The following is a 72,089-nucleotide window of genomic DNA, read 5'->3' as shown; positions in this document are numbered from 1 at the left end:
CCTTTTTCTATAACAATGTAAATTGAAATTAATACACTGTCCCTCAATTTCATTAATTCTACACAAATTCATAACCTGACATTTCCAAGCAATAAACCACCCTCTAAAAACTGATAAAATTTGGCAATACAAAGAGCCTATTCATCTACCTACATCAATTTGAAAAAAATGAATTACACTAAATCATACACTATTGCATATCTCTATATAAACAACTCAAACACACTCAAATCATGCATACCTTAGACTCCAACATCCTACAAGAAAAGAATGACAACTGTCAATATTGAATGAATAAATACATAGATGAATATATATATATATATATAATCAACAGGGTGGGCTGAGGCGTTGAGAAGCTTCAAATTGGGATAGATCACTCCTGCGATGGATTCTATCGGGTGTAATTGCCTTACATGTGAACTACATTTGGTTATAACAGGGTGTCTTGGTGACTTTGCTTCTTGGTGCTCCCTATCTTCTACTGCATAGTTAGCTTGGGAGATTAAGATGGATCTGGCTTTACCATGTGGCTTTTGCAGTTTCGTTTGCTTTTTTTTCCACCCATGTTTGGTTCCTTATGTTTTTCTTATGTTTCTTATTTTCTGTTTCTGTTTGATTATGTTGTTGCTAAACTTCTAGCTTACTTGGGAGAGCTTTGTTCTCAAGGCCTACGTTTATTTATCGAATAATGTTATGTACACACCTCTTTAAGAGGTGGAAAGAGGTGGAAGGAAGAGAGAGATAGGAAGAAATGAAAAAGTAAGAGAGAGAAAATATGAGATGTGATAGATGATAAGAAGAGAGAGATAGATGATAAGAAGAGAGAGATAGAAATAAAAAGATGTGAAAATAGAATGTTTAAAAAATGAGGTGTGTATATATCATTACTGTTATTTATCTACTTATCTTTTGTTTTTTTTTTTAAATATATAATAACACACAATGACCATCAACACAAATATTTATCTTTTAACGGAAAGCCAATTAAATGAACTCATAGAAAACTTAAAATTTTCTTTTAGTTTATTTTTTCTTCGTTTTCTGCTTGAACAATGTGTTTGTTGTTTTTCTTTTAATGGAAGGTCAATGAAATGAACTCCCAAAAAATTCTACTACATGCATATCCATGAAGATGTAATGGACTAAAAAAAAACTAAGTACCAGTTATTAGAAAATAGTGAGAATATAATCTGAAATTGTTTGGCATACCACAACTCTAAAAACTTAATAAAATTATAATGTTTAAAGGTCATTAAATACCTAATTAGAAAATAAAATTATAAATTAAGAATATACATTCCAAAAGAGTAAAAGTGATGTCCTTCACTACCCAACTCCCTCTTAAATGATCCGTTTTTTCCCCTGCAATCCACATTGAATAATTTAATGAAAATGTGCGTAAACATAATAGCTCAAACTGAAATCATGAGATAATAATATGAAAAGTTGTGGAACAATATAAAAAAACTGGATAAAATTGCAATGTTTATAGCTAGCCCTTTAAATACCTATATTTGACAATTAAATTATAAAAAGAGTACATGAACTTTGGTCTAAACGGCCACTTCTTTTTTTCTTTCAATTTCTTAAGCCCATAACCTTTTACTATTTCAACAAGTAAGTCATTTTTTATTATTTCAAAACCATTTCTATATTTTTTTTTATAAGCCAAGAAATATATTGAAGAGAAGTACAAAAAATACTTCAATCCAATACAAAGAGAAAGAAGAAAAATTACAACATTTCAACCTTTTTTTATATTACTCATTTCTTTTTCCTTGGTTTCCCGGGAAAGATGGTCATCAACAACAATAACAAAGAACACACATTCCTTAGTAATCTATCTTTCACGGTAGATAATTAGAAAATAAAGTGTGAGTTTCACATATAGGAGACACTCTCAATATATATAAAAAAGGAATTAATTTGGACTGATATGGTTGTAATTAACATGAAGGTTTCTATTTTTTTTTGTTTTATATTTTTTAAACTTCTCTTGATTTCTAATTCTTGCTCTTGATTTCTTATGGTTTCAACACTTGCAGAATAACTACATACATGCTTCTATTGGGAGAAATGTTGCAGATAAATTTAAAAATATTTTGAAAGAAGTAAAATATACACAATCACCAATTGTATAGTCTCAAAGAATAAAAAAAATTATTATAGTTAGAAAAATACTACAACCACAGTGAAGGAAATGACTTTCTTCACATTATAAAAATAATATTTTATAAAAAATCTCCATTTAAAAACAAACGGGTTTAATTTCTAGTGAAATCTACTACTTCTTATTTGTAAGTTTCAATTTCACTATTCCTTCAAAACCTCCAATCGTTGCTCGCCACGTGTCTGTTGCTTTAACCAATTTTTTATTTTTTTTGTGAGCTGAACCAAACGCCGTCGTTTTCATTTTTCCCTGTTCTACCCCAACCATGACGAACCCTAGATTGTTTTCGCGTGTTCTCTCCCTCTTTCTACCAACCCTAAAGTACAACTGACAGTCTTCTGATTTGTTCATCTCTTTTCATCTCTATTTTCAAGCTTTCTTTTTCTTCACTTTAATCTTGGCTGTGATGTCGTGTTCAGAGAAACCCTACCCTAACCTGTTTTTCTCTCATCGCACACGTGAGGTTGCAGTGCCGCCTCCCCTCATCTTCGGATTCCATGGGGAAGTACGACCTCCACTTCTCTTCCACATCCCTTCCTCTTCAAATTTCGTCCTTTTTTCCCGATTTTTCTCTTCTGCAGCGTCACTTATTCCCCCGTTCCAGCTGTGAACGACGTCACTCCGGCGCTGGCTATCACGTCGCCCGTCAACCATTACATCGGTAAGCTTCGTACCAGTTCTTCATTCATCTCAAACCCACTGTTGCTTAGCACATTTCATACGTTTCTTCCTAATTTCGTCCTTTATTTGAGTTTTCTATTGATTAAATGTGCTTTTGGTACTTGCTTTGCAATCATTCCCCATTTTTAGGTTGGGTTCATCAGTTTTTTATGCACCTGTCATTTCCCATTCTGATTTGAAGTTGGGATTAGGTTTTTAGATCTAGGGTTATAGGTGGATTGCTTTACACAACCTCTTCTCCTTCAAATTTTTCCTCATATCCATTTGCCTATAAATGCTCACACAACCCTCACTCCAGCACCATTCACATAACCCTTGCTGCAGAAATTGCATTAACTATGGGTGAATCTGATTATTTGGTTGGTCAGTGTACTGACGTTCATTTAAAATATGTTTAATTTGATTTTTATACACTTTATATCTATATATAAAGATGTTTATTAGTCCATTTGATCATTCAATTTTATTTTTTGCATGAAGATGTGATTGGCTTGGTAACTGGTGTTTCTGAGGAGAAGCAGTATTTGAAGTGTTCCAAAGTTACCAGGGCTATACAAATTGAACTAACAGATGGCAGGTATTCATGGTCCACCTTCACCCATGTTTAAATAATGTTGTTAGACCCATATTTGAAGCTTTGCCTAATCTGGAACTTTACGTTTTTTGTAATCTTCAATATACTATCCCATTCTACTAAAAAATGAGTACTTTCATTGATCTATTCATTAATGAGTTATTTAGTTGATTATATTTAAGAACGAATTTGAGTTATGTAGAGTAGGGTGTTTTTGCTAATTCATGTCTGTGTATTCAGTTATGATTCTTTCATATTATATTCATACCAATTCAACTTTGTTCTTTACATGCTTCTCCCAAAAAAATTAAGTATTTTCTTTTTGAGCAAACTCTGCAGAACACAAAAAGTGAAGGCAAACAAGGGAAGTACGTGTAAGCAGAAATAGCACCACTCACCAAAAATGGTAGTTGATTTAACTGGTAGGTGATTCTACTTTTCTAAAATCTGTATGAGTTGATGTGAAGTATGCTTTTGAATTTAAAATTAATAATTCTTCAGCACATAGAGCCACTAGAGTGATTTGAATTTTGAAGTGCTCTATAAATAATGTTAAAATGCTCTGTGTTTGTTCGTTGCCAACTGTCACTTTCCTTCAATTTTCTGGTTGCAATTGTTATGAACAAAATGGTTTATTCATTCCCTTTATTTCTATCTGGCTCTGTTTTGCGTCAAAATTTCAAAGTACATGGGTTTTTATGCAGATTTATTTGGCTTTATATTTTTATGACTTATTTCAGGTGTTTCAAATTGTCAAATTCCAATTTCTTATACTTCTCTCACTAAATCACTATGTTGTAAGCTGGTTCTTATTAGCTCTACTAAGTACATTTTCTTTCCTCCCTACATTTTCTACCTCAAAATCAACTCTGCTATCTGCTTTAATTACTTTTGGATTTGTTATGTTTCTATTTAATATTCCTGCTAATGTCAACTTGAAGCTATTTGTTATGTTTCTATTTAATATCTTCATTTGCAGCATTGGTTTCTATTATATGGCAAAGATCGCAGTAACACCTTCTATAGTTATGCACTTATGCAGAATTTGTTCTGCACAGGAAGAAAGTTTCTTGGCCCAATGTAAGTGCATTCACTTTGACTGTGTCCCAAACCTAGAGAAGATAATTGAAGAATTGATTGGAATAATTAAATAAATGAAGAAAATAATTTTATTGAATTGAGGAGAAACAAAGCAGTCTCCCCTCTAAGAATTTCCTGTTCAACAAAGAATTTACCTGATTAAGTCTCCGCTAATTAACTACCTTAACTATTTTAACCTCTCTATTTTATTCTTATATCCTATAGGACTTTGCTTGCGTATCATTATAACCATATATTCATAGTAGCAAATAGGAATGTAATGGTCTGGTAAAATTAAGGGGCTTTATATTTAACTGATTTGGAATATGTGAACATTTTGTTCTATGAACTCTTTGTCAGCAAGCATCCATTGTTGTGACCTAAAATAAATGCTTGGAATAGTTAATCCCATCATTTCATTATGAGGTGAAGTGTATGACTTAAGTATGTCTCTTAAACAGCCTCAGCCCTCTCCACTTAAGCATGAAATGGTTACTGCTTCATTTTTGTGAAAAGTAACTTAGTGCCTGAGTAAATTTAGAGTGAACTGACCTATGATTGCAGCTCAAACTCAATATAATCAAAAGGGTTTAGTCACCTTAGTTCCTAAGATGTATATATGTTGATGATGACGCAGGAAAAATTGAAACAACTTGAAACAATAGGAGAATCATCCACTGTTTGCAAAGAGTAAACAAAGCAAAATAATATCAATTGCATTCCCCCTTTTCAATGGTTTGGAATATCACAAACAAACAACAATTTTTATTTTAGTTACTTTTCATCAAAAAGTTGATGGTTCATCCATTATGCCATTTGCAGTGTCATTTCAAGCATTGAATCCATTCCAGTACCTCTCCTTCCATTGTAAGAGATCATCTTCATGTTCATGACAAAACTTTTCGGGATCCAATGTTCTGTGAATTTTCATATAATATATTATTTTCCAAAAAGACGATATGAATTGATGACATGTGAAGTGTTTGGTTTGCAGTGATCTAGCTTGACTTGCAAAATCTTATCAAAATGTCTACCTATATGATTTTTGTCTGTTATTTCTTTTTCCACTTTTAACTATTTCTGTTCTAAAACATTTTTTTACTTTGATGCTCTATAGGAGTAACGTACATATTATTCTCATTTGAAGGTGTCTATGTCTATAAGGAAGTGTGCACCATGTGCTTGGTTGTAGTAGCGACCTTTTGGCTTGATGAGGTAAAGGACCTCAGTAAATAGGAGTGATGTTCCTTCCATCAACAGCCTCATCTTATCAGATCTTTCCCATCTCTTTTCTGTATGTCTCTGAGTTTGTATCTAAGTGTTCCACTCCCCTTTTGAGTTTGTACTTTGTTGGATGAATATTTTCATATCGTGGTTGAGTACTTATCATCTAATGGTAAGTAGTTTGTAGTTATGATACCGTTTGCAAAGGTGAAAGCTTTTAGTGAATACCATGCGTGTTTCTTTTTGAAGTTTTGTTTGTTTTGATCTTAAATTTGTTGAAACCCATCTTTCTTATTTTAGTTCATTTTGTTTCAATAAACAATACTTATTGAGTTTGTAAAACAAATTTATTTAATGGTAATTTAGTTAACTTCTATCATAGGAGGATGGCTGATCCCATGTGTATATATCTTTTTCTAGGAGAAAAGGAAAAACTAATGTTAGTTGTGATTATTGATGTAGGTATTCAATTAGTCTTGGAGTTACTATACTGACTTTGATCACTTCCCCTTGAATTGCTTTGCTATTGAGTACAATCTGATTGTTTGCAATTTAATGTAGTGTAATTTAAAAAAAAATTTGGTGTAATTTAATATTACATGACATGATCAAAATGCAAAACATTCAATTTACACCATTTTTTCTTGGTTCCATTTGCATAACTGTTTTCATCTCCATTTTATGAATGATTTATTCAATGATATAGAACAGGATGGAAAACATTTTTGGGAGTTTGACAATGTTTGACCGTTTGATTTTGATTCTTTGAAATATGGTCAAGTTTGATATTAATAAGTAATTGTTTTATTCTCAAATATATGAAGCTAAAAAAAATACATCAACAACATAGGGACACTCATTTATTTTTTCTTTCTTTTTGTCCAACATTAATTTTGCCTATGATATCTCCTTTCATTTTGAATTTTTTATTTCAAACAATCATTTTTGGAAAGTTGGAAGCCACAAATGGTTTACTACTTCACCTGTTTGTTGAATCAAACTCCTTATCTTCACAAATTGGGCTTTGTCAAGAATTATATTGTAAGGCCCAAGTTTTAACGCTTTGGATAAGTGAATAAAATAAAAGAGTTTATTTGATTAAGATAAATTTGTGAAGGAAAAAGGTTCAGGAAAAGTCCAAGAATTTATCGAAAAACCGATAAGAGTTATAGCACGACTAACATACGCTTAATCCTAGGTCAAAGGTATTAGTGAATAGTTAATTTACGCTTTAGGACACGATGGAAACTAATTTCCAAAAATCCTCAGAGAAATGTTAGAACTTCTCTTTTCCGTCCTTAAACAATTATTTCGATGCGAAATCCTGGAAAGTACGAACGTCAAATTCCAATTCTCGGAAGTTTGCCGAAACGGAATCCCTGATAGTTCGAGAAACCTAAGATCGACAGACGATGAAGACTTTTTCTATTCGGAGCTGCAAATGAAGATTCCACCCTCGCTATCCTATTTCTCTCGTCATTCCTAATCTTTCTTCAGAAGGAAGTTTTCTCATCCGACGATCACTGCAAAAAGTAGTTTTTCGGGATAAACCGACTTGAACCGACTCACACCGATTTGGTATCATTTGGTTTAATTCCAAGAATCCTGTTTTGAGTTCTGGAATTCTGTCGCCAGAACCTATCTTAGAATGCGCAGAGGAACGCGCAGGAAAAATCGGAATCGCAAAAAAATCATTTTTCCGCATTTTCCAAAACCTATAAATAGCTCAAAAATTAGATTTTTTGCCAAAAACTACCCATTTCCCTCCCCAAACCCGCGAGCATCAAGAGAGAGAGAGAGAGATCCGGATCTTCGTCGTTTCTTGCCCGTTTGCTTCACCGATCGTCGCTAATCGAAGACCTCGAGGTAGGTAAACTATACTCTCCTTCGAATCGTCGTTTCTGTCCACTTCTTCTACGTCTTTCTGAGTTCAAAATTTTGAGGTTTTTGAAAAACTGTTCAAATACGCTGATTTCAGTGTCTAAACTTCTTCCCTGCATGCTCCTGAGCGTGTTCTGCGGATTAGATTTTGTCAAATGTCGACGAAATGCCGCCGGGATCAATTTCTACCTTAAATACCCATTTTTCGGCAAAGTCGCAACCTTTGGGCTGAAATCTATCGACCTGGCTTAGTGCTAGTAGGATTTGTCGTCATGAACGTCGTTGTGGACGTCCTCATCCAATTTGTTTTTCAAAAATCCAATTTTGAAATTTTGAGCTAAAAATAATGACCAAACTACCCCTATATCAGTTTTCGATCCGAAAATTTTTCCGAGCTTAGAACCGTCTTAGTTACGGCTTATGTTAACCTAGGAACCAATTTTGATCGAAGAAAAATCGACCCTCCCAATTAAAGGAAGTGGCCGAGAGCTATATCAAGGGGGGGAGAATCCGATTTTTCGAAAACTTGTCTTAACGCGTTAGATTGTCGTACCACGGAGGTTGTAGTGTACCGTGTGACCCTAGGACTCTTTGATTGCTGAGTTTCTGACTCTTGGTGTTGATTTCTGTGATTTTTGCTTAAGGTTCTTTTGAGGAGATTCCTGGAGAACAAGGAGAAGAGCGTGAAGGACACTTGGAGGAGGAAGCTGGAAGACCCACCGGTGAGGGCTACTCTCTGAATTACTAGATAATGCTTTAGGGGTCGACAAATTCGACTTGATTTATGTGTTATGCACTAAATTGCTAAATGTCTGAATTGTTCTCTGAGGCTTCGGCCGACCTTGCTGAGTATTTGATGCCATGATATTGTGTGCTAAATGATTCACATGCTACGTGCTACATGGTTAACTTAGGATGTGTTGGAATATGCTGTTTATGCTTTTGACTGAGCTGTTTTATTTATGCTATTCCACTTGTACCTGAGATTCTGAGGAGTGAGGATTACGGGCAGGTCATGCCAAATTTTTATGAGATTTTGAGAGAGTTTTAAAGGACGAACGGAGTTCGGACCTTGTTATGTTTTAATGGATCAAGACCTTCTCAGGGAATTATTTGAGATTATGGGATCTCTGAAAACTCTTAGGAAGTATTATAAGATTAAAATGAAAACTATTTTATCACGGAAAACTCATAAGACATTAATCAATTTCTAAATCCTTTGAACAATAATAATACCCTTAGATAAGAGCTTAGAGCCTGAATATTAGTTTGGGAAATATGAGAAGTGTCGTCGAGTCCACGTTTTGAGGAAATATACAAGTCTTCGAGTATGTTGAAACTCTTTTGCTCGATGAGCAGGTTATTATTTGGCTATCTAAAGTTTAGCCCAAGTACAAATCGTACTCTTTCGCTCGATGAGCAGTTTAATGTTTGGCTATCTAAAGTTTAGCCGGAGACTATAAGTTTCCAAGTACTTCGGTACCTTTTCGCTCGATGAGCAGTTTATTGATTGGCTATCTAAAGTTTAGCCGGGAACCATGAGTTCCAAAGTATCTTCTTCTTCTTTTGATTAATTCATTTTGTCGCAGAATCGACATTTGCCTTAGGGTATTTTTTTTAGAGACTTTAAGTTATTTAGAACACGTGGCGACGTGTCGGGTGAGGTCGGAGACGTTGTTTGGCTAATCACTTGCATTCATGCACTCATTTTGAGGTTAATACACGGCGTGATACTGGACCTCGGTGGATTCCAAAATGGTCATAAGACCCGGATTTCCATATTTAGGACACTACGGTGGTCCTCAGTAGCAGACGGAATGGCAGACCTACGGGTTCACTGCTGATCTGACTACTTTTGTGTGGTGTAAGAGACACGCGAGCAGGAAGGTACCCACCGTGGCTGGTGTTAGGGCCGCCTCGTTGATGTCCATCCTTCTTCCGGAATGCATTTTGTTACCCAGCATTGCATTTCATGCAACATACATGCTGACTTAGTTGCTGAGTGTGATTGGTACCTGTTTATCATATTTGAGGCATGCTATTTGTTATTATGATTTCTTATATTCATTATGATACTTGCAACCCTAGGAAGTCATCCCTAAAATTATAAGCCTGAGAGGCAAATATTTGTTATCCTATATTATATCTGGTTTTATTATTTATATAATTCTTTGGAGTTGACCCTCGCGTCTGCTGTGTGTGTTTGGGCGGACTACGCCATTTGTCAGATGAGTATGACGGATTGGTTTACGATGGTCAGCCCCTCGGGGGGGACCAGGTACGAGATGCTTGATCAGGACGACCCAGGTGCATGGGTGGTCGACCCCATAGGCCACCGTGCGACCTACACCGGTCGGATCATGGAGGACCGTGTTGACCGATTCGGACGCTTGACGGAGGGGGTGATGAGGAGACACATAGTGAGCTTCAACCTGCCGCCTGGTGTGCATTGTGGACCCAGCCTGGGAGGACCACCACCACCATCATCTTCGGATGATGAAGACCCCTCTGAGGAGGTGCCAGTGGGTGGGTTCTCGACGGAGTCTAGTCCGTCTGTAGCTGCTGTCATCGAGGATCTTGTTCCGGGCCCCGAGCCCAATAGGCCAGTGCAGGAGCGCATCAGGGTGGACAGAGAGGGTAGTGTTGTGTATGTCGACCTAGTCGTCCTGGATGCAGATTCGGACGACGACCGCGCTAGCATGTAGGATCGAGTGTTAGTGTGGCCTCCTCGAGTGGGGATTAGTGTAGGAGTAGTGTCGATGCTCTGACCGTCATGCTTTCAGTTTTGGGACAGGGTAGTTTTCCTGCCGGTAGCTTTTTGTGTGGTTTTCTTATGAAGATCACAGAGAGCTGGTTGGACTTAGGGGTCTTTTCTCAGGCCACTGGGCCAATTCGTTCTCAGTTTTGAGGTTTAGTGTTGCGGACACAGGTTACCTTGGTTTGTACATATTGCCTTCGGGCGTTACTTTCTTCCGTCACCCGTCGCTTGAGGTTACTCGCGATGTGGCTGGTACTAGTGTGGGCATGTATATATTTATGTAGATGTATATTAGTTTTCTTTTACCTTTTGTCGAGAAGTTTATTTTCTTTCAGTCTTTCATTTTATTATTAAAAAAAAAATAATTCACGTTTTTCCGCTTAAGTTATTTCTTTGGTTACTAAAGTGACGCCACCGAAATCGGGGTGTTACATTGTGGTATCAGAGCTTAGTCGAGTCTTTGGGAGTCTTTGGGGAATAGATCTTCTGTGCTAGGTTGTGTGACTCTGCAAAGAGTAAAAATTGATTGTCTGCCAAGCAATTTTTCGCTTAGAATTGCTTGAAGTTATTGCTTAATCATATTGTATAGTTATATTAGATGCTATCTTATGATGAGCACTAACTGTTTGTTAATTTAGCAGAACATGGTGAACGCTAACCAACTAGCTGAGATGATGGCCACTATGGCCCAAGCTGTGACTGCACAGGCAAACGATAATGCTATGAGGTGTGCTGCTGAGGAGGCACGTGATCAGCACCAACGCCAGAGGGAAGTGACAATGGACCAGAACAGAGGCCTGAATGATTTCAGGAGACAGGATCCACCTAAGTTCTCGGGGGGTACTGACCCGGACAAAGCGGATCTCTGGATCCAGGAGATTGAAAAGATCTTCGGTGTATTACAGACTGCTGAGGGGAATGGCAACCTTTCTACTGTTGGGTGATGCTGAGTACTGGTGGAGAGGCGCCAGAGGAATGATGGAAGCAAACAACTTGGAAGTGAATTGGGTTTCGTTTCGTGCTGCTTTTCTGGAGAAGTATTTTCCAGATAGTGCTCGGGACGAGCGTGAGTCGCAATTCCTGACACTTCGTCAGGGTAGCATGTCCATCCCGGAATATGCTGCCAAGCTGGAATCGTTGGCCAAGCACTTTCGATTCTTCCGCAATGGGGTCGATGAACCCTACATGTGCAAGCGCTTTGTGAATGGGCTGAGGCCCGATATTGAAGACTCGGTGAAACCATTGGGAATCACTCGCTTCCAGACCTTGGTTGAAAAAGCCACGGAAGTGGAGATAATGAAGAATAAGATACTGAACCGTGTTGGAACAGGAGGGCCGATGAGGTCGGGCTCTCAAAATATTCAAAGCAGAGGGAGATTTCAGAGCAGGAGGCCGTATCAACGACCAGCTGGTAGAGGGATTGCTTCAGGATCTTATAGGCCCATGGTGGGTACCGCTGGAGGTTCTAGAGGTCAGACTGTGAACAGGGAGATGACCTGTTACAGATGTGGGCAGCCTGGGCACTATGCCAATGCTTGTACTGACATGAGGCCCAAATGCTTTAACTGTAACAAGTTGGGGCATACTGCTGGTCAATGCAGAGCACCCAAGACAGAACCAGCTGTCAACACTGCTCGTGGGAAGCGTCCTGCTGCTAAGGCAAGAGTCTACACCATGGATGGTGAAGAAGCTGAAGGAGTTGATGGTCTGATCAGGGGAGACTGCGAGATTGACGATAATCTCCTAACTGTACTTTTTGATTCCGGAGCAACGCACTCTTTTATCTCTAGGGAATGTGCTACTAGATTAAAACTTCCCGTTACTGCTTTGAGTTTCGATCTTATAGTTACCACACCTGCCAAAACTCTGCTTGCCAATATTGCATGCATGTATTGCCCAATAACCTATAGAGATCGAGTTTACCATGCTAACCTAGTGTGCCTAACTCTCAAGAACCTAGATGTTATCCTAGGGATGGACTGGTTGTCCCACTACCATTGTCTTCTGGACTGCAGCCGAAAGAGAGTGGTATTTCCTGACTCGGATCTTTCCGAGTATCTATCCGCCAATCATATTAGCGTCTCTCTGAATGAAGGATCTCAAGAGTATTCAGTTTTGTTAAGCTTCGAGAGTAAAGGGAATTCGGAAGTGAGTAATATTCCAGTTGTGAGGGACTTCGCGGATGTTTTTCCTGGCGATGTACCTGGTTTGCCGCCTGTACGCGACATTGAGTTTGCTATTGACATCGTACCGGGAACAGGACCGATTTTGATTGCACCATATCGGATGGCACCTGCGGAATTGGTGGAGTTGAAGTCTCAACTTGAGGATCTTCTGTCGAAGGGATTTATCCGACCAAGTGTTTCACCTTGGGGAGCACCCGTCTTATTGGTGAAGAAGAAGGACGGGAAATCTAGACTTTGTGTCGACTATCGACAACTGAACAAAGTGACCGTCAAGAATAGGTATCCGTTACCTAGAATTGACGATTTGATGGATCAACTACGAGGAGCTGCGATATTCTCAAAGATAGACCTGAAGTCGGGTTACCATCAGATCAGAGTAAAGACTGAGGATATCCAAAAGACGGCATTCAGAACTCGTTATGGACATTATGAGTATCTAGTGATGCCATTTGGGGTGACAAACGCACCTGCCATTTTCATGGATTACATGAACAGGACTTTCCATCCATTCTTAGATCGATTTGTCGTGGTGTTTATCGACGACATTCTGATCTACTCAAAGAATGCTGAAGATCATGAAGGGCACTTGCGTCAGGTTTTACAAGTGTTGAGAGAGACAAAGCTGTACGCCAACCCTTCTAAGTGTGAATTTTGGCTCGAAGAGGTAAAATTCTTAGGTCATGTGATCTCTAAAGAAGGCATAGCTGTGGATCCAGCAAAGGTAGAGACTGTGTTGTCATGGGAACGGCCAAAGACCGTGACGGAGATCAGGAGTTTTGTCGGTTTGGCGGGATATTATCGTCGCTTCATTGAGAATTTCGCCAAGATCGTTGGACCCTTGACCCAACTTACGAGAAAGGATCAACCTTTTGCATGGACCGAAGCGTGCGAAACTAGCTTTCAGACAATGAAGGAACGTTTGACGACGTCACCTGTACTCGTCTTACCGCAACCAGAGGAACCGTATGAAGTGTACTGTGATGCTTCGCATCAAGGTTTGGGATGTGTGATGATGCAACATCGGAAGGTGGTGGCTTATGCTTCACGACAACTGAAGACTCATGAGAAGAACTATCCGACTCATGACTTAGAACTTGCTGCCATCGTGTTTTCGTTGAAGATCTGGAGACATCACTTATATGGATGCAATTTCACCATATTCAGTGATCACAAGAGCTTGAAGTACTTGTTCGACCAGAAGGAGTTGAACATGAGACAACGACGTTGGATGGAATTTCTCAAGGATTACGATTTTACCTTACAATACCATCCTGGAAAGGCTAATGTTGTTGCTGATGCATTGAGCAGGAAGATGCATATCTCGTCAATGATGGTTAGGGAGCTGCAACTGCTGGAACAATTTCGGGATTTGAGTTTAGATGTGGGAGTATCCGAGGGAGAACTGAAGTTTGGAATGGTCAGGATTACCAATGGATTGATGGAGGAAATCCGAGACCAACAGTTACAAGATGAATTTTTACTCGGAAAAAGGAATTTGGTAATTCAGGGTAAGGACCCGGAATTCAAGGTAGGAAGTGACAATATCCTGCGGTGTAAGGGTAGAGTTTGCGTACCTAACAACCCTGACTTAAGGAGGTTGATTATGGACGAAGGTCACAAAAGCAAGTTGAGCATTCACCCTGGAATGAAAAAGATGCATCAGGACTTGAAGGTGAATTTTTGGTGGCCAGGAATGAAAAGACAAGTGGCAGAATATGTAGCTGCATGTTTAACCTGTCAAAAGGCGAAGGTGGAACATCAGAAAATCTTCGGGTATGCTACAAAGTTTGGATGTACCTCAATGGAAATGGGATAGCATATCGATGGATTTTGTCGTGGCATTGCCAAGGACTCAAAAAGGATATGATTCGATTTGGGTAATCGTGGATCGACTGACTAAGTCGGCTCATTTCGTACCTGTGAGGACCACGTACAACGTGGAGAAGCTATCAGAGATATATATAGCTGAGATTGTGCGACTTCATGGAGTGCCAACAAGTATCGTTTCCGACAGAGACCCGAAGTTTACTTCACATTTGTGGGGAGCTCTTCATAATGCTTTGGGAACGAGGCTGAGAATAAGTTCTGCTTATCATCCACAGACTGATGGGCAAACTGAGAGAACTATCCAATCATTGGAGGATTTGCTACGAGCTAGCGTGTTAGACAACAAGGGCAGTTGGGATACCCTATTGTCACTGATTGAGTTCACATACAACAACAGTTTTCATACGACCATAGGCATGGCACCGTATGAGGCTTTGTATGGCCGCAAGTGTAGAACACCTTTATGTTGGTATCAAGATGGAGAGAATTTGTTAGTAGGACCGGAACTTCTGAAACAGACGACTGAGAAGATTAAACAGATCAGAGAGAAGATGAAGGCTTCTCAGAGTAGACAGAAGAGCTATGCAGATCAAAGGCGCAGAACCCTGGAATTTGAAGAAGGAGATCATGTGTTTCTGCGAGTTACTCAGACTACAGGAGTTGGTCGAGCAATCAAGTCAAGAAAGCTTACGCCAAAGTTCATTGGACCTTATCAGATTACTCGTCGTGTAGGACCGGTAGCTTATCAGATCGCACTACCGCCTTTTCTATCAAACATTCACGATGTATTCCATGTGTCACAACTGAGGAAGTATATTGCTGATCCGACACATGTTATCGAGCTGGATGACATTGAGTTGAAGGATAACTTGTCTTTCGAGACACCGCCAATCAGCATTGGTGACACAAGGATAAAGCAGTTGAGGGGAAAAGAGATCGAGTTAGTGAAGGTTATTTGGAACAAGGACACCGGCGATGCGACGTGGGAGCTGAAGGAAAAGATCAGGGAACAGTACCCAGAACTTTTTACTGAACCATAAGTTTCGAGATCGAAACTTTCTTTTTGGAGGGTAGTAATGTAAGGCCCAAGTTTTAACGCTTTGGATAAGTGAATAAAATAAAAGAGTTTATTTGATTAAGATAAATTTGTGAAGGAAAAAGGTTCAGGAAAAGTCCAAGAATTTATCGAAAAACCGATAAGAGTTATAGCACGACTAACATACGCTTAATCCTAGGTCAAAGGTATTAGTGAATAGTTAATTTACGCTTTAGGACACGATGGAAACTAATTTCCAAAAATCCTCAGAGAAATGTTAGAACTTCTCTTTTCCGTCCTTAAACAATTATTTCGATGCGAAATCCTGGAAAGTACGAACGTCAAATTCCAATTCTCGGAAGTTTGCCGAAACGGAATCCCTGATAGTTCGAGAAACCTAAGATCGACAGACGATGAAGACTTTTTCTATTCGGAGCTGCAAATGAAGATTCCACCCGCGTTCTCCTATTTCTCTCGTCATTCCTAATCTTTCTTCAGAAGGAAGTTTTCTCATCCGACGATCACTGCAAAAAGTAGTTTTTCGGGATAAACCGACTTGAACCGACTCACACCGATTTGGTATCATTTGGTTTAATTCCAAGAATCCTGTTTTGAGTTCTGGAATTCTGTCGCCATAACCTATCTTAGAATGCGCAGAGGAACGCGCAGGAAAAATCGGAATCGCAAAAAAATCATTTTTCCGCATTTTCCAAAACCTATAAATAGCTCAAAAATTAGATTTTTTGCCAAAAACTACCCATTTCCCTCCCCAAACCCGCGAGCATCAAGAGAGAGAGAGAGATCCGGATCTTCGTCGTTTCTTGCCCGTTTGCTTCACCGATCGTCGCTAATCGAAGACCTCGAGGTAGGTAAACTATACTCTCCTTCGAATCGTCGTTTCTGTCCACTTCTCCTACGTCTTTCTGAGTTCAAAATTTTGAGGTTTTTGAAAAACTGTTCAAATACGCTGATTTCAGTGTCTAAACTTCTTCCCTGCATGCTCCTGAGCGTGTTCTGCGGATTAGATTTTGTCAAATGTCGACGAAATGCCGCCGGGATCAATTTCTACCTTAAATACCCATTTTTCGGCAAAGTCGCAACCTTTGGGCTGAAATCTATCGACCTGGCTTAGTGCTAGTAGGATTTTTCGTCATGAACGTCGTTGTGGACGTCCTCATCCAATTTGTTTTTCAAAAATCCAATTTTGAAATTTTGAGCTAAAAATAATGACCAAACTACCCCTATATCAGTTTTCGATCCGAAAATTTTTCCGAGCTTAGAACCGTCTTAGTTACGTCTTAGAAAAATCGACCCTCCCAATTAAAGGAAGTGGCCGAGAGCTATATCAAGGGGGGGGGAGAATCCGATTTTTCGAAAACTTATCTTAACGCGTTAGATTGTCGTACCACGGAGGTTGTAGTGTACCGTGTGACCCTAGGACTCTTTGATTGCTGAGTTTCTGACTCTTGGTGTTGATTTCTGTGATTTTTGCTTAAGGTTCTTTTGAGGAGATTCCTGGAGAACAAGGAGAAGAGCGTGAAGGACACTTGGAGGAGGAAGCTGGAAGACCCACCGGTGAGGGCTACTCTCTGAATTACTAGATAATGCTTTAGGGGTCGACAAATTCGACTTGATTTATGTGTTATGCACTAAATTGCTAAATGTCTGAATTGTTCTCTGAGGCTTCGGCCGACCTTGCTGAGTATTTGATGCCATGATATTGTGTGCTAAATGATTCACATGCTACGTGCTACATGGTTAACTTAGGATGTGTTGGAATATGCTGTTTATGCTTTTGACTGAGCTGTTTTATTTATGCTATTCCACTTGTACCTGAGATTCTGAGGAGTGAGGATTACGGGCAGGTCATGCCAAATTTTTATGAGATTTTGAGAGAGTTTTAAAGGACGAACGGAGTTCGGACCTTGTTATGTTTTAATGGATCGAGACCTTCTCAGGGAATTATTTGAGATTATGGGATCTCTGAAAACTCTTAGGAAGTATTATAAGATTAAAATGAAAACTATTTTATCACGGAAAACTCATAAGACATTAATCAATTTCTAAATCCTTTGAACAATAATAATACCCTTAGATAAGAGCTTAGAGCCTGAATATTAGTTTGGGAAATATGAGAAGTGTCGTCGAGTCCACGTTTTGAGGAAATATACAAGTCTTCGAGTATGTTGAAACTCTTTTGCTCGATGAGCAGGTTATTATTTGGCTATCTAAAGTTTAGCCCAAGTACAAATCGTACTCTTTCGCTCGATGACCAGTTTAATGTTTGGCTATCTAAAGTTTAGCCGGAGACTATAAGTTTCCAAGTACTTCGGTACCTTTTCGCTCGATGAGCAGTTTATTGATTGGCTATCTAAAGTTTAGCCGGGAACCATGAGTTCCAAAGTATCTTCTTCTTCTTTTGATTAATTCATTTTGTCGCAGAATCGACATTTGCCTTAGGGTATTTTTTTTAGAGACTTTAAGTTATTTAGAACACGTGGCGACGTGTCGGGTGAGGTCGGAGACGTTGTTTGGCTAATCACTTGCATTCATGCACTCATTTTGAGGTTAATACACGGCGTGATACCGGACCTCGGTGGATTCCAAAATGGTCATAAGACCCGGATTTCCATATTTAGGACACTACGGTGGTCCTCAGTAGCAGATGGAATGGCAGACCTACGGGTTCACTGCTGATCTGACTACTTTTGTGTGGTGTAAGAGACACGCGAGCAGGAAGGTACCCACCGTGGCTGGTGTTAGGGCCGCCTCGTTGATGTCCATCCTTCTTCCGGAATGCATTTTGTTACCCAGCATTGCATTTCATGCAACATACATGCTGACTTAGTTGCTGAGTGTGATTGGTACCTGTTTATCATATTTGAGGCATGCTATTTGTTATTATGATTTCTTATATTCATTATGATACTTGCAACCCTAGGAAGTCATCCCTAAAATTATAAGCCTGAGAGGCAAATATTTGTTATCCTATATTATATCTGGTTTTATCATTTATATAATTCTTTTGAGTTGACCCTCGCGTCTGCTGTGTGTGTTTGGGCGGACTACGCCATTTGTCAGATGAGTATGGCGGATTGGTTTACGATGGTCAGCCCCTCGGGGGGGACCAGGTACGAGATGCTTGATCAGGACGACCCAGGTGCATGGGTGGTCGACCCCATAGGCCACCGTGCGACCTACACCGGTCGGATCATGGAGGACCGTGTTGACCGATTCGGACGCTTGCGGAGACACATAGTGAGCTTCAACCTGCCGCCTGGTGTGCATTGTGGACCCGGCCTGGGAGGACCACCACCACCATCATCTTCGGATGATGAGGACCCCTCTGAGGAGGTGCCAGTGGGTGGGTTCTCGACGGAGTCTAGTCCGTCTGTAGCTGCTGTCATCGAGGATCTTGTTCCGGGCCCCGAGCCCAATAGGCCAGTGCAGGAGCGCATCAGGGTGGACAGAGAGGGTAGTGTTGTGTATGTCGACCTAGTCGTCCTGGATGCAGATTCGGACGACGACCGCGCTAGCATGTAGGATCGAGTGTTAGTGTGGGCTCCTCGAGTGGGGATTAGTGTAGGAGTAGTGTCGATGCTCTGACCGTCGTGCTTTCAGTTTTGGGACAGGGTAGTTTTCCTGCCGGTAGCTTTTTGTGTGGTTTTCTTATGAAGATCACAGAGAGCTGGTTGGACTTAGGGGTCTTTTCTCAGGCCACTGGGCCAATTCGTTCTCAGTTTTGAGGTTTAGTGTTGCGGACACAGGTTACCTTGGTTTGTACATATTGCCTTCGGGCGTTACTTTCTTCCGTCACCCGTCGCTTGAGGTTACTCGCGATGTGGCTGGTACTAGTGTGGGCATGTATATATTTATGTAGATGTATATTAGTTTTCTTTTACCTTTTGTCGAGAAGTTTATTTTCTTTCAGTCTTTCATTTTATTATTAAAAAAAAATAATTCACGTTTTTCCGCTTAAGTTATTTCTTTGGTTACTAAAGTGACGCCACCGAAATCGGGGTGTTACATATATGAAAACATCTTAGAGCAATTAAAAAGATGAATTAATATTTGGCACACAAATATACTTTCCTCCATTTGTCATAATCTAATTTTCTGTTTAATATTGAAAAAAGTAATTATTGAGTCTACTTATATTTTTTTAAGTGTTCCATGGTGCCATGCCCATGTGAGATAAACATAAAACACGTAACACTTAATTGTATAGTCTCACAATCTACAATAATTATTAATTGAAAGTAAATTATTTCATTCTTCAAAAGATCTACAATAATTAGTTGGAATAATTTTGTAATATTTTTTGCACCTATATTTGAGCAAATCTTTTGTATTTCTATTTCTATTAATCACTATATTTAGAGGTTTTTGTCATTAAGTTCACTTATCATACCTAACCCGTTCCTATATATAAGTTACTTTTACATAATTTTATTAGATTAATAAAAATAGTTACTCACAATAAATTTGCATTACCCTTATTTAATTTTCTATAATATGAATGTAAATTTGAAAAAAAAATTAATGCTTCTTAAATATTATAAATGGACTTATATTTAACAATAATTTTTTTCATATGATGGAGTAATATTTTTAGGGAATGTCTTTTTAATTGTCTAATATACTATGCCCAAATATATGTTGATCATCTTTTATCACCACTATGTCGTTGTATAACTCCCCTTATACATAGTTAGCTTCCAAACGCAAATACGGTCTCAACTCCTCAAGCATTAATTTGTAAGAAAGTTGATTATCGTTGTATAAGTAATTTTTTTAGGCAAATATTAGTTGTAAGTAAATTAGTCTCTTATCTTAAATTATCATTGTATAGTAAGTTAGTTTCTGAATGATAGCTCAAGTGGTAAAAGTTAGAGACATAAGGGCTGGGTGGGTTGAAGGGTGAAGAGACCAAACTTCGAACCATGAAGAGGACTAATTTACTAATATTACTAACAACTAACATTTGCCTATAAAAAAATTGTATAGATAACTATATACATTATTACATAATTATATATATACTGAATATATAAAAATTGTAATTATCATAAAGTTTGTAAAAAAATATTCCCGTGCATCGCACGAGTAACGGGCATAATCCTAGTATATTATAACCTACTGATGCTGCCGTTCTTCCCCCCTCACATTCACATCATGCCAATATATATTATCTCTTGTTCAATCTCGTTTTTTCCTAAGCCCAAGAAAAACCTAATACTCCCTCCGTTCCAAAACTATTGTAGTTTTAGATTTTTCACAAAGTTTAAGAGTTTATTACTTGATGTTATAATTTGACTGAAACACCCTTATTTAATATGAGTTATATGAAAGAGAGAGAATGAAAATCATTGGTCAACTAATTTGAGAGAATTGTGATTGGTGGAAATAAGAGGTGGTACTTGGGAGATACAATATTAAATGAGGGCATGAATGGAAGAGAATGAGATAAAATGCTTTGAAAATGTAAAACAACAATAGTTTTGGAACAAAACAAAAAAGCTAAAACTACAATAGTTTTGGAATGGAGGGAGTATATGTTATTACTTTTCCAACCCCTCCGTCCAATCTCTGTCAGGCCATCATTGGAAAAGTTGATTTAATGCTCCTGCCACGTGTCAGCTAGTGGTTGGGCTAAACTTAAGTGTGAGATCCAACGTGTCGCGGACAACGGCCTTATGGTGGAGCTCCCTCCTGATCGCCCCACATGGCAGGGATGGACACAGAAGCCGTTAGATTTCATGTGCGTGCATGGTAATTTCCATGGACTATCAGTGCCAGACCAGCTCCTCTTTATTAATCCGAAAATCCTAATAAAATATAAATAAAAATTATAGAAAATACTAAAAACACATAAAAATAATAAAATGCATGGAATAATCTTAAAGTGACCTAAAATGACTAAAATATCCTAAATAATATATTAAAATGCATGAAAATTATATAGAAAAATAGCATTTAATCCCGGGTCATCAATCGTCTCCCGAGTTTTCAAAATGAAACTTGGCAATCTAATGAATGATTTAAAGAAGGAACGAATATTTGGAGAGGTTCTCGCAGGTGATTGCTTCAAAATCTTCGTTTTATTTTAATCTACTTATTTCCTCATAATTTTTAGACAGCCATTAAATGCTATGAATAAAAAAAATGCTATACTCGAAACTTTTGATAAAAACCTTTTGAAATAACTTATTTAATGATGTAATGATTATTTCAAAATTTAAATTTATTCAAATATCATAAAAATTAATGTTAGTCAAAATATTAATATCATTAACTCCTATGATTTTACCTAATTCTTATTAGTCAATGGTAAAAACGTTTAATCATTACCTCATGATTAGTCAATGGTAAAAACATTAAATACTAAAATCCTTTCTTAAAAAAAAAGTTTTAACCTATTTAATTGTTTTTAATTACATTAATTTTTGGACAATTATTATTAGACATTTAATGCATGCATTCACAAGAAATGCTATATTCGAAACTCATTTAAAAATCCTATTGACTCAAACTATTTAATGATTATTTCAAATTTGTATTATAGTCAAATATCTTAAACTAATAAATTCTGAATTAATTTCCTTTTATAAAAAAACTATTTTAAATACGAAAAATTAATGATAGTTTAATACATTAATTTTTAATCAATTCATAAATTTCATAAATGATATTTTTTTATAAAAAATTATTTTTAAAATGCAAGTTTGATTTTCATACTGTTTCAAATAGTTAACTTTGACAAACATCAATAGTAAATAAAAGTAAGAAGTTGAATTAAATGAAATACATAATATGTTGATTTTGACTAATTAATAAATTATATCTTCTATTTTACTAGATATTTTATTTTTTAATTTGTTATTATAATAATTTTTAATGCTAATTATTAAATTCTCAAATATTAATTTTAGTTAAACACATACAAAATTTATAAATAAAAAAACGGTTCATGATATAAAATGCATTAATGTCTAGATGAAATTATGCTATATTTTAAATTTTCTATTACTAATTTATAAATGCATTTATGTTTTAAATAATTTATATTTAGTCATTGCTTTCACGTAATTAAGATAATAATAAATAAATAAATTTATTACAGGTATTAATATAGTTGAGTTTCAAAAAAGATGACTACCTCATGCTTATATCCTGATTTGGTGTTAGAAAGTGAAAAATTGAGAACAAGGAGCGACATTGACAAAATTAAATCAGCAGAGTTACATTGTATCATTTTTTATCAAATGTTGTTTCCAATTTCATGATGCACGGACCATGCGGTTTAGAAAACAAGTCTTCTCCATGTATGAAAGTTGGGCGTTGTGAGAAATTTTTCCCAAAGGACAATGAAGATTCAACAAGGATTGACGAGGAAGGGTATCCAAAGTATGAGAGAAGGCAAACTGTAATAACTCTACACAATAAAGGGGCCAATTTGGATAATAGATATGTGGTGTCTTACGACCCACAACTTCTTATTAGGTACCAGGCCCATATCAACGTTGAATATTGCAATAAAATATTTGTTCAAGTATGTGAACAAGGTTCCTGATCGAGTTTCGGTTGAAATTTCTCATCGTGGTAAAGACACAAACGAAGATGAAGTAGTATATGAGATAAAACAGTATTATGACTGCAGGTACTTATCTCCATGTGAAGCAGTGTGGAAAATTTTTCAAATCTATATTCATGACAAGTGGCCCCCAGTTCATTGGCTAGCCTTCCATTTACCTAATGAGCAGTCAATTATGTTCAAGGATTACGAATGAATTGATAGAGTTGTTGAAAGAAATGAAAATCTGGATACCATGTTCATGTTCTTAGCATGGTTTGAAGCAAACAAAAAATATTCAACTGGTCGAAATCTAACCTATTCAAAATTTCCTCAAATGTTCGTTTACGACCATGATGCAAGGTTACGGAAAGTCAGAAAACAAGGTTTCATAATCGCAAGGTTGACTTATATTCCTCCTGGTTGAGGAGAAATTTTCTACATGAGACTATTGCTCACTATCCAGAAAGGATGTACGAGCTCTGATGATGTGAAGACAGTTCATGGAAATCTATTTGAAACATTCTGAGATGCATGTTATGCTATGGGGTTGCTAGCTGATGACAACGAGTTTATAGATGCAATTAAGGAATCAAGCGAACTAGGTTCTGGTCACCAGTTAAGACGGTTATTCGCTACTTTGTTATTCATGTGCACAATGCGTAGACCAGATTTGGTTTGGAATGCTAAATGAAAATTACTTGCTGATGGAATCTTGCATGAAAGAAGAAGAATGCTTCAAATACGAGGTTTTCAAAATATTATAATTTTGTGACTTTTGTTTTATATTTTTTTATCAGAGAAACGCCCAAAATACTTTGTTATGGTGTGCACCGCATTATTAGCATCCCTATAGACATGACTAACAGAAAGAAAAAAAAATGTATAAGACTTAATGATATTCATATTAAATAAAATTACTTAGACATTAAATAAAATTAAATTACAAACATTCAAATTTTATTCAATGATAAAAATATTAAATAAAAAAAATGTTTCTTAATGAAGTGGAAGATATTTAATTATTTTTTAATGCATTAATTGTCAATCAATACAAACATTAACGGACTTTGTTCCTTTTCCTTTTTAAAAAAATGTTTTTAATAAATCTAATTAATGAATTTTAAATACAATAATTATTACATTAATTGTCAGCAAATACAAAAATATAACGACTTGTGTTTCTTTTACTTTTTAAAAAATGTTTTCAATAAACCAATTTAAGGTATCTAAAATAAATTAATTTCCGTGTCAATGATCAAAACATTAAGTATTATATTCTTTTACTTTTTAACAACTTTTTTTTCAATACACCTATTTAATGGTTTTAAAATTCATTAATTATTGGTCAATTAATAATAAAAACCATTAACTACAAAATTTTGTTCCGTAAAAAGAAAACGTTTCTTGCACACCAATTTAATGTATTTTAAATAGATTAATTTTTGTCAACGATGACAAAATTAAATTAACTATGACATATCCTCTTCGTTTATAAAAAATATCGGTTTAAATACACAAATTTTAATGGTTTTGAATGCAAAATTATTATAACTTATAAACGCTATATTAATTTCATTTTAAAAAGGAAAATGTTGTGGGGCACGAGGTGGGGGCTCGTGCACCAAGCACGAGGCAGTTTCTGGCGGTTTCAAACCGCCAGAAATGTGTAATGTATACGGTTATTAAAGCACCGCCTTTTAGTGGCGGTTTTAAACCACAAAAAATGAATTAAATTTGAATTTTTTACTGGCATCGCAAGTTAGTGGCGGTTTAAAACGCCACTAATTGCTCCTCGTGCACTCTCGTGTCTTAGACCTTCGTACCAAATAGCACTGCTCTTTTAAAAAACGCGTTTAGAATTCAATGTCTTTTAGTGTTAGTAAATGCATTAATTTTTATTCAAGGAAAAAAGCCGTAAAATTTAATATCCAATTTAGTTTTATAAAAAGTGATTAAATAAACTTACTTAATTGTTTTCTAATAAATGAATGTCAATCAATCAATATTAACATTAACTACCATAGTCATTTCCTTTTTAATAAATAAAACCCATATTTAATATACATATTCGACGGTTTTCAAATAATTTAATTTTTAGTCATTGATTTTTAGACAATGAAAAAAACATTAATTACTATATCTCATTCATTTAAACAAAATTTTAATATACAAATTTAAGGATTTTTTCTACATTACTTTTTAATGAATTGAGAATTGATAATTACACGCATATTATAATTTTTTTATAAATTAATGATAAATGGTTTCAAATTAAAATTTAACTTTGCCAATTTTTTCAGATCTATATATTGAAGGTGACCAGTTGCAAAATTTGTGTTTGGCTGAGATATACAAAATACTACAACGAAATGACAAATCTCTAAAGGATCATAGCTGCCTGCCCTACCAGATATTTGATGATGTGGAACAGTTTCAAAACAAGTTCATAGTAGATGAGCTTAACTACAACAAACAAGAAATGACAGCTAAACATGCATCCTACCTAACAATGATGACATCATAACATAATGGTGTATATGACAGCATAATGCAGTCAGTGTTGTCTGACAGTGGCAGATTTTTCTTTTTGTATGGATATGGAGGAGCTAGCAAAACTTTTGTCTGGAATACTTTATCTGCACCTATTCGTTCAATGAATATGATTGTTCTGAATGTTTCTTCAAGTGGTATTGCTTCATTGTTGTTGTCCGGTGGTAGAATATCACATTCCAGATTTTGCATTACATTGCAGACTGATGAAACAACTACTTGCAACATCAAACAAGGTAGTTTAAGAGCAAATTTACTGATGCGTGCCAAATTGATCATTTGGGATGAAGCTCCAATGTTAAATATGAATTGTTTCGATGCACTTGATAGGACTTTGCGCGATATCATGAGACAGAAAGGTGAAAGCAACATGGATAAGCCATTTGGCGGTAAGGTTGTAGTTCTTGGTGGTGATTTCAGACAAATTATTCCTATCATTCCAAAAGGTGGAAGGCAAATTCTTTACTTTAATTCACGATTATACATTGATATAAAACTTCTCCATTTATAGGGACAAACAATCCATGCACAGTGTAGGCGCAATCTTTCCGAACGCTTTGCAAAAAGAATCAGCGAAGGCTTGGTATACCGTTTTGAATATTTCTGGGTAAGACATAATTACCGAGGTCTTAGTGCATCTAAGCATATCTACAAGATACACTTGTAAAATCGAACAAGGATGGTTCAATATTATGAAAATTTGATTCCTGTGCGTGATATGATGTTTGAAACGTGCATGATGTTTGATGAGCGGTTCTTGGTTGACAAGTAAAGACCTTCATTTAAATAATTTCACATACATCAACACTTCCAGGTATTGACATCACCATTAAAACAGATGTTACTCACGTCGGAAATTACAGCGGATATGAGTGGAACGGGGTGCTGCCGAAAAGCAAAGAGATTGAAATCGAATCTCAAGGGTAACTTTGCTATTAGCATTAACAAATTAAAAATATTACTTTCTCTAAATAGCGAGGAAAATAAATTTAATCACTATTATTAAATTTCTTTTTTTTTCCAGCAAAAAATTTAAATGTTTTTTATACGGTAACTTCGTCAACAAATTGGATGCAATTCTAAATTAAGAAGACAACAAACATGTTGTTATTATCGTATTATTGGGAGTAGTAACAAAATATCAAGGTACATTTAATTATTTTGGTCAACAACCAAACATAAACTTTTATACAATAAACCAACATGTACAAATTGTGAATAACAATCGACGACTAAATTTTTTTCCAGGGGAATATAAGCTAATTGCTGGGTTAAACAACACTACAGTAATGTTCAATCCTAACATTCCACAAGCAGTGTGCTATAGACACAGGTATGTATGTAGTGAGGATTTCATATTACTTTGAACAAGTTTAGTTGACAATAACAACATAATTTTTGTTTGGGATTATTTGAGTGTGAAGCAGTTCCTACTCAAGTAATGAACGTTTTGATTGAAAGATTAAAAGTTGCTGAAGAAGGTGAGTTCCCAAAGCTTTTTCCAAGCACAAAAATTAAAAATTTAGTTTCTTGCAGATCAATATGTTTTCCTCACTTTTAATTTAATTTATTAGACATTAATTTTTATTCAATAATTGAATTAATTAAACCATTACCTATTATATTATTTATTTAGTATTAATGATACATTTATTAATTTAGTAAAAAACTTATAATGTTAGCATTACACTACCCAAAACGTGTATTAAATAAAACAAAATGGGGATATAAATTTAGATACACTAACTACAAAATTAAATAATTATTGAATAAAATTAATAATGAGCTGTTTTTATTTTTTTTAACGTATAATCACCTATTCAATACTTTTAAAAATGCATTAAATTGATAATTTATCATAGGAAAGTAATCACACATTAAAATTGAGATAAACTACGAATAATTTATATCATAAACTCTTATACTCTTTCTTTATTTTTAATTGCTTTAAAATCATAACATTATAATAGGAATAAAAAGATTTTGATACACATCTTGAACAGATTTAAAATAGATTAATTTTTACTCAATGGGAAAAAATATTAACTACTATATTTATTTCTTAAAAAAAATTTCTAAAACAGGTATTTAATGGTTTTTTAAGACATTAAATTATAACCAATCTAAAAAAGGATAAAAAATGGTTTTTAGAAATAAATAACGTATTTAAAAAATTGAAATTCAACTATTTAACGGTTACTAAACACTTATATTTAAACCATTAATTTATTACTACAGTGTATAATATCTATTGTACATGCCGCAATTAAGGAAATTGTGAGCACAGATGATTGGTATTATCATGATTGTGAATGTCACACATCAACATACTCCGACGGAGCACAGTATTATTGCCCAAAATTGCATAAATTAATTAATTTGATCAACATTCAGTCTATTTTATTAATTTTGTTTACATTAGGCACAAGTTGTTGATAAATGGTGCTGATAATACTAGATCTGCAACTTTGACCATTTTTTTATGTTATTTGTTCAACAAAAAAAGCAATATATAGTGGAAAAAAGGAAAAGCGTGAAAATATTCATTTAAAAATAAATACTTTTTTTTGGAAAACCAAAAGAGAATTATATAAATAGAACACAGTAAGGGCTAACCCAAACTATGAAAAAAACTTTTACATTTCTCAATTAATTCATAATATATTTATTTTTTCATTTTATATAAAATACAATCTAGAACGGCTGCATAGAACACCCCCCAATAGAAATTGTTGATTTAGTCCACAAGGAATTTCTTTTCAAAGTAGAAGGGAAGGATAGATGCGGATGATGGTTTAAATCAGCATTTAACGTCCTGAAAATTTGCAATGACCCGCAAATAATTTCAATATTCAAATTAAAGGTATAATTTTAAAACTCTTATTGCTAAACCATAGTTGTTTATATCTACATCATGATTTCTGATATTTTTGTTTCACATGTAAAATCTCTGACTGAGGTGTTGGTTATAATTATTGTAATATAGGTTTGTTTAAGTCAGTGGACAACTCATTGAATCTTACTATAACTTATTGAATGCAAATACCAACAATTAAAAGGAATATCAATGCATACAAATATTTGCATTTGAATTAATACCAACAAATAATTATCTTTTAAGAATAATTAACATTATGCATATTTTAAAAAAAATTGCATGTCATAAATGTGATATAAAAAAAATTGAAGTTTTTAATCAAACATTTTTTTTTTTTTGAAAACAAAAGTTATATATATATAAATAAAAGGTCGATAGTACAAATAGTATCCAATGCTACAATGCAGATATTAAAACTGCTACCCCGTGATCATGAGAACAAACTCAGATCAAAAACCTACGAGACAGATATCCGTCGGGGACCCAAATTGTGACAAAAGTCACACAACCCAACAAAAACGGAACCACATCTCGGCACTAGAAATACAACAAAGCACGAACTATCGACCAAAAGCACGACAGAGACCTAAGCCCAAGAGACCAAAACACCACTGAAGACTTTCACCAAGACCACCAACCTTGACTGCATCGAACTTTCAGAAAATCTCCACCGCACAACACCTCAAAAGCAGATCAGAAGAAGCTCCTTAACTGCCACCGGCACCACTGTTGCAAAACGGTGAAGGATAGAATAACATTTAACACTCTGAAAAGTTCAAATCTGAGAAAGGACCACGAGCAGAGTTCAGAAAAACAGGGGTGAGCTCGGAGCGAAGGGAATAGGCGCAGTAGGCGAGACACGAACCAGAACCAAATCCACAACGCAGCAAGAAAGAGGAAAGCGACCTCAGATGAAGACAACAGCGGCTAGGCTCAAGGGGGAAGGAGGGAGACGCCGCCGCACACAAAGCCACCACGCTCCCGGATCTGGCCTCAACAGGCAAGCACAGATCCAGGCCGAAGACCGTGAAAACACGGCGAGGTTCCGGCGGGAGGCAAAGCGAACTCCAAAGACCCAAACCGAGCAGGGCCCGACGCCACCACCGAGCAGACGCATCGCCGGCGACGAAGGCGAAGCGGTGGCGGAGCAAAGGCAGAGGCACTGAAATGGACGGAGAGGCAGCGACAGGACAAGGAAGAGAGGAAGCTCTCGTTATTTCAGACATGGAGAAGAAGAAAAGTCATAAAGCAAGCAAAGGGAGGGGTTGCCGCCGCGCCGAAGGGATGGGCACGGCGGCAACCCTAGCAGGTTGAGCGAGAGCGAGAAACTTGAGAGAGAAAGGTTGAGAGAGAAACTTGATGCCGCCTTTCAAATATTTTTAATGAAACATTATAAATTAGATATTACCAATTGTAGTAATAAATTAATAGTGAAAATGCTCAAATTTAAATTTTTGAATGAAGGTCGTTGAACATATCCAAAGAGATGGTCACACTGACGTTGACTCAATTGTTGATATACCACTTAAGGTTGCCTCAGATTCCCGGAACGAAAAACTCGCGAGGGATGCTATTGCAAACAACGTTTCTGATTCCAACAAACTCAATAAGCGTCGCTCCGACGAAGGTTCCATACCAGAAGATGTTGGAAATACAGATGCAGAAATGTAATGTTGAAGAGGATAAAGGTGGAGAAGATTTAGTATCATTTCCTCAAGATTGCTTACAAATAAATAGCCTCTATGCTAAACTTTTCCTTATTCGTCTTTAGCAACATTTACAATTTGTTTTTTTTTTTTAATATTTACCTCTGTGGTCAATTTCAATAATTTAAACAAATTTTTTATTTCGTATATTGTCCGTGATTATCAAATATTCAATAAATCGTTCCATGTTTGCAAATCTATGTGCATAAATCTATTTATATGTACTTTACACCCTAAACCACATTGCTTTGCAAAAATAAAAAACAACGCCGACAATGGTCTATTTTTTGGAACAATATTCTTTAAAACACACTAAAAAAGAGACACATACAAATGTGCAAAAAATATTAAAAAAAAAGCACATAACTCTAATTAATAAAAAAAGTATAAAATATTTATTAAAAAAATTTAAACAAAAATTGAAATTAAACTCCCCGTCCAAGGCACGGGTCATAAACTAGTTACAATTAATTTAATGTATATTTAAATATGGAAATCAATGTCACGTGACTTCATGACAAAAAAAGTTAAAAATATAAATTTATAAAATTCAAAATTAAGTACTCTAATTCAGTACTGATACAGAGAGTGAATGGGTTCCCAAACACCACAAATTCACCTTGTGATTGCTGGAGGTTGGATCAAGTTAGACGGATCAGTTGAGTGCAAAGGTGTACTTCAGGATCCACGCTCATGTGATTATTTTAAGTTAGGGATGTTAATGAGTCTAGCCTCTAGAGTCTAGATCAATTGGATACCCGTAAAAAATATCCACTGTAGATATATAATGAAATTTACTCGTTAAATGGATATGAGATTGGGTATGAGTAGATACCCGCAAACACAAACAGTAATAACAAATGTTAGTTGTTAGTAAATTAGTACAGATTATCGGTTCGAACTCTGGTCTTTCACCTGCAATTACCCTTAACTCAACCATGTGAGCTACTCTCTCCACCCCGCACACACATATTATTAATTACTTTTATTATATACCCGCACACATTTGATAGCATATTAACAAACTTAAAGCTATAACTATCTACTAGAAATAATACCCGTGCGTTGCTCGGGTTGATTTATAATATTTTTAAAATTATATATAATTATTATAGTTTTAATAAATATAAAAATAAAATATGTTTAATTATAAAATATAATAAATTAAATAATAATAGAGGTGAGACATTTCATTGAATAGAATTATAGTTCTCTAGATCTAAATAATTAGAGTATTACTCAAATTAATAATTGATATTTAAAAAAAATATTGAAACGCAATAAAAATGAGAACAATATTCTCATTTAGATAATTACATTGGATCACAACAAACCCTATCTGTTGTTCTCTACCACACCCTTGATTTACCAAAAAGTTTGTCACAGTGTTTCCCTCGAGCAATACATGCACGACACCAACACACTGAATTACAAACATCAGATGCTCTATATGATTAAATACATTTTTTTAATTTTCATGACCTCCTATCTCCCCTAGACACTCACCCAACCACTAAGGAGGAATCACTCTCAACCACCACATTTGAAAATTTAAATTGCTGGAAAAATAACAAAGCATGTAACACTACTTGAACCTTCATCTAAAGCTCACAACATTCTAGTTCCTTTTGCAAAATAACCTAACAACTCCTCCTTGATCCCACAAAACCCCGCTAATACCACTTACAATTGGGTTCCCTTTCGACGCCTCATCCACATTAAACTTCAAAATAGTGGCTGGCGGTTGCTCCCAATACACTGTTCGTGGCATCTTTTGTTTTCGTGGCCACTCGATACACTCAAAGTCTCTAGCAAACTGTTCCAAGTCATATGGACAATCATTCCACTTCACCTTGACCCACCAAACACACAAACTAAGCAATAGTCTCATATATGTTCAACACAAACAACTTTGTTATTAAATACGCATGCATTTCTCTGTAGTAATTGATATTAAATAATTAGCACTGAAGTAGACTTAAAATTTTATTCATTGAAAAAATATAGAAAATCATTATGTGAATTTGAAATATATGAAATCAAGTAATAAATTTTAATATCTTAAATAAGTTATAATGACATATTTTTTACACATTATATCCACAATAAATTAATTTTAACTTTTAAAATTATAATAAGAAATGATTTTATTAGTGTAAAGAATTATTTACTAAATTTAAACTTATTCAACTTTGGTCATAGTTATTTTACTCCGTTATTCTTTTTCAAGTAATTTCTACTAATATATAATAGATCAAATATTATATTTAAAGATTTTTTTCAACGAATACACACATATTATAGTTAATGGTAAATACCTATAGAGCACCACTTTTTTATTTAAAGAGAACATTTTCTTAATTATTTTTTAATAAATATTATTTTATTATAATTAATTTTAATTCTCAATATTTTTTTGTGTATCAAGATATTACTTAGTTTTATTTTAACTTTCTCCCCTTCAATTTATGATTGATAATTTATATTCTAACATTTTTTAATTAATACTTATAAATATTTTTTTATAAGTAACTGAAATTTATAATTAATAGTTAATACAATTAATAAAAACTGGAGTTTTTTATTATTTAATATATTTTATATTTTTACTATTTAATATATAGTACTGCCATATGATTTAATGTAGCTTTTTTATAGTTGATGATTTTTTCCTTGAAATAAAGAAATAATAAATGAGTAATGTAAAATAAAATTCAAAATTTAGTTTATAATTTTATTATTTAGTATAGTTAGCTAAATTAATCTTTATATTTAATTTATTTAATAAAAAATTATTACATAATTTAATTCAAAGGTTACATTATATTGGCATGTGTAAAGTCAAAAAATAAAAAGATTGACATGTTTCAAAAGTTACATTATTTTGAATGTTAAATAGAAATTTAATTTGTTTAACTTCATTGTTTAATGTATTTAATACTTATAGCTCAAGTGAGCTTTACATATATATATAGATAGATTGTACTCTTACTTAAAAAAAAAACCCACTCTTTTTAAAAAATAAATAAGTAGTGTTTTAATATTATAGTTTCAAAAAAAAATGTCTTAATATTACATATATCATTGCGAATTTACTCCACTTATTTTTAAAATAAGTAAGTTGGTAACCTAAAATTTTATGATTGTATTAAAAATTTAAAATTTAAGTTAAACCTTTCAAGCTCACTTCGGTTGAAAAATAAAATGGGGAATGAAAAAGTTAAATAAAGAAAGTAAAAACTACAAGCCTAAAATAACTCTAAAAAAACGGGCCAACCTAATCTGAATGAACATCTATAGTGAAGGTATGAAAAACGGTAGAAAGGGGGGGTTTGAATAGCGTTTTCAGAACAAAACTACCACCTTAAAGATTTTGACAAATCTTTCGAGAACTTAAGTGCTAAAGATAAGAGATAGAAAAGCACACAAGGATTTTATCCTGGTTCACTTGATAAATCACTCAAGCTACTCCAGTCCACCCGTTAAGGTGATTTCTTCCTTCTTAGAATGAAGGCAATCCACTAATCAGGTAAGAGTTACAACTGCACTTGAAACCTACAAGTGACTAACAATTACACTGACTTAGCTCACACTAAGATTCACTCTCTTAGTCTTCTCTAGGATCCGATCAACCTTGATCTCCTAAAGGAACTAAACAAACTGTTTATCAAAGAAATGTTTACAAGAGATTTGCTTCTAAAAAGCTGATAGTAAACACAATGAATTTCAGATGAAAGAAAGCTTAGAATATTTTGAATATGTCTTGCGCGTGTGTATATTTCTTCTAGTTTCTTCTAGCCGCTTCTTTCAATCTTCAGCCTCTATATATACTCCAAGGATTAGGGTTGAGCGTTGCATGGGAAATGCTACCGTTGGAGGGCAGTTCTGGAAAATCCAGCTTCTGCTGTGGCTGAGAACGTTAGGTAGGTCGTCAGGAAGGTACACTTGCTTTTGTACTTGGATAGCGACTTGACCTTTTAACCTAGGAGACTTCTGATCAGGGGAATACTTCATATTGGAACTTGTGAAACCGGTTGATCAGAGTCAGAGGGAAAGCACAGATCCTCTGACCATTGTATCTTCTGATTCTGAACTCAGAGGGAAGAACATGGCCTTCAGAGTTTCTTGCTTCTGGACTTCAGAGTTTCCACTATTCAGCTTCTGGATCTTCAGAGTCTTCTACACCATCAGAACATCTGAACCTTCAGTGTTTCTTGGTTATCAGAACTTCTGGATCTTCAGAGCTTCTAGCGACTGAGTCCACATCAGAGTTTGTATAGCTTCAGAACTTCTGAAGCTTTTCCACTGTTCATACTGAACATGGTGAATGCGAAAGCGTTGCTTGGGTTACCCTTTATACACAGTGCTTCTGATTTGTGTGAGATTGAGTTGAGGTCAGAGCCTGTAAATAGCACACTCAGAAAAACACGTTAGAGTACCACAATTGTTCATATCAAAAGGTTAACTTGTAATCATCAAAACATAGAGTTGTACTACTAGATCAAAACTTGATCTTACATATAGTAGAGAAACCACACTAAAGAGTTTCTCCAATACTAGTTAAACAACCAACAGATGCATTAGCTTCTCTAAAGATATGATGAATAGACACTCTTCGATTCTACTTCAATACCGTTTCTCTAGTTAAACAATATTTCTTTTTGAAAATTATGCTTTTTCTTCTCTGTTTGGTGAGTGAGGGTTTGTCCCTGAACTTTTTGAGCCTGATAATTAGTGTTTCTTTTTCAGAGCTTAATCTCATCATGTTAAAAAAATACAAAGAGTGAATTCTTCAAATATACAATCCAAATTTGATCACGGGCTCTCTTTCTCTCCTGAATATATTTATATGATATGTTGGTGTCATAGCCAATTGCAAAATAAACAAAACAAAATACATATTTAAAGTGCTATTTCCTTTCAGTTTGTGTCTTTTCCTCTTCCATTACAAATTACAGCACGGGCATCTTGGACTTTCTTCGCTTTTTCGCCAACAATTCGTAAATGAGAGGTGGTAGCAATCAGTTTGCCTTACATGTTGACAACTTTTTGTCATATTAACTCAATTTTCATATATATGTATTCATGTATTCATGAACTCAATGCAATATTGTAATGTACCTTACATAAAAATGCTAAATTTTACGAGACAGAGACAAAAAATGCAATTGTACTTTTATTTTGGTTTTATTAACAAACACTAGTTTAATTGAATATTGAAAATGAAACTGATAGACATACCCACAACAAATGCAGCGGTTGGTGGTGGTGCCGCCGCTGAAGAATGAAGTTTTTTTTTTTGTTCGGTGAATTGAAGAACGAAGATCTTTTTCTTTTTTGGTCGAAGTGAAGGATGAAGATCTTTTTTTTGTGCCAAAGAAGGATGAAGATCTATAAGAGACTTTAGAAGCATTAAAATGGGCCGTTCATGTGGGTTTAGCTGTGGGCTTTCACTCCTCATCTTATTTAGGTGAGTTCTTTTGTTTGAAAGAAAAAAGAACATTTTTTTGAAACTCCAATTTTTACTCCCTCAAATGGAGGAGGGTCTCAACTCTCGGCTCATCTTTGAACTTCAATCTCGAATTAGGAATCCTAAACCTAAGTCTTTATGTATGCTATCTCATCTCTCTACTTCGTAGCGCGATTTGAGTTTAGTATATACCTAAACATCTTTTTTTTTTGTTACAGGAGGAAAGTATACATACCTAAACATCTTCTAGTTCATCTCCTTTGTCCGGTTCATTTGCTCATTGCACCGAAACTTAATAAAGCTACGTGAAAATTCTTTCGGGTCTTGATGAAAATTATTTCTTAAATTGATTCGTGGAATCCTGAATCAATTCGAAAAAGCATAGCTAGTTCACCAAATAAGAACTGGTTCACTAAACTAAATGTCAGATTCGATTCACATATTTCATAACCGGTTCGATTTTTCCTGAAACACTATTCTAGTTCAGTGTGGTTCAATTTAATTTTCTCTTTGAATATGAACAAGCCTTACTTAGGTTCAGATTTATACTACCTTATTATCATCAATAAGCTCAATTCAAGTTTGTTTGGATTAGTTCATCTATTCTTGCGATAAATTAATTCTAATATCTAAAATCTAATCATAAAAACTTCTCTTCTTGCTTGGTTGTGACTTTAGAATTAATAGTAAAATAGTAAAAGATTTTTCAGGCACAAATTAAAATATCTTTATCACATGATATTTTTTTTTGGTTCTTTCTTTATCACATGATATGATTCATTTTAAGCAAAATTTAATTTTGTCCATGATGCACTGCAGTCAATGCCCCGTGATATATAGAAACTGTACACTGTTTTATTTTTTTCACAAGACGTTTCCTTCAAAACTCTTTCACGAAAAATTCCTAAAATTAAAAGATATTAATCTAATCGTTTTGTGCAAGTAAAAGCTAGTTATAGCCCCTTCCTTTTGTTGTCATTTCCATTTATTTCAATGTCTCATCTGCAACAACTTCTTTAGACTTTATTGCATAGGCCGATAAAAATATTTGTCATAGTGTATGCTTGAAAATTTAGTACTCCTATGTTTATAATTGATTTAGTAAATAAAAGATTTTAGAAGAAGTTACAGTAAGTAATTTTGTTAGGAAAAAAATGATTTTCAAAGATTAAACGTGAACCTAAACACGTTAAAACAAGCAATTAGTTGTGTTTGCGCGGTAGTTCAACACTTATCATCTCTTAAACAAGTGATTCTTTTTTTTTAAAGCAAAATACGTATATAAATAAGAAAATCGATCAGGATATAAAACCCTCTCAAAAGGACTAAAAAAACCAGCAAGATTGGTAACTAGTTAACTACTCAAACAACCCGACCTAAATACAAAATCTCCCAAGGCCAACAGACAAACCCCTAAAGGCCCTAACAAACCAAAACCTATTAAGACCCTAAAAGAACTAGGAACAAACCAAGACCTCAAACTACCAAGACCCAAAGGATCTACCTCAGCTCCCCAAAGACGACTTGCGCGCATTGATTTGGGCCGCTATCTGGTAGAGGGCAACGTCATTCGTGCAGTCATACCTCATGCCACATCGCTTCCCCATCAAAATAGCGTTCCTCGCCCTAGTCAAAACACCATACCTCTTAAACAAGTGATTTGAAGTTTGATTCCTAACTCTTAAAAATAAACAATTATATTGGTCAATCTCTTACCACTTAGTACATAGAATGTGATAAAAGTGATTAGTCTCACCGCTAGATCGACTATGAATATCTTGGTTGAAAAAATATGAAAAATGCATATTGAATTATTGATTATTAATTCAGTGTTTTATTAGCCTAAATTATCTTTTCATGAACCTAAACGAATTTGTAATATGCTTTTTAAAATTATACTACCTCCATTTCTTATTAATTGTTCACTTTAAGGAAAAAAAAATGTTCATAAATATCTGTCTATTTAGCATTTCAAGAGAGTATTAAATATTGTTTTTCAAAACAATACTTTTATGGGAGTAATAAACGAAGAAATATAAAATCCACTTTCAGAGAATAATTTAGAAAAATAAATATTAAATGCATTCTTTAATATATGTGTTTGTTTTTTCTTTCGAAGCGTTAAACAAGAATAGTGATAGAGTATCTTGATAGAAAAATTATTGGTTTGATATGAAAATTATTGGTTTTTTTCTTCTTCTCTGGCTTATAAAAAAATATCAGTGTATTTTTGCACCGAGAAAAATGTAAACATCTGTCAAACTGGGTATTTGTGAGCATCCCACACATCGAGCTAGATCTAATAAAGTGAAAATAGAGTCCAAAAAAGTATTAGTGACTAAAACATGAGCTAAGCTTGTATTATTGAAATGGTTCTAAGTTACTTAAACTTAAACTTTATATGGTTTGTCCGAGGATGACTCACTTAAACTTTTGCTTTATATGATGAGATGACTTGGCTAGTTTGTATGTTTTCTGAAAAGACAAAAGGGTTCAAAAGCTTATATATGAATGAAGATAAAACTTGTATATGAAAAAGAAAATGATGAGTTAAAAAAATGTTATGAGAATGATGTTTTTACAATGTAAGAACATGAGAATAAATCATTTTCTTTTCATCGGGATCCTATCTTGGATCAAGGGAGGGGCTAAAAGATGGTAAATCGGAAGATCGGGATCAGATCGTAAGATCCTACAAGAAGTGTAAATATAGACTTAATTAAACAAATATATGTAGAAATTTACACGGGTGATGACAATAATCTTATTCACATGAGCTTATACTATGAATTTATAATATACTTGAATCCAACATTAATTTGTGGTGGTGTTAGACCACCATAAATAAGGGCCTAACAAAACAAAACAAACATCATTTAGCTTATTTAAAAACTTTTAGATGATAAAATTCAGTGAAAGTTTTTAAATTTAAAGCATATGGATGTAAGTAACGGAGTATAACAACTCAAATAGTTGTGTGTGACGGTCTGTCATGGCAAAGGTAAACAAAGAAGATGATGGGAAGCGGTTGCGAAGGTCCTACACCTCAAGCGAGTCTCTCTTTTGGTCCAAAACACCAGTTAGGATTGGATCGGGATCCTAGATCCTACTCCCAAAGATCGGGATCCTGGAGAGATCCTACAACAATGAGATCCTACATGAGATTTGGATTGTAAGACCCCGAATTAAATAATTAGATTATTTGTTTACTTTCGTCGTGTTGATTAATTAAGTAATTATATTTTATTGTTTTATGTTATTTTCATGACTCGAATCCTATTACGAGTCACGAAAACTTTTTATATAATAATTAAGTTCAAATTATGTTTAAGGTTGACACTGTAGTCAGCTTAAGTAATAGCACGAGCCTTATTCGCACCCGACTACGGTCGAGAGTGTCCGAAAAAGGTTATATCCGCTCCTAGAGTACTGTTTAAGAGAATTTTAGAATTGAAGGGAGAATAAGAACCTCTAGGTATTTTTACCATGACCAGTGTTTCGATACAAAACCCTAGACTGTACGCTTGTTAGGTTTTGCTTCCCGGAAGTCTATCGAAGCTAGACTTTAACTTCTCGGGGACTTTAATTAAGACCCTGAATGAAGAGTTTTTCTATTCGGAGCTTCTAACGAAGTTTCCATCCGCATTGTCACAATTCTTTCAGCAATTGCGACATTTCTTCAGAAGGAAATTTCTCCATCCGACGTCGACTGCAAAAAGTAGTTTTCCGGCGTATTTTGGCCAATACTGCGTTTATATCGTTTTCTTCAATTTTGAGAACTTCATTTTGAGTTCTAGCATTCTGTCGCCAGATATTCACTTCTTATTGTTAGACGGAAGTATCAAAATGACCGGTTTCGGAAAACTTCAAAGTTTACTTTTTCGACTTCCGCTATAAAAGGCGGGAAATGAGAAAATATCTCATTTCCCACCAACTAGAGAGAGAGGCCGCGGGTTTGTAGAGAGAGAGGGAGAGGATTTCTTCGCGAGTTCTTGTCCGATCGTCCTGATTTCAGAAGCTACGCGTAGGCACAGAGGTAAAGATGCTTAATCTTACTTCTATTTCTGCTTTCTGTCGGCTTATTCTATTTATTTATGTGCTCAAAGTTTTGAGCTTTTTGTAAAAATGTCTGATTACCTCGATTTTTCTTTCCAACTATCTTCTACTGTAACCCAACATGCTATAATCACTGTCGGATCGTTCGGATTTTCACCGAGTCGCTGTAGATATGAAAAACTTACTAAAAACCCATTTTCTTCACATGTGCTTACTTTATTATCAAAAAGTTGCAACCAAGCTTAGTACCCTTGAGATTAAGTGCTATAAACGTCGTTGTGAACAACCCCATCAATTTTGTTTTTCAGAATTTCAACATTGAGTTTTTGGTCATTAATTCTGGACCAAAATACCCCTAAGTCGTATTTTCAGTCGTTAAATATTTCTGAGAGTTTCTCTAGCCTAGATATCACCTACGAATACCTAGGAATTATATTAGATCGAAGAAAAAGTTCGGAAACTCTATTTTCTAAAGTGGCCGAAACTTTTTGGTGTTGTACCGTGTCCAAAAATATTTTTTGGGTTAGTATGGCCTGAGCCATAGCGTAGCCCTTTCCGTTGTCGAAATTTTGGCTGTGGTTTCGTGTCATTCCGAGTTCTGTAGCTCGAGTTATGCGCATTTTAGCGAACGAAGTCTTTGTTGTCCGTTCGTGATGTCGAACTCTAGAGCTTCGAAGGCTTCTTTTCGGGTTTTGATAGTGTTATTAGTTGTATTGTTTCTTAGCAACTAAGCAATGATACTTTGCTTAAGGTTTGGAACGAGTTGAGCTGATGAAAGCGACTTTGGAGCAATTGGTGAGGTTTCACAACGGAGGAGGACGCCCGGGGAACTTGCTGAGTTCGGGAACTTTATTTTGGATTGGACTGGGATGTTGAGCTTGGATGGAGAAATTGGCTAAGGTAAGGATAACTCAGTTTTAGCGTGTCTTTGAGTCTTGCCTGCTTTTATCGCACTGCCTGCGTTTGAGATGAAGATGTTTATATTGATTGGCATTGGATTATGATTATTATGCTTGCAATGTTGTATGCTTGCTTATGTTGACTGTTTCTGAGGCTTGTGCCAAATGTTTTCTGAAGGCTTCGGCCGAGTGAACTTATTGAGACGTGTGTCTCCGTTTTCTGAGAGGCTTCGGCCGTTTACTGGTTTCTGTCATTGAACTGAGCTGGTATGCATTGAATTGATTTATGTTTGTCGATAATATGAATAACATGTGATTATCTTGATTTGATTATGGAATTTGGGATTGTTGTTTGAGTGACTACTGAGTTGGATGAGATGTTTTGATTTACATTAAGTGGCAATGAGGTGGGGTGTGGTCTTGCGTGATTGTCCCGTCCTTCGAGACGTTATACAGTGGCGATGAGGTAGGGTGTGGTCCCGCGTGATTTTCCCGTCCTTCGAGACGTTATACAGTGGCGATGAGGTGGGGTGTGGTCCCGCGTGATTGTCTCATCTTGCGAGATGTCCTAAAGTGGCGATGAGGTGGGGTGTGGTCCCGCGTGATTGTCCCGTCTTGCGAGACGTTATTGATCGATCCATTTTGGTTGCAGCATATAGTTGCATCATAGGGGAATAATATTTGCTTCTGATGTTTTGGTCGATAGTTGATTTGATGTTATATTGTTGAGGTTGTCGATATCTGATTTGATGTTATATTGTTGAGGATTGTTGATATATGATTTGATGTATATTGTTGAAGTTGTTGATATCTGATTTGATGTTATATTTTTAAGGTTGTTGATATCTGATTTGAGGTTATTGTCATATGATTTGATTTTATATTGTTGAGGTTATTATTATCTGAGTTAATCTATGTTAAGTTGTTGATATATGAGTTTAGTTATATTGCTGGTTTTGTTGATATCTGGATTAACTTAAGTTGCTAGTTTATTTACCATGCTAGGTAATTAAATTTGAATAGCATGATTTTCTCCTTTATATGCGGTAGTTGCATGGAGTTAACCCTTTTTGCTTGCTACTTGTTGTTCGGGCGCTTAACGCTATTAGGCGATGAAGAATATTCGATGGAGCTTAACCTTTGTGCGAGTGGAGATAAGGACTTGAAGAACTGTGGATGACTCGAAGAATAGAGTCGGGTGTAGGGCTAGAGCCTTGGGTTAGAGAGCTTACCGTTATTGGTTTAAGCTCGCATAATGATTTTAGAAATTTATATTTGGGGTTTCGGGTACTCGCCTTGTTCAAGGTTTGATGTAAATCTCTTTGTAGTTGGGAGAATGCATGACATGTTTTGGAAATACATTTGAAAAGAAAAAAATATACTCGTGTTTATACATTCTTTTGGAAAACATTGCATATTTATTTTAGTAGGTTGCTACCGTAACATCCTGAAAATCGGGGCGTTACATGGATCGTAAAGCTCCAAAAGAATCGTAAAATCGTAAGATTCTAAGATCCGAATCGGGATTCTAAGTTTTTAGCCTCTCTAAAATGAGTAAATGTTGAGTTTCATCCCTCGCTATAAAAGAGTTTGTTTTTCATCCATATATTATGGAATATGGAAAAAGCTAATTTTAGTCATCGCCTGATGGCAGAGTTCGAGGGACTTTACCTAATGTCAAACTGATGTTTTTTTAATAGTGTCAAACTGATGCTTATTTGCACACTTAGGTGTTTAGTAAGTCATACGTGGCATTTTAATTTTTTAAACAAATTTTCACATCATATTTAAAACTAACTTACTAACATAATCCACAATTAAATCTCAAACTAACTAACCTAATCTAACATTTTCCAATTGACTAAATTTAATTTTAACCTTAATTAACAACAAAGCAAATTGAACTTTCTAAACTCCTAATTGATGATCATGAAGAAAAAACCAAAAAAAAAATCCAACTTTTTATCCATACATTCTCATTCTCATCATCACAAGCCCTAGTGCATTCTTCTTTCAAGGGATAACATTAAGCAAAAAATTTCAAACCATCACACAAAGCTAGAAAAATAAAAACAATAGTAGGGTTAAGCCAATAACGACACGCCACTGATTCAATTTTTTTTTATAGACAAATGTTAGTTGTTAGTAAGTTAGTCATCCTCAGGGTTCGAACCATGGACCCTTCACCCTGGATGATTGTGGGAAAAGTATTGAACATTTGGGGATGGGAAAAGGATAATCTTTGGAGGTGACAAAGCTTGAACCCTTGGTCGTGGAGGGAAGAGGCTCGTAGGAGAGGAAGAGGAAGAATCATTATAACCACTACAACACCTACCACGTTCAAAACCCCACATAGCTACCATCACACGTTGCCCAACATCCAACACAACCAAGTGTTAGGATACCATGTGTGAGCAAAAAGTTCCGTGTGCAACATCGGCGCTGACCTAATACTAAGCAAAATCTCGGGAGCTTCGCCCTCAAGTGAGGACTAAAACCAGTTTTCCCTTAAACGGAGAGATGAAAGCAAACTTTTCCACGTTAACTCATATATATTGCGAAGACCAAAATCTATAAACCTTGTATAAATTTTGAAAATGTTAATTCTTATTTTTGAAATTTATATAAAGTAAAAAAAATGCATTTGTTTTATGGGTGCGTCTAATGTGGTGCTCATTGTATGAGGGGAAATTTTGGATTTCATGCTTTCACTAGGTATCGCCAGTTACAACATGTAATTACAACTACTTGTTAAAAATTTAAAAATTTTGGTTCTTGCTTGTTTTTTTCGGGATCTGGAGGAGAGAGAATATAAGTTTGGTCACCAATGTACACGAGAGAGTAAGTGAAGGAGAGAGAAATCACATCCATGAATCTGAGTCCTTGTCACTCTTTCCCCGTTTCCAATTTTCTTTCTCTCCCTTGTTCCCTCATGACGTTTGAGTGACTATTCATGGCAGAATTTATGGAGTGTGCAACTCGGGGTGTAGAGGTTGTCGAAGAACTCAGAAAGAGGTTGAGGTGTGGAGTTTGGAGGCACAATCAATTGTGAAAAAGAGGATTTGACCTTGTCGATGGCTCCATTTGGGTTATCGTATGTGAAGTGCTTTCTTGTTAGAAAACCATCCGCCTCTTCATTTTCCTTAGTCCCGTTCTCCCTTATCTTGACTTTTATTTCTTGACCTTCGAGCCTTTGACCCTTTGACCTTTTTGTCTTATCTAGATAATGCATTTGTCTCCCAGTTCATAACTTCACCCGAAATTGAAAATTTTCTAAATTGGAGTCTACTAGTTGTTGAAGTATTGCTCGTAGAAGATGCAACGCTAATGCTTCTCCTTTGGCCCTTTGATCTTCTTTTGGCAGTAGGGCACTAATACACAAGAGACGACGACATTCATGGGGAACTCAATAGCAAGACCAACGACATCCATCAAGAAACACAACGAAACCATATCGTAAAATTAATTAATTTTCATTAAAACACTAATATTTGGACCCTATATAGAGATATTTTCAAAGAATTTCAATTATCATTTATACTAATACATGCATGATTGTTAGGGGTCCATATTATTAGTTAAACCCTTGTTTAATAAGACATTAAAAAGCACCCCAAAAAAATAAGACAGTAAATGGAATATAAGTGATTATAAACTTTGTCTAATAATGTATAAAAATAATTGATTGTGTGTAAAGTAAAAAGATAAAAAGGGTCCCTCCCTGGTTGAAGAGGACGAGGAAGCAAGAAGCATGTCAACCGTTGAAGACGTGTGTTTCTGCAGAAGCAGCTGAATGCGACGACACACAACCATAAGCATTACAATTAGCACCGTGTTTGGCTCACACTCCAAAAAAAAAAACCAAAATCGATTTTCCCAGATTCTGACTTCGGTCAACGATGGGTTCAGGAACCAGAACCTACTCCCTGAACTCCGGCGACTACAATCTTCTAGAAGAAGTCGGTTACGGCGCAAGCGCGACGGTGTACCGCGCCGTCTTCCTCCCTCGGGATGAAGAAGTGGCGGTGAAGTGCGTCGATCTGGACCGCTGCAACGCCAATTTGGAGGATATACGGCGGGAGGCGCAGACGATGAGCTTGATTGACCACCGCAACGTGGTGCGAGCTCACTGCTCGTTTGTTGTTGACCGGAGGCTGTGGGTGGTGATGCCGTTCATGGCGCAGGGGTCGTGTTTGCATCTGATGAAGGTGGCGTATCCTGATGGATTTGAAGAGGAAGCTATTGGATCGATCTTGAAGGAGACGCTGAAGGCGTTGGAGTATCTTCACCGCCATGGCCACATTCATAGGGATGTTAAGGCTGGGAATATTCTTCTTGGGTCTGATGGGCAAGTCAAGCTTGCTGACTTTGGTGTTTCTGCTTCCATGTTTGATGCTGGTGAACGGCAGCGGAATAGGAACACTTTTGTTGGAACTCCTTGCTGGTTAGTTTGTTGCTTCCTTATGTTTCAGTTTTGTGATTGATGTTGACCTTAGATTTTTGAATTTGAGATTAGTGTTTGATCCTTAATTTAACAAAAAACCAAAGTTTTGAAACTCTTGTAGTTATAGATTTTCATATTGATGGTGAGAAGTGATTATGGTGGAAGCTTTTAGTAATGAATTTTATGTGTATAGAAGTGATCTTTGGGAGATTTATTTCATCGAAAGCGAAAGCACGACAACCCCATAAGCAATATTAAACATGCTGTAGGAGTAGCTTTTATGGGAGAAGTGATTTTGGTGCAATAGTGAATCCAAACATGCTGAAAATTAGAGAATTTTACTAAAAAAAAAAGATGAGGAGCAGAAGCTGATTTTAACTTATGTGACAAGTTATTAACTTTATTATTTAAAATGGACTTAGTTATTGAAAGTTTATTGAGAAATTTTTACAAAGTGGCTGTTATTATTTATACTATGATGTGATGTGTGTGATGAGGTGATCTGGATATATTTTCTTTCTTGTTATGTAGGATGGCGCCGGAGGTACTGCAACCTGGAACGGGATATAATTTCAAGGCTGATGTTTGGTCTTTTGGAATTACGGCACTGGAGTTGGCTCATGGTCATGCACCTTTCTCAAAATATCCTCCCATGAAGGTATGTATATCAATATAAAGCTCATGATATACATACAGCTGAGGTGTCAGAGTGACTTACTGTTTTTATTTTATTTTTTATGTATAGGTTCTTCTCATGACTATCCAGAATGCCCCTCCAGGACTCGATTATGATCGTGATAGAAAATTCTCCAAGGTATGACTGTTCTTCTGCCTAGAGGATACCTTGTTACCCAAGATACATCTTTCTCTTCTGATTTTATAATGTGTTTCTTATGATAATTATAGTGGATTAGTGGTGGTAGTAGTCTAATTAAAGTATTTCCAGTGTATGATCAGTCTTTTAAGGAGATGGTTGCTATGTGCCTGGTAAAAGATCAAACAAAGAGGCCATCCGTGGAGAAGTTACTCAAACACTCCTTCTTTAGACAAGTAAAGCCTCCAGAGCTTTCTGTGAAGAAATTATTTGCTGATTTACCACCTCTTTGGCATCGTGTAAAAGATCTCGAGGTTTGGTTCCATGCATGCTTTGGTGCCTCTGTTCTGCAATAGTTTCTCTTATTCTGTTACACTTTTCTTGACTTCACAAAAATCTTGCAGCACAAAGATGCAGCCCAACTAGCACTAAAGAAAATGGCATCTGGAGATCAAGAAGCAATGTCTCTGGTAAAGCTGATCAATTATTCTGTCATATAATGTGATGTATTGTAGTCAATGGTTCGTACGAGCATTTTCATGTATGGCTTATGTAAGCCATGTTTGCCATTCTTTTTCTTTTGATATCAGTTTCCTTCTGACCCGAAACCTTGGTTGTAGATTTTATTAGAGACCGGTTGATCGTTACAGTGCACGTCATACACAGAATGCTAGACTCTTGTTGATCTTACTTAAATTAATTGTCAGTTCGATCTGAAAAGAAAGAGCTGCCAATCTCTAAACTTGTTTATGATAACCAAGATGTTGTGCCCATTTGGCCTTGTTGTTGAGTTTTGCTTTTATGAGAATTGCTTTCTTAAAAAACATAGAATGAAAAAAACTTTATCATAAAGAAACAGTTCCTGCTTCTATTTTGTTTTTCTGCCTCTGCTCTCACTTGAAGGCCGTATTTATATTTGGCCAAATAAATTTTCTTCCAAAATAAATAAAGGTGTTTTTCTTAGTGCTCCTTCTGTTGATTTCACAACCCTGCCAATTATTCTATGCAAATGGGAGGGGCTTTATGCATGGGTCCAACCCCGTTTTTTCCAGTGAGATATTCTTTTGGAAGCTTGATATTTAAGCTTAATAAACTAACATCTATTAAAGTGTATATGTTTCTTGCTGAAAAAAAAAATCATTGCTTATATAACCAATGAAATCTAATCCACTTAAATATTTTCCTTTCTAGAGTGAATATCATCGAGGAGTTAGTGCTTGGAACTTCGATGTTGATGATTTGAAAGCTCAAGCTTCATTGGTATGGATTATTGTGTTTTCAGATTATATTAACTTGAGTAATTTTTCTTTGTTTGATCAGAAGTAATGTCTTCTAATTTTACTAGGTGCAGGACGACGATGATGTTGCAGAGATGAGGGAAGAAGATGAAAACAATTTCTTCAGCTACAAGGTTGGTTCAACTGTTCCAAATCTTCTTTACCTTAAATATAATAACAAAAACAAAAGTCTTAACCCACTAGTTGAGAATTTTTCTTTACCATTAAAATTAATCAATTCAGTAAGGGAGCCTTAGCGCAACAATTGGAGTTGCTGCCATATGACTAAGAGGTCGCGGGTTTGGGTTATGGAAACAGCCTCTTGCCAATGTAAGATAAGGCTGTCTACAATGGACCCTCACCCAGCTTGACCCTTCCCTGGATCACCATGGCAAGAGTTTTAAAGCATTAGGTTGCTTTGAAAGATAACCAATGAAAATGTTTGTTGTTTGTCAAGCCAGGATACAACTGATTCCCAGTTTAGCGTGGGCGAAAAGAATTCAGTTAACTCGCAACAAGATGAGTTTACATTACAAGTAGGTGGTAATGACATAACTCAGAGTGATAAGAGAAATGAGTCAATTGTTGAAGCAACATCAACTACTTTAGAGAAGGACATGGAAACAAGCAAGGTTAAAACTCCAGTGAAAATTGTTAAAACCCAAAGTGGGCCGCTGGTGCCTGGCACAGTGCTTAGTCATTCTTTTTCAGAAAGAGGGCGAGCATTTGAAAGGTACATTGTATTTTCATATTATATCTTTACTTTTGTTCTTGTATTAGGCTATATATTTGGAAGTTTTAGAGAGAATCATGGAAAGGCTTTGGATATAAGGGAATGGTCAGGGATGGAGTGGAAAGTAATTGCCTTCATCAAGTTTGAATGACTAATAATGAGGAAAGAAGAAATAAGATAAACAGTTGTAGTTGTAAGAGCGAAATTTCAATGAAACCCTTCTAGACTTTTTGGCATATCTCAATTTTGTGACCTAAAATAGAAAATGAGACTAGTTTTTAAAATAAATAAATGCTATTTTCTCTCATTATCTCTTCTACAATTATACTCTTAATTAAGGAAAAAGTAAAAAATGGCAGGTTTGCATGTGTTTGGTAGTGTTGAGCATACACTTCTCTGTAGTATTTATAGGACTCATGATGGGTCGTTTAATTAATTTGCACTTTTGAGATGCTTTTTTATTTGTCTTGGTTCTTAAGAGATATGACCCAGAACTATATCATGAAACTTGAAAGTCCTGGCGAGGAACTCAAGGAAGGAAATTTTGCACCATCAAGGACAAAAGTAACATTCCAAATCCGAAGTTATTATTTTTCACACCAGACTAAAACCATCAATTTGAACTATTTTTGCATGTGTGTGTGTATTTACAAATAAGACCTGAGAAGGAGTTTGCCTCATGATGCCATGTGAAATATCACAAGCGTTGTATAGTGTGTTTGGTTCAATGGAGGGGAGGGGAGAGATTTTAATTCTTAACATGTTAGGTTAGGAGGAGGGGAGGTGAGGGGAAATAACCCCTTTCATGTTTGGTTCATGAGGGGAGGGGATGGATTTAAAACAAAATTACTTTTTACCCTTACTTTTAAAAGATTTTAAAACTCAGGAAGGGTATTTTTGTCTAATGAAAATATTCCCCTTCCAATTCCCCCCACTTTTGGAGGGGAGACAAAATTGAGTTATGAAGGGTTTAGACCAAATACAGTAAGTTCACCCCCCCCCCCCCCGGCCATTCCCTTCCAACCTAACACTCTGGTAGTTTTTGCTAACAGGACTTGCTCAAAATGTTATTAATGGAGGCTGAGTTGGTCATATTGGTTTATATTTTTGAGAGCATTTCACGTCTAAATTTTTCTGTTGGAGCTTGGAAAAGAAAGTAGAACCAACTGATGTAGGGAATGAAGATTATAAGTGGGGTGTAAATGAGTTGAACCATTCATTAACTGTTTGAGCTCAACTCAGATATAAATGACTAAAACTAGCTGACTTGAAGCTTCAAGCTTTAAATTTGACTTGCTTAAATAAATGAGTCAATCTTAAGCTGAGTTTGTTGGCCTGGCTCAACTCTTTTGCGGAATGTTTTCCCATCCTACGGGAGTACAAACTTCTTTACTTTAAATTATGACACACCTGACATGTATGGTAAGTTATTGCTCGTTTAAAAATATAAAAAAAAATTGAAAATTTATGAGAAGGATGTATTGAGTCTCCAGTGCTACAGCCTACAGGAGTACTGAAAATTTGTTCCTCTTGTACATCCTTAATAATGAGAGAATGAGGCTCCAAAAGTATGTATACTTAGGCTAGGCCACATGTCCTTTTGGACTCGTAACTAATCATGTGGAACTGGAAAATAATTTATTGTTATTTTTATTTTAATGGGCGTTATAAATTTATTGCAGCTATTAATGTAGAATAGTAACCTATTTTACTGTTTATCTTTGAGTTGTCTACACTCTACAAGTATACTGTGTTATTATTATGATATGAAGTTAAAATAAATAAGTCAAATGCTATGTTTGGTTTCTCTTTTCATTTTCTTTCTATATGCTTCTTGGTGACTAAGGTTTCTTGTTATAACAGCATGATCTTTTGCTTGTTAAAGTTTGTAATACTTTATTACTTTTAGGTTTGAGAATGAAAATCAGTTACCTGGTGAGAAAAGTAATCGTGATATACGTCGAGCCCCTAGCTTTAGTGGTCCATTGATGCTTCCAAACCGAGCTTCAGCAAATAGTTTATCAGCTCCAATAAAATCTTCTGGAGGTATTTCAATTATCATGTGCATTTTAAGGCTATTTTTGCAAGTTCTAGTATTTTTCAAGCCAGCCATCTTAAACACTTTGTTTTCATTGTGTTTACTCAACTTTTGTTAGGATTCAGAGATTCCTCAGACGACAAGTCTAAGGCTAATCTAGTACAAATTAGAGGACGGTTCTCAGTGACATCAGAAAATTTAGATTTGGTGAAGGTATACCTTTTTCTTGTATTTTTGTCCCTGTCTACAACTTTATCTGACTTCATTTTTGGAACAGGATATTCCTGTAAGTTCAATTTCACGCCGATCTTCACAGGTTGGTTCATGATCTAATTGATTATCACAAATATATTTATGTTCTTTATTATCCCTCATTTGGTATTCTCTTCCTGTTACATTACATATAGGAATCACCACTGAAGAAATCAGCCAGTGTTGGTGATTGGAAGTTGGATTCCAAACAAATGGTTTGTACACTTACCATTTCTCTAACCCTAGCTTTCTTGTTTATCATATTTTTGTGAATATTTGGCTTCTTTGGTTGTTACAGTGTATCTAGGATTCTTCATTGATTATAGTATTTGATATAATGCTTGTGCACTTTCCTTGCATGTATATCTCTTTAGCCAATTGGACAGACCTCCATTGATTCTGCCAATGTCAATGTTCCTGGATCACTTGTGCCTCACCTTCATAATCTTTTGCAGCAGACATCTATTCAACAAGTGAGGGAAACTAAAATTTGTAAAATGACATATAATTTGCCTGCTTGTTCCCGTTGGAAGACTGATCATGTTACTTAAACAATTTTTAATCTTATTGGAAAGTTCTGTTTCATTCCAGGATCTTATAATTAATCTGTTGAGTAGCTTGCAAAGTGCTGAGGCAATAGATGGTGAGTGAAGGATTTTCTATTTCTTATATGTTTGAGGATATTCTTTTTTATGTATTGTATTGGACAGCATGATGAGTATAAATTTTTTGTTCAGCTTCTCAGAATGGAAAGCTGCCACCTTTACCTCGCAGTCCTGAGAACAATGGAAGTGTAAGCAAATTTTCATTTGATATATCCGTATATGCTTAATTATTTTTAACTACTGCACATGCCAATTTTTTTGCTAAGAACTAGCCTTCTTCGTTTTTGGTTGACATAAACCCTAGTAAAAAATATAGATTTGTGTGAACTTGATTTTTGTTCCCTTTTTCTGACATTTGAATCCTTTATAGGTTGATACAGCAGCAGCTTCTGAGAGGGAAACTCTTCTGCTCGTCAAAATTTCAGAACTTCAGTCTCGGTTAGTTATTACTTGTTAGTTTGTAAACCACTTTCCAACTTCCCAGTAACCCCTTATCTTTGACTTCAAAAAGCTTACCTTTGCCTTCTGTCTTAATGTTAACAGGATGATCAATTTGACGGAGGAATTGACTTCTGAGAAGGTAAAACACAAGCAGGTAAGTTTTTGCTCAAGCTTTTATCTTTCGTCATTCTTGCTTGATTTTTCTTCTGCATTATGTTGGTTCCTCTGAGTGCATTACATCATCTGAATCTGATGTGCAACTAAGAAACCATTTAGGTTGAAGCTTCAAAGTTTTCAGCATAACTAATGAACTATTTGCTTATCGTGTTTGAACAGTTGCAACAACAACTAGCTGCAATCTACAGCCAGGAACAAAATGGGACAAGAGAGGAAGTTGCATGAGCACTAATAATAATGATCATGCACAGGGAAGTGAATGCACTTCCAGGCGAACGACAAATGATACCGTGAACTCCGTTCTTCTCTTTGCTGAACGAGAACTGCTTTTTGGATGTTGATGGTCTTTGATAAAGAATCATATATCTTGTGTTCAACAAGTCGTTGTGGCGATATAGAGCCCAGCAAGCAAGTGCAAATGAGCAAAATGATAACCTGTCTCAAGGTTAATCTCATTATTTATTTCATTCAAGATTCAGATGTAAATAAATAAGCTTCTCTCTGTTGTATCATAATGCAACCTCCAAGGATTGCAGATAAATTAGGAATTATCGTGATAACTGATAAGAAAGTTACGGGGACATAACCCCGGGGGAAAGTAACATCCCTATATGAACTGTTTTTATTATTGTTACTGCATCGGTTTTGACCTTGAATAGGTTTACTGTATTCTACTAACTGAATAATAGGTTGTGTACCGAATGAGTCTCAGAAATGAAATGTGCTCCAACTACTAACTTAGCATAGGTCTCGCCAAATTGGGAGTGCGATTGATAATTTGTGGATTCTACATGAATTTTGATCAATCAAAGAAAGTGTTAGAAAAAAAAAGAGTATCAAGGGTTATGGAATCAAGTCAAGATCAAGCAGTTGATTATTTATTCTATTTACAAGTTTAAGTGGGTTGATTTATTTTCTTCTTCAAAAGATTGGACAAATATTTCAGGTGGGTCGGGTTAGCTAGCCTAGAGTTACGGGTAATGGGGCGGTGGCCCCGCCAAAAACTCACAACCTACCCTTAGTTAACTTGTACTATTTATTTTTCTTGTTTAGGGTTAAATGTGTTCTTGATCCCTCTAAAATGAGTTCTTTAGTTTTAGTCACCGACTTTGAAAATTAGAGGGTTTCGGCTTTGATCCAATTTAGTTACATGAAATTAATTCTTAATTTAGTTGTTAAATGGTGTGGCTAATGTTAGGATTAATTGGGTCTGCATTGTCTGCATCTACTGTTGCATTTGATTCATCATGGTCTGCTAGATTACCGGTGCCAATGCCACTAGATTTGGTTTGCATGATGCTTGGAAGAGGTGAACCTTAAGGACTCGTACTGAGACCCTACGACGAGCAACGATGTTCTAGAATAAAATCCTAAAACCTAGATGGCTGAGCATAGAGACTTAGAAGTATTATTAAGGTAACTCTGTGAATATACAATGGGTGATAGATAACCCTTTATACAGTAGGTGGTCCACCTAAACCTAGTTTTGGGTACATTGTACCTGGTCGGTTGACTAATCTGCGAGATTGCGTGTAGTTGGGGAGGAATCACGAGATCTTACACCAGCGGGGCATAACTGCAGAGCGTTCAACTGGCAAGGTGGGCCGCTTGTGATGCATGCCTTTTGTTCCTGCGAGCTCCTAGTCCACTAGCTAGCAAAACAGCTCATCCCCTGATGCTCGTCCATCCGACCAACAAATTATGACGATCCAATAGTGTTGTAACTCGCCTTCAAAAGATGATGTTAGTTTACAGAATTGAGAGATAACCAAGTAGAGGAGAGTTGCTCACTTACTCTTTGCTTTCCCTTGACAGGCGTGTAAAGACTAGTCTTTCTAATATTTCCAATTGATCTAAGAATGATGGATTGTGAAACATCCCTTTGGTGGCTTCTCAGCGCTTCATGCTTATCAACTCCAATATGCATATTGATGGTTGTTACTAGGTAGTGAGTTTGGGTAAGACTGTCATTTGCTGAACGACTGTCTCCAATTAAGCAACTCGGTAAGTATAATTGACAATCATAGGTTTTAATAGTTAAAAAGATCTGATTCTATTACCATCCTAACCTTGATGCCTCTTTGATATGATTTCGCTTTTATATTTTATTTGCTTCCACCTTATATGCTTGAAAAGTGAACTTGTCTCTTACAATTATGATTGTGTCTTAGCGGGGAACTTAGAGAATATGATATGATTAAAAACAGTGTTGTCGAATAGCGGAAATAGCGCCACAATAGCGCCACAACGTAGCGCCGAATTGCCAAACTACTATTTAGTGTCGCTATTGTGCCAGCGATGAGCTAAAGTTGAGAGGCTATATAATTTAAGTAGCATTTGGCTTCTCTAAAGTGAGTGTGAGTTACCTAATTGTGATTAATCTGTTGTGATGACTTACTTTGGAGCCAGCGATGAGCTAAAGACTATTTAATTGTAATTAATAAGAAACGGATCTTAGCAACTCCAGCTGGGTTAAGAAACCAGCGTTGGAGTTGCTCTTAAGAGAGGAGAATATAATTCAATCAAAATTAGTGTTGCTCTAATACTATCAACACTAATTTTGATTGAATTATATTCTCCTCTCTTAAGAGCAACTCCAACGCTGGTTTCTTAACCCAGCTGGAGTTGCTAAGATCCGTTTCTTATTTTGTGGCTGCATTGGAGTTTGCTTACTTGGCACTTTTGGTTTCTTAGCAACAGTACAAAGTTCCTTCCACAAGGAACTCTGCTTTTTGGTTTCTTAGATTAAAAAAATGATATTTTCTCTCACTTTGTATCAACGGATTTCAGAGGGAAAGAAACAGAATGAACATCAACACACAGCTAATGAAATGTTCAGAGGGAAAGAAACAGAATGTGGAATCAACACACACAGCATGAACATATACCAAAATTCCATAAATTTTATTCAACAAAATAAGAAAATAATTACAAAGCTAATGAAATGTTGTGAAGATGAATTTTTTACATAGAAAAAATAAAAACCAAAAAACACAGCAGCTGAAAGGGTCGGTGGAGCTCCGATCCGGTTGTTTTTTGCTCCAATCTGGAAGGGAAATGAGAGAAGTTCAATAGAAGAGTACAGGAACTGACGAAAATCAACAAAATCAACATAAACTTGCCTCAAATCGGCTTGCATGTGTGAAAAGAAAGCTCTTTTGAGAGATATCAGGCCTTGAGCGCATGGAAGAGGGGCGGTGGAGGCTGATTCGTGGGTGGATCGTGGCGTGGTAGGAGACAGTGTGTGGGTGACCGAGAAAGGAGGAAGGAGACAGTGAGTGGGTGAGCGAGAAAGGAGGAAGGAGGCGGCTAGGTGGAGAGGGAGAGAGCTTGAGGAAGAGAGCGTGGAAGGGAGGCTGCTAGGGTTAGGAGGAAGGGGATGGGTGAGGAGGCTGCTGGGTTAGGAGGAAGAGAGCGTGGAAGGGAGTGGAAGGGGGAGGCTGCTGGGTTAGGAGGAAGAGAGCGTGGAAGGGATTGGAAGGGAGGCTGCTAGGGTTAGAATGAAGGGGATGGGAGAAAAGAAAATGTATTTATAGTGGGTGACCGGCTGAGCCGGTCATCCCACCGTTGTAGACCGGCTGGAGCCGGTTTTATGCCCGTTTGGGCTTTTTTTTTTTGAATTTTTTTGAATTGACCGGTTTGACCGGTTTTCTTACCGTTTTTCAATTCTCAGCATCTTTACCTTATATATAGTCTCAGCAATAACAAGAACAACAACAAGTATTGTATTCATTGGCCCAAACCAGTATTTAACCTTCAATTCCCAGCTTCTTTACTCTCACAATTTCTCTCTTGTCCAAAAATTCTCAAATTTCTCAAAATGTCTAATCCTTATGAGCAATATTATCCACTGCTCGACAATGAAACACCTCCTACCAGTGAAGGTTTGCAACCTTCGCCTATGTTTCCGCCACAAAACCAACCTCCGCAGATGATTCACCCGCAAAGCCAACCTATGATGGTGTTCCAACAACAAAACCAACATTCGCAGATGATTCGCCCGCAAAGCCAACCTATGCCGATGTTCCAACAACAAAACCCACATCCGCAAATGTATCAACCACAAAGCCAACATCCGCAGATGTGTCACCCTCAAAACGAACCTCCTCACACCAGTGGTAATGTTCAAAATCCTTCGTATCAAACGTTTCCACAATCGTTTTACCATCAAAACCAACCTCAGGGTCAAATGGGACCATATCCACCACAAATGCCTTATCCAAACAATCCACAATATTGCATGTATCCACCACAATACCAAGCACCTCCTACTGGTAGCAGCAGTAGTTCAAAAGTCTCAAGTACACAATGTGAGGCTATGCCCGATGAGCCTGAATTTTCTACTCAACGGGGTCTAGATGATATTGATCTTGAAGAATCCGGAAAGAAACGCACCAAATGGAGTGGTAAAGATAATATACTTCTTCTTCAATCATGGCTCAACGTTTCTACCGATCGGGTCGTGGGAAATGAGCAAAAGTCAGATTTGTTCTGGAATAAGATTCGAGCCCAATATGAGGAGTACCGCGACGATGCCTCTCCTTCGAGGACATGGCTATCCCTGAAATCTCATTTTAATAAATTGAATGCTGATCTTCAAAAATTTGTCGGTTGCCACACTAAAGCCGTCAATCATTGGAAAAGTGGACACTCAGATAAGGACATCATGGCTACGGCGCATCAATTATATCTTGTAGATACGGGTAAAGATTTCAAACATGAGAATGAATGGCGGTTGGTGAAGGATGAACCAAAGTGGAAGGGAACATTTATGACAACCAGTTCAACGAGGCAGAAGAAGTCAGGAGATGGGGTGTATGCAACATCGTCTGACCGGAGTGCATCAATTGAGGGCGACGAATATGAGGCCACACAACCAGCAACCCGCCCGTTGGGAAAAAAGAACCAGAAAAGGAAGGCCAAAGTAGGAGACACAGCTTCAAGTGATCTCGATTATGTTCCTAACTCCGAGATGATAGCCATCGGGAAAGCTAAACTGGGATTCCTTGCGAGTTTTGAGAAGCTCAAGACTGAAGAACTGGAGGTGAAAAAGGAAAAAAACAAACTTCAAAAGGCGCGGTTATTGAAGGAATACAAAGATATCCTTATGGAGGACACATCACAAATGAACGAGGTGCAGTTAGCAACGCATCAGCGCCTAGTTGAATTCGCCATGAAAGAACTAGGAATGTCTTAATTCTTGTTGTTGTCTTTCTTAGCGTGTGCCAATGTTGTGATTTTAGCATTTCTACTTATTGATTCTGCATTAGTGTTGTAATTTTAGCATTTCTACTTATGTGTATTGCATCAGTGTTGTAATTTTAGCATTTCTACTTATGTATTCTGCATTAATGTTGTACTTTCAGTATTCGAATTTTTCTTAATGTGTACTGCGTTTCTACTTATGTGTTCTATATAGTCGTTGGGGAATATAGTCGTTCGAGAATATAGCCGTTGGGGAATATAGCCGTTGGGGAATATAGCCGTTGGAGAATATAGCCGTTGGGGAATATAGCCGTTGGGGAATATAGCCGTTGTAGAATATAGCCGTTGGGGAATATAGCCGTTGGAGAATATAGCCGTTGTTGTTTCTCTTATTTATACATGTCATATTTCATTCATCTCAACATTCAAGAGTTGTTTTGTCCTCTCATATTGTCTTCCTCCTATCCAATTACACTGATAGTTTCTCATTGTGTCATAGAATGAATCCAAACAATATGGCCGACTTGGACATTTACGACGTTGTCATTGACGAACTTATCAATGACACGACTATAGAAGATATGATGCAGGAGGAGATGGAGTTTTATCAACGACGTGCCAACACCGTTAGGCCCAAGCGAACAAGAAAGGTGATAGAGAGAGATCGTGAAGCTGGGAACGAGCGCTTGTGGAATGACTACTTCTCCGAAAATCCTGTGTACACGGAAGAGCTTTTCCGACGAAGGTTTCGAATGCGAAAGCATGTGTTCCTCAGAATTGTAGGGGGCCTTGGGTCTCATGACCCGTACTTTTTAATGTCTGTCGATGCAGTTGGAAGACAAGGCCTGTCACCATTACAAAAGTGCACCGCCGCTATTCGTATGTTGGCGTACGGATCACCTGCTGACAGTGTTGACGAGTACGTTCGAATTGGTGAAAGTACTGCAATTGAGTGCTTAAAGAATTTTGTGGAAGGTGTGTGTGCAGTATTTGGTGAAACATACTTGAGGCGCCCGAACCAGGAAGACATTACCCGCTTACTTCAATGGGGCGAGTCTCGTGGATTTCCAGGTATGTTGGGTTCTATTGATTGTATGCATTGGGAATGGAAGAATTGTCCAGTTGCGTGGAAATGTCAATTCACCCGAGGTGATCATGGAAAGCCCACAATCATGCTTGAAGCAGTGGCATCACAAGACTTGTGGATTTGGCGTGCATTTTTTGGCATTGCAGATTCTAACAATGACATTAATGTGCTAAATCAATCTCCGGTTTTCAATGAGGTTTTGAGTGGAAATGCTCCCATGGTGAACTTTAGCGTGAATGGAACAATGTATAACATGGGATACTATCTAGCAGACGGTATATATCCCCCGTGGGCTACATTTGTGAAGACCATCCCAATGCCGCAAGGAGAAAAAAGGCAAAAATTTGCGAAAAGACAAGAAGGAGCAAGAAAGGACGTTGAACGTGCATTCGGCGTTCTCCAATCTCGGTTTGCAATAGTTCGTGGTCCATCACGCTTTTGGCATCCGAATGAGATGAAGTCAATAATGTATGCTTGCATCATATTGCACAACATGATTGTTGAAGATGAGCGCAACACGTACCGAGGTAATTTTGTTTATGATCAGGTCAATAATGACATATTGGATGCTGAAGTAGTAAGTGGTCCTATTCCCGCTTTTAGAAATATCTTGGAAAGAAGAGCACATCAAATTGATAGGTCAATTCATCACCAGCTTCAAGCAGACTTGGTGGAGCATATTTGGCAGCTTCCCGAAAACGAGAATAATGAAAATTAACCTTCAAGTGTTATTATGTATTTCATTTCAAATGTATTGTTGCTTATTTTTCATTGTCATGTATTTTTCTTTCGTCTTTATTTCTATCATTCAATAAAATTGTTTTTGCTAGAAATAACACAATGTACTTTTTTATTTTTGTTTCAAGTTAACATGCCGATATTTAAATTTAATTGTTTTAAATATTAAGTAAAATTAAATTTAAATTAAATTCGTATTAATTTTAATTAAATTATTTTTAAGTTGAAGTATTGATTTAGTATTAAATTTTAAATCTAAATTGAGTGAAAATAAATATTATTAATTTATGTTGTATGGTGGGACACGGGTGGGACCCTTCAAATAGTAATTTAAGAAACTATGGGTTGGAGCAAAATCTGCTTCAGTTTCTTAGGAGTTTCTTAAGTCTGATGTGGCAGACAGGGCCCACAGGAATAGTGCTGAATAGTGCTGAATAGTGTGTTAAGAAACCAGATAAGAAATTGTGGGTTGAAGTTGCTCTTAGTAGCAGGTAAGTGACATATACATAGGCTTCCTTAATCGAAGTCAATTAGTTTTATACATCAACATGTCATACGTGGCTTTGGGTTTTTTGGTTATATTTTACATTATTGTTGTAAATTTTGTAATTTCATTTTGATAACCATGTGATGTGCCTGGCAAAAGTCTGCTGTATTTAATCTCAGCCGCACATGATATAATGTGATACAATCACCGGCATAGGGAACTCTTGAGATAATAAGAGACCATGCACTGTCCAAATTCCAAAACTTCATAAACAAATGTAGACTGCCAACTGGCCCATGTGCAAATTATTAATCGCCACTAGTAGATATGTCTCCCTGTCTAAACCCTCAAAACTTTTTGTTGGGCTTAGCACATGTATTATACACATAAGTACAATTTTTTCGAGTCGGATACATTATATTATGATGAAAAGTCAATCACTTATTTGGTCGTATTTAAACTCTTTAAACCCAGCAAATGATCCTTGCCCTTGCATTGATACTCTTCCAACAAATATGTTACAATTACCAAGCTCTAATCAGTCTCATTGCAAAGGTCATGTTAAACTCAAATGTTTGGACTTGTTAAGTTTTCATTATTTATATCTTGGTTCCTTTAAAAGAAAGCAATTAATGACTGAAAATGCAACTAGATTAATAAAAAACTTATATTGAAGACCATGAATCAAGAACAAGTATCTAACATGGATACTCAAGAACAATGACAAGATGGTTCCTATACTCTCAAACACAAACACCTAAAATTATAAAAAGTTGTGCTTTGTAAATGAGTAGTTTTACTCTAACAAGTTGGCTTTGGAATTTTTTTTCTTTCAAAAAAATGTTAACAGAAATAATGCTCCAAGTATCAATGCATGTCATAGCCATGTCTTACAATTAATCTTCTATAATTTGATGTGTCATGTGTCCATGTCTGAATAATGTATGCGTTTCATGTGAATTATAGATTTATATTTTATGCTGCCAGCTAAGGTTTCACCTTTCAACACACATTCTATTCAAATGATAATAATAAAATATTATGAACATCTACAAGTTTAAACTTTATATTTTTTTTATAGGATTATCTAAATGTCTAATGTGAGTTACAAACCCACAACTTAATGGACTAATATAATATTTTATAAATAAAATATAAAAATTCTAATCCACTTATCTTCAATATAATTTGACGATAAATTATTTAACCTAAACTTTCTTATGAATCATTTAAACAATCCTTATCTATAACATAATTTTTATATTAATATAATTCTTAATTAAACGGTCCTAATATATTTCAACAAATTGACATTCAATTAACATAAAAGTTTTTGGGGTTTTGAATTGTCGGCAATACGCAGTGCCACAAAATAACTACATGAACTAATTTTAAGAAGTATATTCCAAGTTTTACCCATTACCGGTGGTTTTTTACTATTAAAATCAACATATTGTGTGAGAGTTCAAAAAACATTTTTGTTAATTAAAGTATCAACATTTAATTTTTTTCTCTCATTCAGTCGATCAATGAAAAGGAAACACATTTTATGATCCATCATTTATAACTTAATACAAACAGCGATAACGAGGTGATTAGTTATTGTTGCGAGAGCGGTGGATACAAAAAGATAGTTTTTGCACTCTCACATTATATAGGAATAGGGCACTGAAGTAAATTGACCTTTGGGTGTCCCATTCTGATATCCTTGTCAATCTTGCAATCACCAGACTCAAGACAATATAATAGGTCCTCCTCGTTGGCTCCTAAATCTAAGAAAAGAGCAGAACCAACCAAGATGGCCAATGTTTTAAATCACAACTGGTTCTTCTCAGTATTTCTTTTGATTCTCTTGCTCCAAATCCAAACCAAAGTGCTCTGTTTCCAGTACAAAGTTGGAGATCTAGCTTGTTGGGGACTACCCACCTCAGCAAATTCACAACTCTATGGAAAATGGTCCAAATATCACAATCTCACACTTGGAGACTCTCTTTGTAAGTCCACACCATTCACTTCATCTTCTCATTTCATTGACAATCATAATCAGAACATGTTTGATCGGTTTCTATTCTCTCATAATCAATTCTGACAACCAGAAGCTACCGAATTTTTTTTTTCTCTAGAATTGTTTTTGCGTAAACTCATTTGTCATATTTGTTTTATTTTATCTTCATCTTTCATTCATAGTATCTTCGAATCAAAACTTTTCTTTTTTCAGAATCAATTCTACCACATAATGTATTAATTTTTCCTGAACTCATTTGTCATTTTGATCCACAGTGTTTCTATACCCACCAAGCCAAGATTCAGTGATTCAAGTAACAGAGGAATCCTTCAAGAACTGCAACATTAAAAACCCAATTTTGTTTATGAGCAATGGGAACTCTTTGTTTAACATTACAACATCAAAAGGAGATTTCTACTTCACAAGTGGAGTTGCTGGCCATTGCCAGAAAAATCAGAAGCTTCATGTATCAGTTGGCGGTGGTGGCGGTGGAGGAGGAGTGGATGCAGCAGCTGGTCCAAGTTCATTGAATGCATTTGCACCTTCTTATCAGACAGCGTTTGGCAACATTCCAGTGGCTCCTTCCACTTCCTCTGCCTCATGTCATCTAACTTCAACTTTTCAAGTTCTCATCATTGGATCCGTGATAGGTGCATTGTTCTCTGCCTTTATGTAAAAGCTGAGGAGGAGTAAGTCAATTTTTGGAAAGATTTCTAGATTCTGAGGCATAAAAATCAATTATGGCGAAAAACATATGTGAGTAGCTTCTGAGTGCTTGAATTAATTACGAGTAAAGAGAAGCTGATGCGAATTTGTTTGTTTTTCTTCTCTTCTTCCTTTGAATTCTTTTTCCCTCAATGCTCTGTAATTAATTCTTTATGTTGATTCATTTTGTTGGATTTACCTGCTATATTGTAATTTTGCCAGCAATGTAATATTTTATGATTGAAGTTTAAAGACTTCTGTAATACATACATCTTCTATGCTATTCTTCATCTACTAGTATTTGGCAACAAAATGTAATATTTGGTCAATACTTTAAACCCACCACCCAAGTTCTTTTATTGGCCTTCTTTCAGAATTATTTCTCCCTTCAACACTAGTACTGCAACTTGCAACTACTAGAATGGAGTTTACCAAATTGGCACTTTTTTTCATATCACATGAATTCTTGATAATAGAAATCACTACACTAGTTGGGGTAGATTTTTTTTTTTCCAAAGTGGCAGTTTTTGTATTGCTTGGAATAAGTAACATCAAAAGACACCAAGCTACAATTTTTTTTTACTTACCGAAAGAGCTCTTTAAAATTAAAGTAATGATTGACAAATATTTGCAGCAGTGTGACACACTAGCAACACATGAATTAGGGTGGTTTTTAACCCCTAAAAAAATGTGTTTTACGTTATTGTGACAAATTTGTGTATGGTTGGTATATTGCTTTAACGTGAATGTTTGTTAATCATTACTCTTAAAATCATAATATTATTTATGGGGAATCATTATGACTTTATCTACATTAGCAAAACTTAACCTTTTTCTTTTTTTTGTCAAAAGGAAAAGTTTCATTAAGGCACAAAGTCCGGACAAACAACACTTATAAAGTGAGATTATTCTATAGTGCAGTACAAGCGTACTTTATCTAATACACTTGAGAAGTACACTTGTAAAACAAGAGAAAAAAAACTAATCACCACAAATAATAAGACATAGATAATGAAAATATGAAACAATGACACATTTGAAGCTCCAAATCTCCCGCTTCTTAATTTCATCTTCAACATTTTTGCCGGGAGGAAAGATATTTCAGCGTTGTGATAGCTCTACTAACCCAAGGTCCTGTTTGAAAAAATTTATTTGAGTTTATTTGATAGCATAAGCGCTTGTGCAAGTGTTTGGGAAGCTTATGTAAACAGCTTTTGACCTAACATAAGCTGTTTTGAGCTTATTTTCATAAGCTACTATGCTTAAATATAACTTATTTTCAATATATTTCAATAATATTTTGGCTTAAAAGCATTTCATGTCCCTGATGTATTAAGTTTGTGTAAATGTTACCCCTGTTCTTTTTTCGTCTATGTTTGTAGACTCCATGTTTCACAAATGTGCACCGTTTGCCCCTCCGTCACTCTGCCGTTTAAAAAGGGTGACGTGGCCCACGTCAGCATCCTACGTGGCATGACACGTCATTAAATGAAAATCAGAACTTGGGAAAAGGAGGTGGGAGGATTTGAACCCATGACCTTGAATTAGCAAAACACAACCATTACTAGTTGAGCTACTGAATCAACTGGTTAAATTACGACCAACATTGTATTTATATCATATTTGCTATCATCATTCTCCTTGTTCTTCTCAAATTCTTCTTCATCATCTACTTTATCTCATCATTTTCTTCATCCCCAACCACATTAAAACCCAGATTTTTCCATCTCCAAGATCAAAGAAAAAAAAACATGCATTTCTTCATTATCATCATCTTCATCCCCAACCAAATCTATTCCCCAACAACAGCATCTGGAACCAAATTAGCTAACAAAACAAAATCTAACATGAAAAACCCAAAATTAACTAACATAGTCATTCATCAAAGCAAGCTGATTTTTTTTTTTTTTCGAACAACTTCATTCATTTTTATTTTTTTAAGTTTAGTATGAAGATTATCAGTACACAAAGAGAAATCAAAACCAATACAAACAAAGAAATAAACGAAGTGCTATTAGAAGTTAGTTTAGGGTAAAAAATTGGACTTCTACAAAATCAACAAAGTACTTTTGGATTTGTCATCTTGATAACAACAAAATTTCCATGTTCCTTGGAGTGAACTTGAGGTCGAAGAACGCCCACAACAAGCTGCTTATTAGGGATTGTAACCATGACTTCAATCCCAGACCCAGCAAGAGCATCCATGGTGGAATCATCCGCATCGAAAAGCTCCACCTTTTGAATCCCATTATCCTTCATCAACGGAACCACCGTCGCCGGTGGCAGCTTGTGGGTCGCTTGGGTTCCCCAATTCACACCAAGCCCTTCCACGCACCACTAGCAACCCATCACCGCTGCCGTCGGAAAACCCAGTTTTCCCCCATTGCACAGTGAATCTAAAAGCTCTCTTCCTCACGATTGGAAGCAGGAGCAAGAGGAAAAATGGGGGAAATTAAAGAAAAATTATATGTTTGATGGTTGAAGGTGAAGTGAAACTGAAAACTTTTGGGTTTATAAAAGAGAAACCGTAACTGTTTTTGGAAGTGGGGTTTGAAGATGAAGATGATGATGATGATAAAATGCATGTTTTTTTTTTCCTTTGATATTGGAGATGGAAAAATCTGGGTTTCAATGTGGTTGGGGATGAAGATGATGAATAATCTAAGAATGATGATAATAAGTATGATATAAATACAACGTTGGTCATAATTTAACTAGTTGATTCAGTAGCTCAACTGGTAATGGTTGTGTTTTGCTAATTCAAGGTCATGGGTTCAAATCCTCCCACCTCCTTTTCCCAAGTTCTGATTTTCATTTAATGACGTGTCATGCCACGTAGGATGCTGATGTGGGCATTTAACGGCCACGTCACCCTTTTTAAACGGCAAAGTGACGGAGGGGAAAACGGTGCACATTTGTGAAACATGGAGGGTACAAACATAGACGAAAAAAGAACAGGGGTAACATTTACACAAACTTGATACATCAGGGGCATGAAATGCTTTTAAGCCTAATATTTTTAAAATAGCTTATGAATAAGCACTTATGTTATAAGCGGTTATGATCATAAACGTTTAATTAAGTTGTTTTCCCAAATGGGACCCAAGTGTTGTGAGCTCGAGTACCTAGCTTTTGATGATGACATTAGGGAGAAAAGGAGATAAACCGTCGGGTGTCGGGTGGTGTGAAGAGAATAAATTGGTGGGTGGGAGATGGTGGTGGTAGTAGTGTGATGAGAGCGACTAAATTGTTGGCGGGGGTGGCAGCGACAACGACAGGGGCGAAGGCTTTAGTGGTGGCCACGACCCATTGAGACGATGGAGTAGAGAAAAAAGAGGAGAAACCCCGACACTAAAAGGAGAAAATAAACTAGGTTATTTGAGCAACAAAATCACATATTGTGATGGAGAACTCACTTACTGCGGGGAGAAAAACTACCATGGAGAATGAGAAGTCTCCCTAGCACTTTGTTTGTTCGGCACAATTTTAAAGTGAGATAATGAGGGTAGAGAGAGATAGAATGGAGACGTTGAAAGCATCTGTGTTTGGTATGCATAGTGTAGGGAAGAGAGAGTTTACAGAGGGTATGTTGATTACTTTTTTCGGTCTCTCCATTTTGGACATAAAGGCAAACCGAACACCTTTTTCTCCTTTTTATCAATGTGTGTTTTATAATATATATTTATTAAGATTGGATAAAAATGTTTTTTACACAAAATGTTACTTCTCACCTCATTTTTTCTTAAAATTAGATCTAAAACCTAAATAAAATGAAACGGAGATGAAATATTCCAAATTACAAGAGAGATTTCGAGAATGAAGACTTTGCGGTGGAACCACAAACAGAAATCCCAACCCAATTGGTGCTTAATTTCATTTGCTTATCTAGAATGCCTCAAAAAGCAAATTTGGTGTGAATATAAGATCTGTTATGCATAATAATTCTTAAATCTGGTTTCCTACTTCATTGAATACTCCTTCCTCCATGCTTTCCTTCATTAACTCTCTCTCACACTTCTCATCTCCTTCCCTAGCCAGATATATAGTGCCACCGCGCCTCGAAGTCGCGCCGCCATCGCCCAAACCACCAACGAAACTCAGATCCAAAGCCTATCGCTTGCATCGGAGATATGGCCGATTCCGACGAAGCAAAGCTTCAGGTCTGAAAGATTACTTCGCACCCATATCTCATTCCCAAAACCCAGCGACGGTGGCTGATGTATGGTGTGGGTCTGAGTGTCTGATATTGGGAAATGGTGGTTTAAAATATGGGTTTGGGTCTTGTTCTCTTCTGATCTCATTGCAACAGAGGATGGGTCTTCCAAAAGTTTAATCTTTCTGGTTGTTTTGCGGTGGTTTTCCGGACCACCGTGCCGGGTATCAATGACTGCCGCCGCGGCGAGATTTGCCAGTGTAGAAGGTTAAGGGAAGTGGTTCAAGTGTCATTTACATGTTTTATTTTAAATATATCTAAATTTTCTGTCAACCGATGAGCCGGTTTCCAATTTCCCTTCTTGACAGATGCTTTAATCCTATTGGTCATCACCTATATGGCACCGGTGCAAGACCGTGTTGGGGTTGATTGTCAAGTCCCACATTCCAAGTTTCTAAAATAAAGAAGGAGGTTAAAAATTAGCTATTGGAGAAGTCCCACATCGCTTATTGCGGTGAAGCAAGGGGAAGACCAAGACTATATATTGGACCTATGTTCTTTGTTTTTAGATGCACCAGTCAGTAGCACTTTAAGCTTATATCTGACTTAGTTTAATATTTGCTTTGTGAGAGTATGGTTGTATTGGGGCATTGGGGTGAGAGTGAGAGAAGTCTATGTGTTGTAACAATTTTCACATAGTGATATTTCTCTAGTTGTCGGTTTAAACAACGGTCGTGGTTTTTCTCTGGTTTTGGAGTTTCCACGTAATTTTCTTGTGTTGTGATTGTGTTTTATTTTTCTTCAGTTGTGTTGTTTCCCAACAGTGGTATCAAGAGTTTCGGTTCGATGAGATATCACAATTCTTAGTATGCTCTGTGGTTGCAGTATTATCCGATCTTCCACACTAGAAAAGAAGTGTGATATTGTGGAGGTGCTGAAGAGGAGGTTTGCAGCTGCTATGTCTTATTCAAGCGCTATGAAGTTTGACATAGAGAAGTTTGATGGAAGAATCAACTTTGGCTTGTGGAAAGTACAAGTCAAGGATGTGCTGATACAATCAAGATTACACAAGGCGCTGAAAGGAAACACTTCCAACATGGAGGCCGACAAGTGGAAGGAACTAGATTTGAGGGCTGCAAGTGCAATTCGTCTGTGTTTGCAAAAGAATGTTCTTGCAAATGTGCAGAATTTGTCATCAGCCAAGGAACTCTGGGAGAAGCTTGAAGGGTTATATCAGGTAAAGGGCATCTGAAATCGGTTGTTGCTAAAAGAGCAATTCCACAATCTATGCAATCTGATCATCTGAGTACTTTGAATAATATTATCTCCGAGCTGGAATCTATTAAAGTAGAGATTGATGATGAAGATAAAGCGTTAAGGCTCATTTTGTCCCTTCCATCTTCCTATGTTCATCTGAAACCTGTTTTGATGTATGGGAAGGAAAGTTTGAGTTTTGAAGAAGTTGCAACTAAAATTATTTCGGAAGAAAGGAGAATGAAAAATGATGAAAGCACTTCATCAAGCTCAATATTGCTAACTGGAGGTGGGGCTAATAGGAAGAAGATCCTTGCAAAGAATCTGGCGTGCTGGAAGTGTGGAAAGTTTGGGCATGTGAAGAGAAATTGTCCAGGTGGAGCAGTATCTGAAAAAGACTCTGAGGTAAGTGCTAGCAATGTCTCCCTTGTTCTGGGAGATGATGGTGATCTCATATAGAAGATAAAGTTTGTCCTTATGGTATTTTCGCTATACCATGGAAAAGGACAAGTTTTTGCTAGCGGATCAGAAACAGCACACGGGCATTGGTTGGCATTGATGCAAGATGTGTGGTGAAAGGTGTCGATGGCTGAAGAACTTCCTAGAAGCCAACATGGGAGTTGCACCATAAAATTTCAGCAAGGTTTCGACATGTGGAAATTCTTGGAATGATTTAGTTCCAAATAAAGAAAATTCTTGGGATGGTTTATTTCCAAGTGAAGTGTACTCTTTTATGGTGGAGTATGATTGTCGGTATAGACAATGTAAGCGGAAGATGTGTAACTCTTACAATCAAGGTGGAGATTGTTGGGGTTGATTGTCAAGTCTCACATTGCCAAGTTTCTAAAAGTAGGAGGTTCAAAATTAGCTATTGGAGAAGTCCCACATCGCTTATTGTGGTGAAGCAAGGGGAAGACCAAGACTATATATTGGACCTAGGTTCTTTGTTTTTAGATGCACCAGTCAGTAGCACTTTAAGCTTATATCTGACTTAGTTTAATATTTGCTTTGTGAGAGTGTGGTTGTACTGGGGCATTGGGGTGAGAGTGAGAGAAGTCTATGTGTTATAACAATTTTCACATAGTGATATTTCTCTGGTTGTCGGTTTAGACAACGGTCGTGTTTTTTCTCCGGTTTTGGAGTTTTCATGTAATTTTCTTGTGTTGTGATTGTGTTTTATTTTTCTTCAGTTGTGTTATTTCCCAACAGACCCATGCTATATTGCACCTTATACGTCGCCATTTTTTTCTACTAATCTTCTTTCTTTTATATCTTTTATACTATCTTTTTTCAGCCAAACAAAGTGTTCGGGAAGGAGAGCTCCCAAAGAGGGATAGGGATCCCTCTCTACACAAGGAATTATGAACAAACTTAATCTTTCTAAATCCATTCTTTAGTACTTCAAAATATTTTAGGCTTAATTGCACTTTTGATCCCCCATGATTATAAAAGTCACTATTCTAGTCCCCAACAAAATTTTATTGCATGGATGGTCCCCCACGTTATGCTCCGTTAGCAACTTTAGTCCGGAGTGTCCATTCTGTTAGTTTTCTAACGTTTCTCTCTCCTAGTGGCCACTAACTTATGACATGAAAAATTTAAAACCCAGAAATCTATCATCTTCATCTTCTTCTTCATTGCATACAACCAAAAACCCAGGAAAAAAATAAAAATAAAAAACACACTCACACTCGGACAAGAAGAAAAGTTTAATTAATTCGTTCACTCCACTAATAATAAACACGAAGCACTCACTCTCAGATCTGGCACTCTCTAATTCCATTTTCTCTCTTTTTACTGCAACTGTAAGCTCTCTTTCCCACCCTCTCCTCTTGCTTGAGAGAAATGGAAAAAAGGGAAATTCATTTGAACTCGAATTTGATTTTGATTCTCTACAATGAACTGAAATGCTTTTGGTTTTTGTTGTGCCGGTTTTCAATTCAATCGAATCTGGCTCCGATCTGAGTTGAGAAGAGACACTATCTACCTCTGTGTTCTCAAATTTCTTCCTCTTCTCTCGATCTCGTCTCTAATGTTTGATTGTGCGCAGGGAAAGAAGAAGGATCTTGGGTCGAAAAAAGGGATTTCCTAGTTCCATGTTTGATGCAGATCCCTCTCGATTTCTTCATCTTCACCTTGCGTCCAATAATCGAACCCTGAAGGTTTCTTCTTTTTTCGTTTTTGCGGCTTGGGTTGAAGATGGGTAAATGGATATGGGTTGGATTTTTTGTTCTGATGGTTGGGTGTGGAGATGTACAAGTCGAAGGAGTTCAGATGAGGAGGAGATGTTGGAAAAAAATTTAAATTGCTTGTGTTGTTTGTTTGATGCCATTGAAGAACAAAGGTTTGTGAAGGATGGTGATAATCATCATGAAGAATAAGAAATTGGCTTGTATAATTACAATAGTGTCATTCTAAGGCTTAATTCGCTTTTTTGTTCAACTTGCTGGGTATGGCCGTATAGGTGCTTCAACTTTGTTGGGGTTGTTGCTTTCATTTTTGGGGTTATCTGGGTTAGGATTTCGCTGGGTTGAAGAATGAAGAGGGGTAGATGAATCTGTTGGTTTTGGTTTTTTATTTATAATGTTTTTTTTTTCTGGGTAAAAGGTTGTATAACATGAAGAAGAAGATGAAAATCATGGGGGAGATGAAGATGATAGAATTTTGGGTCTTTTAAACAATCTAATTCATAAATTAATTAAACAAGATCTAGATTTTTAAAGTTATTTTCATTTAAGAACTTTTCTTCTTGTCCAAGTGTGCGTGTGTTTTTTATTTTTATTTTTTCCTGGGTTTTTGGTTGTATGCAATGAAGAAGGAGATGAAGATCATGGGGAGAAGATGAAGATGATATATTTCTGGGTTTTACATTTTCCATGTCATAAGTTAGTGGCCACTAGGAGAGAGAAACGTTAGAAAACTAACGAAATGGACACTCCGGACTAAAGTTGCTAACAGAGCATAACGTGGGGGAACTTCCATGCAATAAAATTTTGTTAGAGATCAGAATCGTGGCTTTTATAATCGTGGGGGATCAAAAGTGCAATTAAGCCAATATTTTATTTGTCCAAATTGGAGACGACCGTGTCGACACAAAAGGATAAAAATCTATTACCTAAAGTAGACAAAATTACACGTGTTGAGAGACTAGCTTCTGTATTGCATCATGCCTTATGAACATTCTTTTCCAAATCATTTTATTTAACTGGCATTTAAATTCTAGACACTCACCCATTATTGTGACACAAAAATTATAATCACTGCACTAATTAGATCTGACATGAGTAATCTGTGTAACTTGTTCAAGTAGAGAGAGCACCATTCCACATTCAAGGGAGACCCAGCAAGCGGAGGCAGAGAGCAATCAATCACCTACGGTTACAGGGGCAGGTACCTATAATTCTTAAATTTTAAGTTGTAATCGAAAATTGGAAATGTAAATCACAAATGATCCAAAACTAAAAATGCTTTTTTTTTCCATGATTCTGTTCATGATCTGAGATCAAATTCTCCCAGGCATTATGGCTTTTACTTGTTGTTGTTATTCTGAGTTTTCATCTTGTTCTGTTTACAGTCACCTAATCTCTTTTAACTGAACCTTCCAAAGGATTGAGTAACAGATAACCTCTTTGTTATGGAGGATTTGATTGGACCCAGATTGTACAGTTGCTTTAATTGTAGAAACCATGTTGCTCTTCATGATGATGTGATATCAAAAGCCTTTCAGGTAAAAATAGTAAAATACTCTTAAGCTTTTTCCTATTTTGTTCTGAATTTTGATATATGATCCACTACCATTTCCATCGTGGTAATTGGATTTGGATGAATTCTAGTTTACTTTCATATATTCAATTTGTTGTTTGGATATGGACTTCTCATCTATAATTAATTCTATAGACAAAACCAACTTTACCCGTGGCGGATATGAAAGGGGTGCATGCATATGCCATGACACTACCCAAAATTTTGAAATTCTCTTAATGAGACCATATTTTATTGGATAAAATATTTGGTCATATGAACATATTAGCTTCTAGTCCTCTATAGAGTCCAATTATCTAATAAAACTTGTGCATCTTTTTTTCTTTTTTCTTTCACATTATGGAAATGCCATATTGAGGATCAAAGTGTGCCAAGACCCCATACTCAATGTTCTGCATTCACAGTTTATACAAATGAGTTAACATATTTTTTTATGTTAAATTCTTTTATTGTAAGCTGAAACAAGAAGTTTACGAAATGATATTCTCATGAGCCTTGATAGATTAATTTATAAACATTTAAACATTTTTCTATTTTTATTGTGGTCACCCTCAACTTGAAAGTCATTCTGTAAGTTTTCAATTTGATTCATTAATATCTTTGGGAGAATTTGATGATTCCAATTTAAATTTTCAGGGAAGAAATGGACGTGCTTTTCTGTTCTCCCATGCAATGAACATAAAAGTAGGGCCAAAAGAAGACAGGCAACTCATGACTGGTCTCCACACAATTGCTGAGGTCTATTGTTGTGATTGCCAGCAAGTGCTTGGTTGGAAGTATGAACGTGCCTATGAGGAGGCACAGAAGTACAAGGAAGGAAAGTTCATACTTGAAAAGTCTAAAATTGCCACTGAAAACTGGTAGTGGTAGCAAAGCAGCCACATACTAGTCTTATAAGTGCGTGTTCGGATACCAGCCTAACCTCGTGAAAACAGATTACCCAATTTATAAAAAGAGTTTCATTCAATTTTTACTTCGAAGTGAATGTCAAAGCTCATTTGCCGTGACGCTAATGGGTATCCAAGTATACCCTAAGTCATCCAAATTTGCGTCCTGCGTTGGTGTATTTGCTCAACTTGTTCAATTTAAATTCAGTTTTTGTTATTTGCTGTTCATTATCTTATCAACTTGTGTGGATACTGTTCTTGGAGATTACTTATTTAATATAGATTATGGATGACCATGAATGTTACTTGGGCAGCACTAACCTTTTCTATTTAAATGAGTAAAAAATTGAGTGGAATTCACGTATACTGCCAAAGATTAATATATTGATTGAATTTCTAACATAAAAAAATACTTTGGATTTGCACACAACTTTTGCCAATTTCTAGGGAATATCTGGAAGAAAGGAACA

At 36.1% G+C, this 72,089-nt stretch overlaps 3 protein-coding genes across 5 annotated transcripts; all 3 read left to right on the top strand.

Annotated features, from left to right (window-relative positions):
- The first annotated feature begins 44,263 nt into the window (after window positions 1–44,263).
- LOC130717709 (serine/threonine-protein kinase BLUS1-like) lies at window positions 44,264–51,992 on the top strand. 2 transcript variants are annotated; one of them, XM_057568048.1, is made up of 18 exons: window positions 44,264–44,999; window positions 45,531–45,657; window positions 45,745–45,813; window positions 45,957–46,127; window positions 46,218–46,283; window positions 47,005–47,073; window positions 47,165–47,224; window positions 47,552–47,823; window positions 49,733–49,869; window positions 49,980–50,074; window positions 50,139–50,177; window positions 50,269–50,328; window positions 50,488–50,586; window positions 50,705–50,756; window positions 50,851–50,906; window positions 51,089–51,156; window positions 51,262–51,313; window positions 51,496–51,992. In XM_057568048.1, exons 1-18 carry the CDS (start codon window positions 44,455–44,457, stop codon window positions 51,559–51,561), a joined length of 2,103 nt encoding a protein of 700 aa, XP_057424031.1. In that variant the 5' UTR covers window positions 44,264–44,454; the 3' UTR covers window positions 51,562–51,992. The 2 variants fall into 2 exon arrangements, with proteins under 2 accessions (XP_057424031.1, XP_057424030.1); XM_057568047.1 differs by having other exon boundaries at window positions 44,265–44,999; window positions 47,159–47,224.
- Window positions 51,993–60,530: 8,538 nt separating this feature from the next.
- Window positions 60,531–61,846, top strand: LOC130721114 (early nodulin-like protein 8). Its single transcript, XM_057571847.1, has 2 exons — window positions 60,531–60,847; window positions 61,134–61,846. The coding sequence occupies exons 1-2, from the start codon at window positions 60,652–60,654 to the stop codon at window positions 61,532–61,534; spliced, it is 597 nt and encodes a 198-aa protein (XP_057427830.1). The 5' UTR covers window positions 60,531–60,651; the 3' UTR covers window positions 61,535–61,846.
- A 7,185-nt stretch (window positions 61,847–69,031) lies between these two features.
- LOC130716616 (protein yippee-like At4g27745) lies at window positions 69,032–71,822 on the top strand. Of its 2 annotated transcripts, none has more exons than XM_057566590.1 (3): window positions 69,032–70,360; window positions 70,578–70,697; window positions 71,369–71,822. In XM_057566590.1, exons 2-3 carry the CDS (start codon window positions 70,605–70,607, stop codon window positions 71,594–71,596), a joined length of 321 nt encoding a protein of 106 aa, XP_057422573.1. In that variant the 5' UTR covers window positions 69,032–70,360; window positions 70,578–70,604; the 3' UTR covers window positions 71,597–71,822. The 2 variants fall into 2 exon arrangements, with proteins under 2 accessions (XP_057422573.1, XP_057422572.1); XM_057566589.1 differs by having other exon boundaries at window positions 69,038–70,360; window positions 70,545–70,697.
- The last annotated feature ends 267 nt before the right edge of the window (window positions 71,823–72,089 follow it).

This window comes from Lotus japonicus, chromosome 5 (genome assembly GCF_012489685.1).
Source record: "Lotus japonicus ecotype B-129 chromosome 5, LjGifu_v1.2".
Classification (NCBI taxonomy): domain Eukaryota; kingdom Viridiplantae; phylum Streptophyta; class Magnoliopsida; order Fabales; family Fabaceae; genus Lotus; species Lotus japonicus.
Note: the sequence above shows the minus strand (reverse complement) of the source record. Positions and strands in the feature narration are given on the sequence as shown.

Excerpts from the sequence above, each read along its gene's own strand:
- LOC130721114 (XM_057571847.1), top strand. The coding sequence starts at position 60,652 with ATGGCCAATGTTTTAAATCACAACTGGTTCTTCTCAGTATTTCTTTTG. Across the intron at positions 60,848-61,133 it reads CACACTTGGAGACTCTCTTT|TGTTTCTATACCCACCAAGC; the intron begins GTAAGTCCACAC and ends TTTGATCCACAG.
- LOC130717709 (XM_057568047.1), top strand. The coding sequence starts at position 44,455 with ATGGGTTCAGGAACCAGAACCTACTCCCTGAACTCCGGCGACTACAAT. Across the intron at positions 47,074-47,158 it reads TGAAAGCTCAAGCTTCATTG|GTGCAGGACGACGATGATGT; the intron begins GTATGGATTATT and ends TAATTTTACTAG. Across the intron at positions 50,757-50,850 it reads AAGTGCTGAGGCAATAGATG|CTTCTCAGAATGGAAAGCTG; the intron begins GTGAGTGAAGGA and ends TTTTTTGTTCAG.
- LOC130716616 (XM_057566590.1), top strand. The coding sequence starts at position 70,605 with ATGGAGGATTTGATTGGACCCAGATTGTACAGTTGCTTTAATTGTAGA. Across the intron at positions 70,698-71,368 it reads TGATATCAAAAGCCTTTCAG|GGAAGAAATGGACGTGCTTT; the intron begins GTAAAAATAGTA and ends TTAAATTTTCAG.